The 60,948-nt window shown below is 31.3% G+C and overlaps 7 protein-coding genes, 1 long non-coding RNA gene and 1 pseudogene across 11 annotated transcripts; 4 read left to right on the top strand and 5 right to left on the bottom strand.

The window, feature by feature from the left end:
• Positions 1–2,636: 2,636 nt before the first annotated feature.
• On the top strand, positions 2,637–8,624 carry LOC107427625 (bifunctional riboflavin biosynthesis protein RIBA 1, chloroplastic). The gene is made up of 7 exons (XM_048480121.2): positions 2,637–2,902; positions 4,225–4,621; positions 4,764–4,985; positions 5,432–5,754; positions 6,758–6,887; positions 7,506–7,802; positions 8,076–8,624. The coding sequence occupies exons 1-7, from the start codon at positions 2,850–2,852 to the stop codon at positions 8,343–8,345; spliced, it is 1,692 nt and encodes a 563-aa protein (XP_048336078.1). The 5' UTR covers positions 2,637–2,849; the 3' UTR covers positions 8,346–8,624.
• Positions 8,625–11,663: 3,039 nt separating this feature from the next.
• Positions 11,664–12,344, top strand: LOC107427614 (classical arabinogalactan protein 1). The gene has a single exon (XM_016037997.4). The coding sequence runs from the start codon at positions 11,789–11,791 to the stop codon at positions 12,170–12,172; it is 384 nt and encodes a 127-aa protein (XP_015893483.2). The 5' UTR covers positions 11,664–11,788; the 3' UTR covers positions 12,173–12,344.
• Positions 12,345–16,023: 3,679 nt separating this feature from the next.
• LOC112492807 (uncharacterized) lies at positions 16,024–17,063 on the bottom strand. The gene is made up of 2 exons (XR_009634128.1): positions 16,864–17,063; positions 16,024–16,766 (listed from the first exon to the last, which is right to left on the bottom strand). It is a non-coding gene; the product is annotated as an uncharacterized LOC112492807 (long non-coding RNA).
• Positions 17,064–23,325: 6,262 nt separating this feature from the next.
• Positions 23,326–28,474, bottom strand: LOC107427592 (pentatricopeptide repeat-containing protein At5g09450, mitochondrial-like; annotated as a pseudogene).
• Positions 28,475–31,059: 2,585 nt separating this feature from the next.
• LOC107404127 (pentatricopeptide repeat-containing protein At1g71060, mitochondrial) lies at positions 31,060–33,265 on the bottom strand. Of its 2 annotated transcripts, none has more exons than XM_048480125.2 (2): positions 31,547–33,265; positions 31,060–31,343 (listed from the first exon to the last, which is right to left on the bottom strand). In XM_048480125.2, the coding sequence occupies exon 1, from the start codon at positions 33,211–33,213 to the stop codon at positions 31,684–31,686; it is 1,530 nt and encodes a 509-aa protein (XP_048336082.2). In that variant the 5' UTR covers positions 33,214–33,265; the 3' UTR covers positions 31,060–31,343; positions 31,547–31,683. The 2 variants fall into 2 exon arrangements, with proteins under 2 accessions (XP_048336082.2, XP_015866558.3); XM_016011072.4 differs by having other exon boundaries at positions 31,580–33,265.
• A 2,293-nt stretch (positions 33,266–35,558) lies between these two features.
• On the top strand, positions 35,559–36,336 carry LOC125424006 (classical arabinogalactan protein 9). The gene has a single exon (XM_048480157.2). The coding sequence runs from the start codon at positions 35,677–35,679 to the stop codon at positions 36,112–36,114; it is 438 nt and encodes a 145-aa protein (XP_048336114.2). The 5' UTR covers positions 35,559–35,676; the 3' UTR covers positions 36,115–36,336.
• Positions 36,337–37,661: 1,325 nt separating this feature from the next.
• LOC107427618 (uncharacterized) lies at positions 37,662–39,699 on the bottom strand. 3 transcript variants are annotated; one of them, XM_025077734.3, is made up of 6 exons: positions 39,333–39,699; positions 39,143–39,248; positions 38,925–38,990; positions 38,616–38,698; positions 38,259–38,461; positions 37,662–37,906 (listed from the first exon to the last, which is right to left on the bottom strand). In XM_025077734.3, exons 1-6 carry the CDS (start codon positions 39,370–39,372, stop codon positions 37,811–37,813), a joined length of 594 nt encoding a protein of 197 aa, XP_024933502.3. In that variant the 5' UTR covers positions 39,373–39,699; the 3' UTR covers positions 37,662–37,810. The 3 variants fall into 3 exon arrangements, 2 of the variants coding, with proteins under 2 accessions (XP_024933502.3, XP_024933501.3); XR_003057350.3 differs by having other exon boundaries at positions 38,139–38,461; positions 39,143–39,699; XM_025077733.3 differs by having other exon boundaries at positions 39,143–39,697.
• Positions 39,700–48,653: 8,954 nt separating this feature from the next.
• Positions 48,654–50,359, top strand: LOC107404123 (RING-H2 finger protein ATL54). Its single transcript, XM_016011069.4, has 2 exons — positions 48,654–48,836; positions 48,962–50,359. Exon 2 carries the CDS (start codon positions 48,964–48,966, stop codon positions 50,062–50,064), a length of 1,101 nt encoding a protein of 366 aa, XP_015866555.3. The 5' UTR covers positions 48,654–48,836; positions 48,962–48,963; the 3' UTR covers positions 50,065–50,359.
• A 4,711-nt stretch (positions 50,360–55,070) lies between these two features.
• LOC107404124 (protein VACUOLELESS GAMETOPHYTES-like) lies at positions 55,071–56,670 on the bottom strand. Its single transcript, XM_060820292.1, has 2 exons — positions 56,306–56,670; positions 55,071–56,036 (listed from the first exon to the last, which is right to left on the bottom strand). Exon 2 carries the CDS (start codon positions 56,009–56,011, stop codon positions 55,199–55,201), a length of 813 nt encoding a protein of 270 aa, XP_060676275.1. The 5' UTR covers positions 56,012–56,036; positions 56,306–56,670; the 3' UTR covers positions 55,071–55,198.
• Positions 56,671–60,948: the final 4,278 nt, after the last annotated feature.

Below are 60,948 nucleotides of genomic sequence, written 5' to 3'. Positions count from 1 at the left end.
AAAAGATAACGTAACATTTTTATAATTTAGAAGATAAAGTGCAAAACGTGTAATAATTTAAGCCTTCTAAATGTATTTGACCCTAAACACACACACACACATATATATATATATATTACAAATTTGTCACACATCACTATACGACAATTTAATGAAACTATTTCTTTCTCTGGTTAATGTTTCATAATTCAAATCCTTCAATTTCAAAATTATATATTACTGTCAAAGACACCAGAGTTATAAATTGATGAATAAAAATTATCCATCAGGGGTGAGGCTAAGAAGTTAATCGGTGTCAAGATATGACTAACTAATTTGTATAATAGTCTAAAGTAATCTTCTGGTTTAAATCTATAGTTTTGGTTTGAAACTGTTGGAAATGGATAAATATTTTTATTTAGTTTATATCTGGGCATAGCCAAGAAAGTATACTGGGGGAAGCCATTTGACGGTTTCAAGCACGTGCTTGCACCTTAAGGGGGTAAAAAGTTTACTCAATAGCAATCTTTTTTTTTGGTTATTAGAGTTTTAAAACAATTTTGGATCATCTTCAAAGAAAATTCACTTTTAGATGGTTTCTATTCATTGATTGATTATAGAAATACAAAGACAAAATGTATTTAGCTAGCAAAATGGGACATATTCCTCAAAATAAAATACTAAAAGCAAAATAAGAATCAAATTAAGAAAGTAAACTAATGAAAAATAAAAAATAAAACAAACAAATTCAAACTAATAAATTGCCAAAACTAATTAACTAAAATAATATATATTGAACCTAAATACTTGTCATTTAGAAAATAATTAGTCTACAAATATGAATTAACATATAAAATTTAAATTAATAAAAGTAAAAAAGTTTTCAAAGTTGGAGTAAGAAATATTAAAAGAATAAAAATTTTATAGATAAGTTAATAATATTTTTTCTTAACTATAGTTAAGTTAATACTTCTTCTAGAATAACAGTTTAATTAGGTATGTCTAATCTATTATTTTAAAAAATTGAAAATGCTCACTGGGGCCATGGCCTGCCAAGGCATAACGTGGCTCAGCAACTGATTTATATCAACTTTTGTTCCGAGAAAAGTAATTGCAATTTAAATATATAGATTCTTTATTGCAATTAACGTAGATATGATTAATTAATTTGTTTACCTGTTATTGAAATTTTTTTTAAGTAAAATTAGTTTTATTGATAAACTATTATACCTACACCTAATTTGAAACACAGAAATAAAAAAAGAAAAGCCTTGTAAATAATAATAATAAAAAAAAAACTTGTAATAAGAAAGTCTAACATATACGTAAACCTATTTGACATTAATTATGTCAAAGTTTAAGGATTATATTTCTTGAAAGTTTTCAAAATTGATTTCTCTATTCGCTTATTTCATGAACTCTAAGGTTGTTGTAGTAAAGGGATTCAAATTTCTCATAAGTAATTGATTTTCAAGAAATCACATTTTTTTTTTCCCAAACCTTTAAATTTGTAATTTTCAAAAGCTATTAGATCAATGGAAGCGTTTTCATACTTTACAGACAAAATTCTATCCATAACGTTTTTAGACATTCCAAATCATTATTCAGTGCCCACTAAGCGTCGTTGTAAGCTCTTTTATGGCTTAGCTTGCCCTTATTAGCTTATGGGCGATTATACAAATATTGTTTTCCTTTACAATTCGTATGTAATCATGATGAGTTCAAATTCTGCATTTATAAATTAAAATAAAAAAAGGCACACCATGTAACACTATTTAATTTAAAGGGAAAATTTCATCAACACTTTTGAGAAAAATCATCAATTACACCTTTGAAGTTTGAAAAAATTCATATATAAAAACTCTATTTTACTCCCTAATTTCAAAATAAATATCAAAATTTTATTTTATAATCCTTCAATATAATAAAATATATTAAATTGTAATATATTTATCATTTTTTAATTATATTGTTTATCATTATATTATAAAGTAAATGATAGAATTATAATATTTAATATTTATTTTCATACATAAGGATAAAAATAAATTTTTTATAAACCAATTTTATCAAAAAATCAATTTTTAGGATGGTAAATGATAATTTTTCTAATATCATAGGATAAGTAATAATTTTTAAAATTTTGAAAGTGTCAATGAATTTTTATCAAATTTTGGAAGGGTTGATGAAATTTTGTCCAACTTAGAAGAAAAATTTTGCAACCTAATATAATTAATTATTTCCAAAAAGAGAAAAAAACAGCATTTTTTTGTTTTTCCCAAAAATTAAAAAAAAAAAAGAAGAAAAATAAACGAGTAGATGTGAGAGGATGACAAGCATTTATTTGGGGGTTATATAAAAAATGAGAAAAAAAATAAAGCGTTTGGATAAAATTATTGCCGGGCCCGGAAAAAAGTACCCAGAAAATTTTCGCTTTTTTTTTTTTTTTTTTGATGTAATGTTATTTTCTCAAAAATACTAGAAGCGCATAATCTTTTTTTTTTTTTTTGAAATTTTTATTGTTGTTAATTTTTAATAGGGTTGTCCACGTCATCGACAATGCTGATGAATGATTGGTTGGGGAGAGGCGGTTACGTCACCGGCGCGTAACAGTTAAATGAGCTTCCAAATACAAAATTCGCCGTTGCTTCATCATCTCCTTCCTCTCACCTACCTTCTTCCAATTTGCTTCTTCTTCTTCTTCTCCTTCTTCTCTCTCCCATTTCTTATATATAAAAAAGAGAAAGGAGGAAGAGAAAGAGAAAAAGTCCATTTCGGTTTGTCAGATTTGAAAGTCGGCTGCTTTAACACCTCTAACCAAAAAAGGAAAAAAAAAAAAAAAAAAAAAAAGCTTTCAACCACACAAAATAATGGCTTCCCTCAACATGTCCTCTCCTTCCACCGCTTCTCTTTCTCGCCCTCAGTAAGTTCTCTTTCATATACATATATATTATGTCTGTCTTTTGAATTAAAACCCATCTGGGTTTTTGATTTTTTAAGCTTTATTAGCTACAACGTTTTTGAACCCTGTAAAAGTTTCTACTTTGAATGGATTTTCTTTGCTCGTTAAAAGTTGGATTTCTGGAATATCCTATTGGTACCACGGAATTTATTTGTTATTTATTCCCTTGTTGGCTTCTTTTCAATTGAATTTGCATCTTGCATCTTGTAGTCTTCTTTTTGGGATTGTTACTGACACTTTGGGAGGTGGGTTTTTTTCTTTACTTGATCTGATCCAAAATTTTTTTTCATTCGGTGTGGAATTCCTGTTTCCGACGGAAAGTTGTATTTAGTTTCATTCAAGTTTGAAAAGAAATAGGAAACAAAGAAACGAAGTACTATCAAGTTGGACCGTTCTCAGATTTAATTTTGTGATGATGTTTTTGGAAAGCGCTTCCCTGGGCATGTTTTCCCACTCCAATTTTTACTATTTTTCGCTGTGAGAAGGGAACTGTTCGAGAACACAAACGATAAGATTAAGACCCATGTTTCCTGATTTCTATTTTTATTTATGGGGCAGTCTGAGTTCACCAAGACGTTTAGCGTATTAGGATTAATCTACCATACTTTTTCTGTCATGGATCATTAGTAAAATCGAATCTCATTCGAAATTTTGACAAGTACTTCTTGTGCTAAGGATTGTATTGGCAGTTCTTTGAAAAGTTTCCTTTCCATGTATATATATTTTGGGTGATACATTTGGTTCTTTACTCCCGCTGTTAATGAAGAAAATTGTCTTTTGCTTGACAGAATAGAAAACGTTTATAGCAGAGATGCATTTCATAAGTGGGATTTATTGTTACCCGAAACTAAGTTTACTTTCTAAGCAGATTTTGTGTGGTCATGGTTCAACTTAACTGAACTTGTTTTGGCCAACTGAAGTGTTTTGGTTGCATTCAAAGATATACTCTTAATAATTTTGATGAAGAAAGGGTTGCCATGCAATTTCCTCTACTTGTTATAGCGGAGCATGAAAGATCCAGTTTTATACGGTGCCAACTTTGGATACTCTCTTTTATTAAATCATAACAAGCTTTGAATTTGAATATAATGTAGGATATTCTGGAAATCATTTTTTAAGAATTTGGTTCCTCTTAAGACTCAGATTCGAGTGAAAAATTCTGATTACATTCTTTTTGCTTTTCTTCCGGCATGTAAAAACATACAATAATTGTTACCTTAGTTTTATAATTCTTCCATCAGTTTTCTGTAGTTTCTTATTACATGTGTTGCTCTTTTACGCAGGACATGCAAAAGCTTTAAATTGTTCAGTGGGTTGTATGGTTCAAATACTTATTTGGCAAATGGGTACCCATCTGATTCAGCCTTGGTCCGGCTGGCTGGTAAATTGGCTGTCAGTAATAAGGGTGTTGGCAGAACTCGAGCTACCTTGGTATCTGGAGAAGGTGACCTTTTGTCTTATACTAACGGCAGTAACGGACTGGCAAAGGATACCCTATTTAGTGATGAATCAGTTGGCATCGAGATGCAACCTGATGCAGTTGCATTTGGAGCACTTTCGGCAGATACTGCCCCAACAACTATTGGTATTCCTCATGATAATGATGAATTTGATCTTGATCGCCCAACGGAAGGATTTGCTTCCATTGCTGAGGCCATCGAAGACATTCGCCAAGGAAAGGTTGTCACTCTTGACCTTTGTATTGCTGTAAAATTTGGGTCCTGAAAAAAAAAAAAGTTATGATATCTTGTTGCATGGTACCTTGAGTTTCTCCATTTCTGTTTCATTTTTCTTCAATTTCTAATTAAGATTAGCACTGCAGTATGTTGTGGTTGTAGATGATGAGGATAGAGAAAATGAAGGAGATCTGATTATGGCAGCACAATTAGCAACGCCTGAGGCTATGGCTTTTATTGTCAAGCATGGAACTGGTATAGTCTGTGTAAGCATGAAAGGGGAAGATCTAGAGAGGTTGCAACTTCCTTTGATGGTAAACCAAAAGGAAAATGATGAAAAACTCCGCACTGCATTCACTGTGACTGTGGTATGTGCTAATTTAACTTTCAGTTAATTTTTATAAGCTAATTATATATTTTTTCAATATTGTTACACATGACTAGCTGTTCTTCTAGGGAGTAACTTGAAATGTATGGCTCAATGTCTATATAAAAAATTGTATTCTAAAAATTCATTTGCTTCAAGAATAATGTGTCTACTTTGGATATGAATTTGAATGCTAGAAGTTAAAAGCAGGTAAGGAGTGATCCATATGTGTGGTATTAAGTTTTTGTCATTTTGTGTTATATAAATTGATGGTTACTATATGTGCTATTAAGTTAGTAGTTGTTTTTCTATCGGGAAAAAAAAAACACAGTTATTTGTGTCATATAAATGGTTTTATATAAATGGGGTTTTTATCTAGCTCTGTACTTAATTTGCTTGTTTTGTTGGTCTTTCTCAACTTTGGATTTGTGTGTACGGAATATGTAGGATGCAAAAAATGGTACAACCACAGGTGTGTCGGCTCATGATAGGGCAACAACAGTGTTGTCTCTTGCTTCCAGAGATTCAAAACCTGAAGATTTTAATCGTCCTGGGCATATCTTTCCACTAAAGTACAGGGAGGGCGGTGTTCTGAAAAGAGCTGGACATACAGAAGCTTCTGTTGATCTTGCCGTGCTAGCTGGTTTAGATCCTGTTGCAGTTCTATGTGAGGTTGTGGATGATGATGGTTCCATGGCTAGATTACCTAAGCTTCGCGAATTTGCTCAGCGGGAGAACTTAAAAATTATTTCTATTGCTGATTTAATAAGGTAAATTCATCAACTCACTTTTGTAAGAGTCTAGCCTTAATTACATGTAACTGAATTCCAATTGCTCATTCAATGATCAGACCTGCATCTGACAAGTGTTACAAACATTTTGGTACCAACTACTCATGTCATTTTGGAGTTGGTAGATTATTATACTCCTATGTCATTTTAAATAGGTTGTTGACATCTTAATTGCACTTTTTAATGACCCATAGATATTGAATTTTTTTATCAGTACATCTCATGTTAAATTTCCATCTTTTTGCCATATAAGTGTGAGATGATCCTTTTGATAAATGCGAACTGGTTGTTTGGTTTGGGCCAATTGCTTCAATTAATTCCTTCATATGCAACAGATCTTGCAAATGGTTCTAAAACACAAGGACAGTTCATTAATGCTTAGGAAGGTACCTGTCATGAAGCTAGATAATATTTATTATTTAAAATTAAGTTCCAAACTGCATATTGGTTGCTATATTGGGGATAAATTTGCAGGATATATTTTCCTGTATTTTGAGGGACTTCAGCAATTATAACCTGGTGGCCATGAGCTTATATTGCCACTTAATATGTTTCATCCTACACTATGGAATTGGAGGATGAAGATGATATAGATGGATTATTAATTTTTTCTTTTACATGGGGATAACTTTTAGGCATACATGCAACGTTAGTATATTCTCTTTGTTATAGCTTATGAACCTGATGCATACAGAGTTGGAGTGGTTTTGAATGCCTCAAACCCATTAAGTTTTTTGGGTCAGGCTAGGTAAAAAGACATGGGACTTAATTGGTATTATAAATGCTAAGCTGCATTATTCTTAGTCTATCATGACTGGTTATGCCTTAAGACGATCAAAATCACGATTCAGTGCCAATAAGTCAATAACATACTATCTTTCACTGTTCATTGACATGCTATAACTTATAGAGATCCGAAAAAATTAACTCAAATGTCTGAAAAGTGTAAGAAAATTTTCTAACAACTTGATCTACTTAGCAGGTATAGGAGGAAGAGAGATAAACTAGTAGATCATTCTGCTGCTGCACGGATACCTACAATGTGGGGACCATTCACTGCCTACTGCTATAGATCTATCTTAGATGGGATTGAGCATATTGCAATGGTTAAGGTGAGTATGCTTGTAGCTTTAATTTGTGTGGCTTTTTTTTTTTGGGTTACAGTGAAAATAAATTTAAGGTGATTGAAGTCACTTTAAGTGTCGATGTCAAAAGTTTGTTACCTTTTGCTGTCAGCATGCTCAACACTGCTAAATCTTCTTTATTTTTGATTTTATTTTTTGTATCTATAGTTTCTCGGGCCATACATGGTAAACCTGCATGAGCATGCAACTGAAGAGCCTATTAACCAAAAAAAAAAAAAAAAAAAAAAAGGGAACTGAAAAGCCCTGCCCGACCAAATGTCCTAGTTTCTGTTTGGTCCAAGTTAGAAAGAGGACACAAACACAATTAAGTTGAGATTTAATCATATTTGAGTTCAGTTTGGCAGCCATGTACTATATAATCATCACCCATTTCAATACGTATCATATGTAGCTATATATATCTATAGAAGTAAATTAATTTATTATGTCATGACACTCTCAGTTAATAAGAATCACTTGTTCATGAACATTGTTTCGGATGTTGGCATGATGTTTGACTAAGAAAAGATTTTCTTTTTGCAATTTTTAAATTCTTTATGAGCACAAAGTCTATTTATGTTATAACCAAATATCTTGTATAAACAGGGTGATATTGGGGATGGACAAGATATTCTTGTGAGGGTACACTCAGAATGCCTTACAGGAGATATATTTGGATCAGCCAGATGTGATTGTGGAAGCCAGCTGGCACTTGCAATGCAGCAAATCGAGGCTGCTGGGAGGGGCGTTTTAGTTTACCTCCGTGGTCATGAAGGAAGGGGAATTGGCTTAGGCCACAAACTTCGTGCTTATAACCTACAAGATGATGGACGTGATACAGTGGAAGCCAATGAGGAGCTTGGATTGCCTGTAGATTCACGAGAATATGGCATTGGTGCACAGGTATGCCCTAGTCAAAACTTTAGTCACATTATACTTGAGGAGAAATTACGTGGCACTTAAAATTGATTGTTTCCTTAATTCACTTGAAATAACTGAATTAAGTTAGTATTTTATAGAAGTCATCATGTAGAACATTGTGCTTTGCGCTTTGTGGCAAATCATACTACATGTTGAATGAAAGGATAACTTCGAACTTGATAACCCTCCATATGTATTAGAATGCCTTTGAAACTGTCAAGATTGTAATCTAATTAATTGTCTAATTCACTGCAGATACTAAGAGACCTGGGTGTTAGAACCATGAAACTGATGACGAACAACCCTGCAAAGTATGTAGGGCTCAAGGGTTATGGCTTGGAAGTTGTTGGTAGGGTCCCTTTATTAACTCCCATTACAAAGGAAAATAAGAGATACTTGGAGACTAAACGAGCCAAAATGGGCCATGTTTATGGATCAGAATTCAATGGCAGATTGTTCAATCTTATAAGCCACAGCGGTAATGGCAGCATCGGCAATCCATCTGATGCTGTATCAAACTCGTAAGCCTATCTTTGAAGTCAATTGCCACTGCAGCAAACAATAACATGAAGGAGAGATGATTTTATGTTATTTACATGAGTTGTTAGGTAATTTAGAATTTTACATATAGCTTGAATACATGCGCAGGCGAAAATTATGATTAAAATTTTTGCAGTGTACTTCAGTGCTATATATCATTCTTTCTATTTGAGCAGTGTACTTCAATGCTAGATATCATTCTTTTGTAACATATAATCTAGAGAAAGTTTCGTCTGGCAAATCTACATTTGTCTTTTGATGTTCTTTTATGGTTTTGTTGGAGAATATGCAACTGTTAATAGACAAAGGAAGAAGAAAAAACGTTAATGTATTAAATTTTTGGCAAGGAAGGGGGAAAATTGTTTCGAATCTGTATTCTGTAGTAATCTTTCAACAACTCATGTCAATGTCAATTTGAAGTTTAATCTCCTCTTTCCTCAAAGTTAGGTTCTAAATTGAACTTTTTAAGCATGACATACAATTTTTTGTTGTAGTATAGTTTTTAGAGGAATCAAAAGGCACTCTTTATTACATTTGATAATCATACGAGTTACACATTAAAATTGTTTTATTGCTATGTCTAATCTGTAGACAAATCTTTACAATAACTCTTGAATTTCAGATTTAAAAAAAAAAAAAAAAAAAGTGTGTTTAAATGGCCACAAATGATTTTGCCTGCTTGACATTTTACGTCTTTATAAAATTATTTTTAGAATGAATATTTTACTTTTTGATTGCTAGTTCCAAAAACTTTCAATTGTTAATCCGGGTCCCACCGGACCCATCCCTACAGAAACATCCTTCAATTTTCTCGACCGTTACTTGAAAAATATTCAAAATCGGAAAGCACATGAACGACCTGTGTTGTAGTAAAGCTATTGGCTAAGCACCAACGAAAAGCCGGACTGACTGAATCGGGAAAACCAAGTACAATGTATCATGGTTGTGCTCACTCAATCATGAACCCCCACGTGTCGCCCTTCTCAAAAAGCCAAATCAACCAGAAATTACCAATTAATCCCTTGTTGATCAAACTTAGACCAGTCTCCGCCGTTGGATCTTCCTCGAGATCTTCTATAGTGAATTGAACAGCTCTAGAAGACGAAGAAAAATGAAGAAGAATGTACTCTCTTTCTCTCTCTAAAAATGGCTGCCTCAAGCTCGAGCGTCGTGATTATTCTCTCGCTAATGGCCGCACATTGTTTTTCTTCTGCTCCGGTGAAGCGCGTGACTCTCCGGCTCCATCTCTGAAGAAATCTCCACCGCCTGCGGCTGCTCCGACATCACCGACGACGTCGTCTCCGAATGTAAAACCACCGGTCTTTGCTCAATCTCCACTGATCGTGAACTCTCCGCCATCGGAAGCGCCTGCATCATTGAAGAACGGTGCATTTTCAAACAGATTGGCATTGACTGGATATTTGACCGTTGGAATAGTAGCCGCCGCATTTGTGGGTTAAAAGGTGCCTTGGGGTTAGCATTTGTTTGTCTTTTTATGAAGTGGTTTGGTAAATAATAACAAAATGTTTCAAATTTGGTAAATATTTGAATCATTGCTATTGTTATGTATACGAAAATTTATCATTCTGTGCTCAAGATAAAATTGGGATTCAAACAAAATAAAAAATGAGCAGCATAATATATATATATATATATATATATGTATATATTCTTGCTGAAAAGTGGAGTTTTGTAAACCCAAAGGGCAAGAAAAAGGTGCTAGACGTATAAGACGGTAGTTAACCTCATTTTTACTGGAATTCTAATGTAATGATAGTAAGTTGACACACTAAAAACTCCAATAATAGTGGGTCTACGTAATTGTCATTATCTTTTTGTCTTCAAGTTTCAGAACGTATATCTCTCAACAACAACAACAACAATAATTTAAAAAAAAAAAAAAAAAAAAGGATTGAGAAGGTATATTGATGTAAGGCAGTAATTAAAGATGGATAAAAAACACATAACAAGTTAGTTACATTGAACTGAACAATCCAATCTAAACCAAAAACTTTATTTGGCACTTAGTTAAAAAAACATACCTAGACCAATTTTGTGATCAAAATCACTAGTGTTTTTTTTTTTTTTTTTTTTTTTGTTAATAATAATAATCGGAGTTTGAATTACACACTCAAATGCCAATAAAAAAAGAAAACTTATGTGATTAAGTTTTGTAAGAAAAGAAATTATTGGACCATCTATATGAAATCAATGATATATATTTTCCATGTCCAAGGAAAAAAGCTACCTAAAGGAAGATTGAGATATATATAATAATTATTATCATTAACAATATCAACAATTATAGAATAACATCGGAGGGATAGGAGCCATGAGCATGTTAATGATTTTTTAAATGGATATATAAAATCTTATATAAACCAATTAAATATTATTATTGTTATGGTAAATACATTTGATACTTAAATATTATTACTATGGTAAATATATTTGGTACCGTTTTTCAATTGAAAAGAAGAAAAATTCAGAATTATTCTATAAAACAAAAATAGTTTACTATTTAAATTGTGACAATGACAAGAATATAGTGATAATTAGATTGTTTTTTAGATAGAAATAAATTAAATAATTAGATATTTAAATTAAGAATTTTTTTGTGGGGGATACAAAAATTAAGAACTTGCTCTCAATAGGTTTTTCATATACAATGACCGATAAATCTCTATCTCAGCATTACATATCTTTTTCCTTTTCTGCCCAAAAATAAAACCTAAATTGCACAAATTGGCAAATCACTTTCCTAATTTGCTTTGTAATTATAACCGTTAAGGCCAGACCAAAACAGCTGGACCCCCATTCATTTTGTGTCCAAAAAAGGGTCCCCACCCAACGCCTGTCTTTGACTAAATTCCACCTGGCACCGACCCCAAAAGAAAAAATAAAGCTAACCGTTATTAAAAAAAAATAAAAATATATATATATATATATAATTAAAAAAAATTTCGACCTTTACATCCAACGGCTATTGTTGTCCTTTCAAATTCATCTCCACGTGTACGCCCAGATTACAACGACAACCGAGTCCAACACGGCAACACCCAAACCGTGTATAGACCGAAAGAGTTTTCTTTTACTTGGGTGAATGCGTAAAGACTGAAAGAGTTGGTAAATGCATTTCGGGCAAGCAAATTTACTTCCATACTAAGATGAATAATCTCCACCGTTGATCAAACATCAAGATGTATACGTGGAGATCGAAGGGTGAAATAGTTGGTAAGGTGTACGCGTTGAGTGCAGAATCTTCTTCACTCCGTTTTCTATAAATAGCCGATGCCCTTCTCCTCCAAATCTCACTCACCACCGCAAAGCTCTCCCTGTCTATCTTTATTCTCAGATCTCTCTCTAAAGTGACAGGTTCATTTTTTTCTCTCTCTAAAGTGATAAGTTCATTTTCTCTTTTTAAAGTGATGGCTCGCTTCAGCTCCACTTTGCTCGTGATAATGGCCGCACTGTTGGTGGCTTCCACCACGGCTCAGTCTCCGGCTCCTTCTCCGACTCATACGCCGAAGCATTCTTCTCCGGCGCCGACTCCGACGACAGGCCCTGCTCCTACGTCGTCAATTACTCCGCCGGCGTCTGCTCCTTCTCCGTTCTTCGTCGGAAACAGTCCGACTTCGTCTCCTCCATCGCCGGTTGCTCCAGCTCCCGGACTTCCTCCAGCATCGATCGCTACTCCTCCATCGGGGTCTCAAGCACCCTCACCGGCAGAGAACGGCGCCGTTTCGGCTGCTAGATTGACAGTGTTTGGATCTGCGTCCGTAGGAGTTTTAGCCGCGGTCTTTTTGATGTAGATTTGGCCAGGAGGGGTTTTATTTTTAATTTTCTTGTTGTTGGGGTGTATGGATGATTCTACAGTTTATTATGATTTATTTAATTAATTTTATTTTCTTGATTCATTTATTTAATATATTATATACGTGTACTGAGATTTTAGTTAAATAAATAAAGCAGCATTTTACCCTATTTTTGGACCCAATTGCGTTCTAGACAGAGTAATTACTTTTTATTTGTTGGTTTTATTTCTTAAGTCCTTTTTGTTTTAGAACAGTGACAATAATTTCAAGTCAAATTTATTTTTTATTTTACAGAGAAGTTAATATTTAAAAATATATGATGTGAAGTTCAAATATGGATTCGATATATAGTTTAGTAAATTATATGAAATAAAAATTAATTCGTAATTTTGATTCTGGAAACTTCATAAAATAAAATATTCTTTTGCAAATATTGCCTTAGAAAATGGAATGCTTGTAAGGTATTTCCTTAGGGAAGGATGAAAAAGTGGAAAATATTTGTTTTAGTGTATTAACAGGAAAATATTTCTAAACTTAATTATATATATATATATATATATATATATGTATGTATAATAAAAAAAGCTCATTCTCGACCCAAAAGGTAGGCAAATAATTTTGCTTTTTATTTTTGGTAAAATTGCCATTTCACTCATTATTATGAAAAATACCATGAAAAAATTTAAAAAAAATTATTATTATTATTTTTTTTTATGTAATTATTAAGGTTATATGTATAATAAAAAAGACTCATATTGTGTAACCCAAAAGGTAGGCAAATGATTTTGCTTTTTGTTTTTGGTAAAATTGCCATTTCACTCATTATTATGAAAAATACCATGAAAAAATTTTAAAAAAATTATTATTATTATTATTTTTTTATGTAATTATTAAGGTTATATGTATATATGTATAATAAAAAAGACTCATATTGTGTAACCCAAAAGGTAGGCAAATAATTTTGCTTTTTATTTTTGGTAAAATTGCCATTTCACTCATTATTATGAAAAATACGATGAAAAAATTTTTAAAAAATTCTTATTTTTTTATGTAATTATTAAGGTTGACAAAGTAAACATAAACAAATTTGTTAGATGAATATTTCTTTATATCTTCCTACTATTGTATTATTATTTTATTATTATTATCATTTTTTTTGAATATCATATGCATTAATTTAACTAAATTTGAAATGATCTAAAATCCAAGATAATGAACAGAACAAAAGAGAATCAAATTCTAAAGGATCTCTTCTTTTACATATATAGCATGGAACAAATTATGTTTTATGACTAAATGAGAAGATAATTAAAGTCTATCTGTGTCAACTAAATTTGTATTTTATATTACCATATGGTAATTAATATGTTTTAGACAAGATGGACGACACCTACTTACTGCTTCTTTGGATAATTTTACGCATTAATTTTATAGTTTAATTTATCTATGAAATTCTTTAAAAGTTATTTCAGTTTAGATTATAAATTAAACTTATTAATTAAATAAGAGTAGGCTAATTAAGATAACTATTTATTTATTTATTTATTTATTTTTTGTTTTTCAGTGTTTCATCATGTGTTGACTAGCTGACACATGCTTATGGAAAAAAAAAAAGAAAAAAAGAATTCAAAATTAAGAATCTCCAACATTTTATAAAATAAAAACTTAATCTAAAAAAGTTCAGAAATAAATTTAACTAATACGGTAATGAACACTGAAAATTTACTAACAATTTTTTTCTTTTCTTGGTCATCAACAATGAAATGGTCATACATTGAACATCAAATTTTTAAAAATATCCTTAAAAATGAAATGGTCATACATTGAACATCAAATTTTTAAAAATATCCTTAAAAACTTGTAAGGGACAGAAACTTCTCAGCTAGGATGAAGATTTCCTTGGTTGGTTCTTTTAGCTGCCCAGTCTGCTCTGTTATCTTTGTAGGCTTGGATTATTGTGAAAAAGAGCACGACTCAAAACTCCGTCAATATTATCCTTAAAATCTTCCACAATCTTTCCACTTTCCAAAGCTCACCAAGAAAAAAGTTTTAGTCTGTCCCACCATTATATGCCTCATATTCGATCTTTAATCTACACCCACTGCAAAGAGTAGAGATGCCACAAACCCAAAAGTGAAGTATCCTTTCATGACCTCTTACAACTACACCCACTGCAACTCTTCCCATGTTCTGATGAAAGGAACCATCAGCATTAGTTTTGATTACCTTTTCCACTGGAATGATTGCAAGGTGTTCCCATACCTAATTGGGTATAGGACTAATCCTAATTTAAGGATTAAAACATCAATATATATATCTGTTTTTTCAAAAAGAGTTGCTCCAACTTCAACCTAACTTTTGGCCAAGCTAGCCTTTGAAGTTGTGATTTGCTAGCAATTTAACCGGCAGCACCCATTGGTTAATACTTAACCAACTTTAACCATACTTGTGAAAGCAACATATTAATAGATAGGTTGTAATGCAATGTTAACTATTTCTAGAAAGAAAATCTTATTATCTAGAATGAAAATGAAAGGGTATTTTTTCTGGTTTTCAGTCTCTCAATCCTTGTAAGCACTTTTGACCTGGGAGCATGTATTAAAAGCTGAGCCTTGTATTACAACAACAACAAAAACAAAACTTTTAAACTTGTACATGCAAAAACTCTATGGGATAACACTTTTTAAGGCTGAAATGGATGCCATGGCTTAAGCATCTGACTGAACGTTGGAGCCAAAATTATTTAATAAGCGTCTTCTCCTACTAATTAATTAGGAATCATTTTTTAAAATCTCCTCCTCACGTAATCCAAGTTTTTTTGAATGGTACACTTTTAAGAATGAAAGGGGAGCAGTTGTCGATTGACCAAAAGTAGATTGGATTGATGGCATTCATAATTTGATTGAAAATTTATTTTTCTTTTCTAATTGAGCGAGGTCCCTTTTGGGCTAATAAAACGTCTCTTGAGGAGTGGAATCCTTTTTCTCAGCTGCCACTCTTATAAACATAACTCTCTGTTTTTTTGTTTTTTTTTTTTTTTAATATAATTAAAAAAAAAAAAAGAAATTAGAGAAAAACCTTTAATTTCTCTGGGACTCTTTTCACTATCTAGCTTGAAACACACTTTCAATTAATTATTCAACCTTTTTGACACGTATATCTATCTTGATACATTGTTCTTTGGTTTGACACTTATATCTATCTTGATACATTGTTCTTTGGTTTGACACTTATATCTATCTTGATACATTGTTCTTTGTTCTCTTTATATATATATATATATATAATATAGGCATTATGGGAATTTTTTCATCAAACATCTACAACATGATAACCACAACGTTTGCTAATTTTAAGTAGTTGACATTCGCCAGTAAAATTTGATTGTAATGGGTATATTGTTGAAGCTGCTAACCGAAATTGATATTTGTTACTATAGTTAAAATTCTCAAAAATCCTTTCAAGTGTTCAATGGCACATATACATATAATTTCAACTGAAAAAAAAAAAAATTTAAGTTTTTATATTACAAATATGATACTGATTTCGTAACATCAATATGTTGATCTAACTGTACCCTATCAATGCCTTGTGCAACTATGACCCCTAGGACAATTGGATCAACAAGACCCCTAGGACAATTGTATCCTTCTTGTTGACAAGACATGAGAGCATAGTTTCACCCCAACTATTTTCATCCCCATCATCGTCATTAGCATCATCCATTAGTAAATTAATAATCTAGAAAAACTAAAACGTGTATATATATGTATATAACAAAATAAATATAAATATGAATGTCTATGTATATTAATACGTCAAACAATTAGAATAATTATAATGAGATAAAAGAAGAAGAATTCACATATACTGTGTTAGTATTATACTTCTAAGAAAGTTGATCTTTATACATTCATCAATGCACTACTGCATAATCCAAGCAAGTCGGCTTACATGTGGCTTTTCAAGACATGGATGGAAATGATGCAAGGACAAAAACCCAAAGCCGTTACAACAAAATGTGACAGAATCATGAAGCAAGCTATTGAAGAACTCAGCCTCGGACATAAAATTTGCACTAAAGGTTATGTATTTGGAAAGAGGGAAGAGACCCTGGAAGCCTTGGTTGACAGCCACATTACTGAATCTATATACATACAGATGCTTCTAAAATACTATGACCAAGCTGTCCGTTGGCATCTAATACCAGCAAGACCCCATGATATCCTGCAGATGAAAGGGTGAAATACCTCAACCTACTGTTTTTAACCAATTTATTATTTGTCTGTGTGTAATTAAATTTATTAAATGCTTGCTGATTTGTAGGCAAGCTGGAATTTTGATTTTAAAGAAGTGGATGCAGCGCATAGCTACCTACTGCAATTACTAGACAGAAAATTCAAAGTACATTTCTTTTCACCTCAGGAGAGAAACATACCTGATGTTAGAAAGTTGCTAAGAGCTGGTTCACATGAACAAAGAGTTTGCTGTCGGGCAGTGATAGTCGATAACCTTCCATGGGAAGTTTTATTTTCTTTTTGTTGTGGGGAAGAGATAGTGGTATGGGACGTCTTGCGTCATACTTATATGCCTGAGAAATATAAGAAGAGGCTTCAATGCCTGCTAAAGGATGTGAAATTAGTGGCTCATTTGAGCAGTAGAGATGCCTTGGAGAGCATCTTCCCTACATTTGATTTCAATTTTGAGTTTCTCCATCAGTCGTTCCTCTCCAAAATGAAGAACCTAATCCACAAGGCCAGAAAAATAAGAAGCAGGATCGGAATTGGTGCCACAGTTTTGGAGCTGCAGTGTCCATATCTGTGCAAACCATCCTACAGGAGAGAAGTTGAATATTCAATTACTGAAGAGAAATATGAAGAAGGAAAGAAAATAGCCAAGGCCAAATTCATGGTGGAGTACCAACTAATAACCAAGGCTAGAACGTTAAAAATCATCAACAGGTTCCTTAGGCCATACCTCATGCAGTGCGGACTTTTCAAGTCATACTTTATGGTTTGCAGGTCTCTTAGATTGCAAATAATATTCATTAATGAATGGTAGACTTTCAGTCCCATGTTTTCCTACTTAGCAGAAATCAAGATTGATTGTGCTGGATCATTTTCAAATATAGAAGAAAGTTGTGGCAAGATTGTTCAACAAGAGGTGCGATTCAAGGACTTTGGTGTAGGAGACTTGGTGTGGAAAGTGATCTTGCCAATTGGTTCCAAGAATCCAAAATGTGGCAAATGGTCTCCTACTTAGGAATGACCTTTCACTATTACCAAAATATTAAGAAAGGGGGTATATCAATTTTAGGACATTGATGGTACAAAGTATTCCAACGCAATCAATAGTCTGTTCTTAAAGAAATTTTACGTAACTAGTTGGAATGTCCATGAGGCATTAAAGAAAGAAGAGGCGAGTTAGGTTGACGGATATATTTAGTGTATGGTAATATGGACTTATGGAATCTTACAAAGTTACAACATCAAGACTAAGGAGCTAATTAAATATTACTTTGTAATTTTTACATTACACCACAAAATTATAAACCAAAGGGGGCAATATTTGGACCATAATTTAATTTGGAATCTTAATTAATTTAATATTTGATTATTTAGATACTATTTTAATTATTGGTAAAAAATGGTCAAGTACCGAAGAAGAATGGATTTTCTCACATGATTTAGAAGCGAAAAGTTTTGAATAATCACAAATATAAATGTGATTTGTTAAAGAAATGGAAAGTGAAAAATGACACATTGAAAATACAACCAGCATATTGAGAAGCTCATTGCCTATATATTGAAGCTCCGATTGTCTAAGTAGTTTACTTCAATTAGAGTATAGTTTACTTCAATTTGAGCATATTTTTTTTTCTTTGAACCGTTAAAGGTTTGAAGTGGCATACCTTGGGCGCACATTTTTTTTTTTTCTTTGAATTATTGCAGGTTTGAAGTGGCACACTTTGGTACACATTTTTCTTTTTTTCAACTGTTACAGGTTTGAAGTGGCATGCCCTAGCATATATTTTTCTTTCTTTGAACTGTTGTAGATTTGAAGTAACATGTTCGCATATTTAGGAAACAATAAATTATTGAAGGTTTTTCCAACATATTCCAACAAAAGTTAGCTCGTAAAACAAAACTTTTGGATTGTATCCGGGGTACTAATGTTCTAGGAAGGTGTGAGGTTGGGATACTACTTAGCAAATTGGTGCACCTACAACATATTCTCATGCGGAGAATATACATAAAAGAATGTAGGAGTTGCAAGTTGATGACAAATTGAACGCCCTAGGTGGGCCAGGATTGTTGGTTATTGAAACACCTAGGTACGAGTCATTTGCTAACTTGCTATCACGGGGTTCAGGCTTATGTGATGTTGCAATTTTGGTTCTTGATATTACAATTAGGTTACAGGCCGAAACACTTGAATCGCTGAACTTTTGAAATGAGGAATACAAAATTCATTATTGCACTTAATAAGACAATACTATAGTCATATATATCTGTCTTCTTAGTGGATTTACCAGCTTATCAACTTTTTGAAATTGACTTATTGTTCTTGATTTTATCAAATTTTCAGGTTAGACAAACTTTATGGCTGGAAAACCGGCAATGCACCTATTGTTAATGATGAATCAAATAATCTAAGTATAAAATGAGTTTATATGATTCTGATCTTCTCCTCCTATATCTTCTTTCTTTCTTTCTTTTTCAATTTTAATTTTTTATTATTACTTTTTTTTTTCTTTTCTGTTTGATTCTAATGTTAAATCTCCATGTTTATATGGGTTCTAAATCATCACGTAGTTCAAGGAAAATGTTTAAATACAGAACTGTACTATAGAAATAGAGAAAATGGGAGAGATCCACATTATTATACCATTAGGTATTACTAATAGACAATGACATATTTATTGTTGTAATTTATTTAGCTTTAAAATTTCTTTTGATATAGTTTGTTGAGATTTGATTTGTAAAGAATTCAGCAGTGAAGGGGTTCCAGATTTGTTGTTACTCTTGGTTCAATGGACTCAAAGTTGAGAAGTTTATGTACAGTAATGAAGTGTAGGTTAACTTTCTTTACAAATGGTTGAATGCACAAGATAGTTGAGACTTTGAACTTGGAAATATGGGTGGTTACTGTTGGTTAGTGTACTATGTTGGAAGTCAAGGTTGTTGAAGGAGATGAGACAACTATTGACGTTGTCTTGGTTAATGGTGTGCTTCATGAGTGAGATCAAATACTTGTTTGTGGCTTACAAGGAAGAATCTAAAGCCATTTTGCAATATGTTAATACCACGTTAGTTTTGTAATTTCTATGATGTATATCGTTATTATTGTGACCTTTTATGTGTTTATTAATTATTCTACTAAAAAAGGTTTTCATAGAACAATTTGTTATTATAATCAAGCCTTATTAATGCCTATCCTATGAAAAGCTTGGGGTTAAGGTATTTCTTATTTTTTATGTTTTCAACTACGTATGGTATATAACCATCGTTTATCACATTTTAAATCTGGTTTTATTTTTTATTTTTATATTTTCAATTACTAGGTATGTGATGCCCTTTTGTGTATAATAAAATTGAAATGTATACTATTTGTAAGTTTGTTTTAGAGGTGCGAATAATGAAACTATGCTTCCTCTTGAAAGAAATAAAGGGAAAAAAATTAAGGAAAAAGATTGAAAAATTGAATGAATGGTATTGTAACATCGATCCCCATCCAATATATGAGATGTAAAATCATAATAGATAATTTTAGAAATAATTTGTAATAACTAATTATATTCAAATCTAATGATGACATGTGGAAAAAATTTTCATTAACCATCTTACTTTTATATATAATATATATAATATCATAAATAATAATATTTTAGATTTGATGTTATTATAAATTACATGCATGTTTACATATAAAATTTTAAATTATATTATATGTATTATTTATTATAAAAAATAGTTTTAAATAATCTGAAACAGCAAGCTAAGAATAAATAGAAATTAAACATATTGAAACAAATAATAATAATAATAATAATAATAATATGTAAAGAAAGTTTTTTTTAAAAAAAAACAAAATATATTCATCAATTAAAATCATTTTAGCACTACTAGTTTTTAATTTATTATCAAAACTTAGGACTCGAACTTTGAAAATTTACTGTGTCTTGTTAGCGTTGATTTAGGTGATAAAATCAACCTATCCGGTCATATTTAAAATCTTATTTAAAAATTTTATTGTTATTAAATATATTTAGATTTTAATTTTTCCTAATTTATATCGTAAAAGTTTGTTAAAAATGAAAAGTTTGACCTCTATATATAATAATACTATTCAATTATGGAATTTAAATTAAAAAAATATTTTCCTATTTAATTTTTCCTGTCTATAGAATTCAAATATATTTATATAATATTTTCTATTTATAGAATTTAAATTTAGATTCAAATGTATTTTTTGATTCGTTGTAATAATTAATTTTCCTATATTAAATTCTCATAACATAATTTAATTATATTTATTTTTATTATTATTTTCTCTATGAACATATTTTTACCTTACAAGATAATTTATTTATGATTATATATATTTTAAAAAGATTAAATAAGGAAGTCAATTTTATTATTGAATTCTATATATTTTGATATTGAAGTTTCTTTTATTATATATCTATATATGTATATGTCTTAGTATATGAAATTTAATTATTATTTATCGTATATATAAATCTTTTTATTTTACATAAAATAAATATAACAAACCAATAAAAATTTTAATATATAGATTATATTTTTTTAATATATATATTTGTTATTATGACTATCTTCTTTCATTTTTTTTTATCATTTTCAAATAATTAATTTTTCTGTATTAATGAAAAACTAAATGTATTTGATTTATTTGATAAATAGAATAGAATAAAATAAAAATTGTTTTAAATATAAATTCTATTTTTCCATATTTAAAAATTACATTCTAAAAAAGATATTTCAATTTTTTTCTGTTAATAAAATAAAATTATATTATTAATGTAATTTTTTTGTATCCAAATAAGAGATATTTTTATTATTTTCTATATAATCACATTTATATATATAAAAATATTTAAAATATGTTATATATTGAGATACACTTTAATTTATTATTGTACAAATATAATATTATATTTTTGTCCTACTAAATTATATATTTTTGGTTACAACTGATTAAAGGTAAAAAAATCTTATACTTTTAAATAACTCTCCATTGTTACTAGTTAACATTTTGATAAGACTGTAAATAATAACAAAAAGAGGAGATGATTTTTTTTTTATTTCATTGATGAGTTCGAAAGGAATTTAAAAGAATATTATAATGACACATAGAAAATTTTTTATGATGACTATTCTACTTTTATATACTATATAGATTTATTTTTTAAGTTAATATTAATATTGATCTCATATAAGTCTAATTATATATATATATATATATATATATATAATTTCCACCGCCAGGTAATTCTTAGTTTTCAGATTTGAAAGAATCCATATCGTTCTCTTAGAATTTTCTCTGTAATTTCCTTTTCATCAACGAAGTCTTGGTGCCCACGTTTAGAATTCATTGAACTCCCATTTTTCTACACCACTATGCTTTTTCTTATTTTCAGTATTCTGATATTTTATTGGCTGAGAAGGAACTATTTTCTTGGCATCACGCACGGGCTTGGTCTGTACACTGTAAAGCTTAAACCAAAAAAAAAAAAAAAAAAAAAAAATCCGTTTTTAGTAGAAAACTACTTAAGGCAGTATACAAATTAGTAATATTGAATCTTGTATACTGTTAAAAATTTTTAATACTTATACTTATTGGACAAAATTTTTATACTTTATATGATAATACTGGTTACGAAATTTGATTTATTTATTTTTTTATATCATATAGAGTATAGATAAGATAATATGATACAATCAATACTCAGCCGATTCACCCAAAATATTATATATATATATATATATATGTTTATATATACACCAGCCTTCAGCCTCTCCTCATCCTGTTAAAGATGAAAGATGAATCTATTTTGTCCTCTGTCGGATTATTGATATTCATATACTGTATAAAGGAATAAAATTGAATAGTGAATACCATTTTTTACAATACATATATATATATATATATATACACACATATGCCCATGTAGTGAATACCATAATGATAGACGTTTACGATACAATTTGTAGGATGTTTACAATATTTGTTTTTTTTTATTGCTTAATAGAAAATGAAGAGCTAACTTTGAGTTTGGCCAACAGTGGTCCACACATTAGCCTTCGGTCTCCCCCTCTTTCCACTACAAAAGAGGAATTTACTTTGCCCTCTTATGGTATGATACATTATCCTACATTTATATTGTTATTTGAGCAAAGGATTACAATTTTTTATATGCATAAATATTACATAGGTGTTTGTGAATTTCAACTGAAACAAAACTTTATTATTATTTAATCCACAATAACATTATACTAATAGGTATTTCCTCTCCTAAGAGGACGGATGAATACACATAAAAAAAAATAAAAATAAAAACTAATTTTTGAATGATTAAAATAGATTTAAATAATATATGTTAATTATCTGATCAAATTTTATTTAATATCATGGTGTTAGATTTATTCGTAATGTCTCATCCAATGTTTCTATAGTTTTTATTTAATGTTAACCTACAATGAAATTTAAGTCATAATATTTATATCTATATATATATATTAGAAGAAAAAAATCTAAAGGTTTTTGGTGTATTTATGATATAGATAATAGTAGTTAAAGTAAATTTTTTGGGTAAATGATTATAGTTACAGTAAATGTTAATGATTGATACATTAAAATTGGTAAAAAAAAAAAAAACAAAACAAAAAAAAACCCAAGCCTTTTTGGACGAAAGAATTAACAATTTTTTTTGGATGAAAATAAAACTTATTTTTTATTCTTTGCAAGAAAGATTGAATAATCCCTTAAACTGAAGAACAAGAGACACATGTAGAAGAGTATCTGAGAGCCAAGAAGGTCCCTCTTCAACCCATACAACAAAATCATCATAATGTGAAGCCTATTTAGCAACTAAGCGAGCAGCAAGAGTATACTCGCAAGAAACGGAAGACAAGATTCTCAAATGATATTTAACCTCCATATGGACAAAGCAATCCTCATGGAAATTAATCTGATCACCAAGCACCATATCTACCGCACCTTTACAATCACTTAGCACAACAAAATCATTAAACCCCAACTCCGCCAAATCAAGACTGTAGTTGATTCAGAAAGATCAGAGTAAAAAATACTGTAGTTCAGGCTGGGTAGTCAGATTCTATCCAGAGACATTACAAAATCTTGGAGGTAAATGAAAAGAACAGCTCATAAACTCTCTACTACTAGAAATAATATGTATAAATAAAGCTTCAAAAAGTCCAACAGGGACTTGAACCAGAGCCACATAGCGGTTCATGCAATATGGCACAATCCATTTCCACCTGAACATTGTTGTAACTTGTAACCCATTCTTCTAGCCAGAAACAATGCATGGTAGACAGCCTGTCCTTCAATTGTTACAACTTCATCTACTAACAGTCGGATATAATGAAAGCACAAGAGACCACCAAACCAATCTCGAGCAACAACTCCAACAGGTCCTTCCAATTTGACTATTTTAACAGCTGCGGGGCTGTTTAGTTTTACAAAACCAGAAAGTGTAAGCGTCCACCGAGGATGGAACACTATACTTTGTGGGACTCATTTTGGAAAAAAGTGTTGTTATTGTCTGCAAACTCCTTGTGTGCATTAGAAGCCACTTTAACAATCATCAACGGATTGGGTAAGACTGCCTCATGAAGGCACTTAATCCATGATTTCCATATGTGCAACATATATAGCAAAGAAGTCCAATATTAGAATCACCATACACCTTATCCATCATCAAGGATAGTATGATATCCTGCAGCCAGGACAAAAAAGATTGATGAGAGTCGATCAGCACTAAAACTGAAAGAGGAACCAAACCAGTCCAAGAGCAACCCACAAGGAGATGAGTCACAATCTTTTCTCCAAGATTGCACATCAGACAAATGGAATCCCGTGATTATCACTAGTAAAACTACAGTTTATGTGGTAAATTTTAATTGGATACCTTTAATTCTATTTAATTTTTAACACTAAAAGTCTAATAAAGAAAAATAAACCCTTTAATTATAAACACTTAAAGTGCCTTCTGACATGTAAATTTTACTGGTGATCAGTGATCAGCATTTTTCTTTATTCAATGCATTGAGAGTTCAAATTATGATTTTTAGTTGGAAAGTTGATGCCCAATATATTAAACTTCTTTTGTCTTAAGCTATGGATGTATTAGAACAGTCCACCACTATTTACACCCTAAAATAATTAGTAAAAAAAGAAAAACAGAAAAAAAAAAAAGGCTTACTCTACTGCTCAACGTGGCTTCTCAGCATCTCAAACAAGGACTAAAAAGTCTGGTTTATTTTATTTTATTTTAATTTCGTTCTTCCTTTGATCTTTTACTTGTTTCTTAATCCCGGCCGTTCGATTGTATAACATTTTAAAACGGTATATATATATATATATATTGGTAAAAGTTTTAAGACAGTATGAGTATCACGTCATTATGCATTCTGAAAGCAATGCTGCAAATGCTTTAGCATACGTCTACCATAATTAAAGACTCAAGGAAAAAAAACAACTTTCATCTACGTTTTGAATATTCTACTTTCGACAGGACACATATTAATCATGGAGTTTGACATGTTATCAAGTTGCCAAGAAATGATAGATCTAATTCCATTCACTCGGATATGGAAACAAATGGTAAGAAGGATGATAACTGTAAGAACAAAAGGAGCACACGATCATACAAATAGTTAAAACATTTTACATAAAATATATGCATACACACACACATATATATATATATATATAATGGATGACCAAAGTTGAAACTTAATGCAAATTATTCTTTTCTTCTTTCTGTTTGAACAAATCAAACTTCTCTTAGCAAGCTCATCATGCAACCTTCTAGGCTTGTTTTTTTCACCAGGTTTGAAGATACAAAAATGATTATTCGATGACTACAAACTACAACCTTCCCCCCCGCCCCCCCCCCCCCCCCCCCCCCCCCCTCAGTAAGCGACTATGAAACATAACTAGTTTCAGCAAGGCCACACAACTTGCTAGAGGAGGTCCACTTTATTTGCAGCATGAAATAGTTCTATTAACCTACTTTATTTAAACACATAAGAAATTTTACTAATTCAAACGCTATTATGGATAGGGTTCTCTGACCAACTCTTATCAAGCTTCGCAACTTCATTTTCTGCAGTAGCATATACCTATTTCATATAAGTTAAGACTAACATTGGTATGTAAAAAGATAAACAAATCCACTTGTTATTGTTACTTACTTTAGGAGATAAGAAAGCATGAGCACTTGAGATGGCATGGAAAAGGTGAAGGATAAACAAAACTTGAATTCAAAGACAGAACCAGGACTATTTTTCCAATAACATGAACCTAAAGCGCAATCAGCAGCCTTACCAGGAAGTATATTATTATTTGCTCTCTTCAATGTCCAGCTGCATAAAATTTCCGGTATTGGCATTGCTCCATGATTTTAGACTAGACTAATCTGTGGTACTGCTTCCACCATCTTAAGGGTCAGAGTTCTGAATTAGAAGCATATGAAAGCTGTTGACTTTCGCTGTTATCCAATAAGGCAAATGCATTCAAAAGCCTCCGACAGGCAGAAACATCAAAAGCTGTAGTAGTTGATTGCTTCCATTGGTCAATAATCTCTCCTACTTTTAAATGCCTAAGCATCAGATATGAAGAAACACTGCAAATGTAGTTTCTACTTATCATCTTTTGCTTCATCATCTGCAAGGATTTCCATATTTGATCAATCCTATCTTTGTTTCCTAGACCAGCATGCAGAATTATAAGGAAGTCATACATAATCCATTCTCTGTGAGATAGTTTTTTTCAGCTTCAACAAGAGAATTTAACTCTGCAGTCACAAGATGACCTGCCAAAACATATATATTGCTGAGGTTTATGTACCTCTCCCAATCTTCATCAGCACCAGGGTCAGACTTCTTCATCTAAAATCCATCTAACTTCATCAATGTTCAGAGATGCAGCACGTGAACTTATCCATAGATTGTAAGTGAAGATATCTGGTGCTACCTTCTATCTTTGAAGTTCTTCCACAACCAAAGAGACCTTCTCCACTTGCCCAGTCGAAGGTTACATATCATCATCTCATTGTATGCAAGGGCACTGAAACCGAGGTTTGAATCCTTTATCCTCTCACAAAGGTTCTCAGACGTTGGTCAATTTTGCTCCAGCATATGAGTGGAGGAAAGCAGTGTAGGTTTCAGTGGATTTTGCAGTCAGAGGCAGACCTTCGAAATAGTGCTCAGTAGCATCAATTCCAAAAACTTTTGTCATCAAGTCAATGCGGATGGCATAGTCAGAATCTGACAATTTTTGAGATACCGAATCTGGAACAGAGGAGCAGCAGCAATGTGCTAATTAAAGATTGCACATTCTCACACCAGAAATTACATCAGCTGTTCTATCCCAAGTCCTAAGCACATTCAGAGCTAAATTGATCTTTAGAAGAGACAAAAAATTTCCTTTGTCATGGTCACTAGTGCTCAATCCATATTAGAAATCTGTGTAGTATTCTAGAAGCTCCGGTGAGACAAAACAAGTTAAACTTTCTCTTAAGCGTCTTCAACTTGAGAGGTTTCTCCAACAGATTATGCTCCTACTAGATGACTAATATGTTCGCCCACTTCAGGTTTGTCCTGAGCATGGTTGGACCCCCTCTTTCTCTCTCTCACAAACAGATAAGTATACAAAAACAAGTAGAGAATCATAGTTAATAACTATATCTCTTTCTATAAAGAGTTTACATCGTGTATAAGACAGGTGAAATTTAGCAATCTTCAGGTAACGCAACGACTTCTTCAAAATGATCAATAAACAGGACATTTACAGAAAACTACTAGGGCATGGCTGTTCATGCAATACCCTGAACTATGAATTCGAAAAAAGATGAATAAAGCTGTTTCCAAGGCACCAGCTCTCATTTTGAAGACTGATAAGTATCTGACCCCATGCATCAACCATTTATTTTACGTCTCATTTTCCCTTTCAATTGGTCATCTCCTCCGATTCGTACTTTTTAAAAAGTTTAATATTAAAATAATAATAATAATAATAATAATAATAAATAAAAAATTGTACATTGTTTACTAGTCAATTTATATAAATGGGAGCTCAATGAAAACCAAGATCATAGAAGTATCCATGAAGAAATTTTAGTGCTTGTTAACTTCAAAATACTGTTCTTTTATTGTTTCAAATCAAGATCTCTAACTCTCCACATACAAACAATAAAAAATAAAAAGAGCATTACTTGTAGAGTTTCGAAGTTAAGTGATTAAAATTTCCTGGCTTTGCTTTTTCTATTACACTAAAAAATGTCGTACCTTTATCTGCAACCAAACAAACCTAGAATGGAAAAATTCAAAATAGTAGAAAAAGAAATCATACCTCGAGAGCGTGCTTGTAACGCTGACATTTCCTGAGTTCCTTAGAAATCTGGCGAAGCTCCGAGATAGCAATTGGGTTGCCTTCACTTATCCACTTCTGAAGAAGATTGGTGACACTTCGCTTGGGCAGCCTAAGCCTGAAGACTCTACTTTTGAGGTCGTCATTTTCCCAGTGATTTTCAAGAAACATCAAACTACTCAGTGCTCCCGAAGAAATAATCTACTTATAGATTCCGGCCGAGAATTGTTGCTGAGGATGCTGCTTTCGCCGCATTTTCTGTGTTACGTAACAATTGAGATGAGTTAAGTCCGACATGATTCAATTCATAAGTTTATTTGCAAAGAAATTGCACAAAATTGGGGAAAAAAATCCGAATTTATGTACCAAATGTGAGTAGAAGTTTTTAGTGAAAAAATGAAGAAGTTTGTTTTTGAAATTCAAAGTCATTGACTCTGTCCAGTTTCTCCGTTTTCTCCAGAAAACAAGGAAAATGGGAAAATGGGAAGTGCATACCGTCTAAGAGCGAGAAAACTGAGCGAGACGCCATTGAAGCTGCTCGCGGCGTTGTTCTCTGGTTGAGGATTTTGGGGCTTTTAACCTTTTTTCTTTTTTCTTTTTTTTTTTCTTTTTTTTTTTTTTTTGTAAGGAAAATTATATTGTATATAATATTGGACCAGGGTTATATTGGAGTCCAATATTAAATCAATTCACGTAAATAATATCATATAAAATTCATCCTTCTTCAGCCCTACAAAAAAAATAAATAAATAAATAAAAAATCCATCCTCAATTTCCTTTAGTTGGAGTATAACGAAATTAATCGTTAAATATTGTATAAATAACTTATGCAAACAATATTTGTTTAAATAAATACCGTTACAATTTCCAAAAATAGATAAATAAATAAATACCATATAAATCTTGATGATACGACTGATTTTACATTATAATTTATTACATACTTCAAGGGCGAAATTATTTCAAAAACTAATTAAAAAACAAATTATAGCACATGTAAAAGACCGGTATATTCCATTAAAAAAAAAGAAAAAGAAAAAGAAAAAGAAAAAGGAAAGAAAGAAAGAAATAAAGAAAAGACTACCAACCTTTTAAACGTTTAGGTAAAACATATAATGTCTCATCGTTTTGGTGGGGAAAATATACTGACTAATTACATGGACACTATAAAGTAATATGAATTTTGAAATCTATCATATAATTCCATTAGATATTAATGACGTTAATAAATAAATTTTTATTTTTTAATGCATGACATGATATCACGTTAGAAAATCATCCATGTATCTTCTATTGAAAATTTTCTACTGCAATTTCTTAATTTTCTTAATTTCTTGGAACTTAATTTCTTTTTTCCATTGAAATTTTTCTACTGTAATTTTCTTAATCTGTATTCTGCATACCTTTTAAGAAAACAAAATCTTGGAATTAATCTTTTTTGTACGTTTGATAACTTAGAGATTGGAAATTGTTAATCAATAAACCATACCCCAAGAAGGACCCTTCCAAAAAAAAACATGCCCACGGTTCCCAGAAAAACAGATAGTTCTATACTTGCAAAACCCAAACACCATTGACATTTTTTCATAAATATCGAAGTAAATTTCATTAACAGAGCAATATTTGTATTAGTGTATTAATATTTAACAGGAAAATATTCCTAATCTTAATTATAATTTATGAGTAACGAGTTAAAAAAAAAAAAAAAAAAAACTAATTGTGTAAGCCCATGGGCGAATAATTTCATTTTTTAATTTTTGATAAAATTGCCATTTCACTCATTATTATTAAAAATAAGATGAAAAAAATTTAAAAATTATATATATTTTTTAATTTTTTATGAAATTAATAAAGTTGGACAAGTAAATACAAACAATTTGTTATATCAAAAGAAGAATCAAATTCTGAAAAGATCTCTTGTTCTTTTTACGTAAAAAGCATCGAACAAATTATGTTCTATGACTAAATGTGAAGGTAATTAAAGTTTATATGTACGATTATACCAAGATTTCAATCTCATTAAATGGGAGTTGATGATTGTATGGATTTCTTTTCTCGGATCTTAAAAAAGAAAAAAATTAGGTGCCATGACATTTTTTTTTAATAGCAAGTGTTGAAGTATCTTGTACAAATTTGTACAGATATATATATTTAACATAGTCAATTTTTTTTAAAATTTTTATTTTATAGAACCCATAAGATAATTAATATGTTTCAGACACGATTGACAACACTCATTGGCCTCTTCTTTGGTTTTGTTTTTTGGGAATTAAATTCATAATTTTATTTAATTAAGAATAGGCTTTTTTTTTCTTTTTTTCTTTTTTTTTTGGAAACAAAAGGAGCAACTATTTTCTCTTTCAGTGTTTCATCATGTCATGACAATATGACATATGCTTATAAAAAATTAAAAAATAAATAAATTCAAAATTTAGAAACTCTTAACATTTTATAAAATAAAAACTTAATAAAAAGTTCAGAAAATAAATGTAACTAACAACTGACAACAGTCATGTGTTGAAATTCTTTTCTCAAGTGAGATATCTTTAGGGTAATGAAGACTGAAAAAACTAAAAGAAAACCTGTTTAACACGTTTTATAGTACCAGAAGGCAACTAACATGTTTTAGACAAAATCGATACACCTAGTTACCACTTCTTCGGTCAATTTTATAAATTAAATTCATAGTTTTTTTTATATATGAAATTCTTTAAAAGTTCATTCAGGTTACCTATAAATTTAAGTTATTGTTAATTAAGACAGCTATTATTATTTTTCTAAAGTGTTTAATCATGTCTTGACAATCTTATATATGTTTATAGAAAATTAAAAAAAAATTAAATTAAGAATCTCTAACATTATTATAAAATAAAGACTTTATATATATAAAAATTCCAGAAATAAATTTAACTAATAACGGCCAACACTCATGTTCTAAAATTCTTTTCTCAAGTGGGGTATCTTTGGGGTAATGAACACTGGAAAAATTAAAAGAAAACATGCTTCCAAAAATTTACTAACAATTTTTTCTTTCTTGGTCATCATCAATGAAAATATTAGCTGGATTCTATGGTCATACATTGAACATCAATTTTCTTTAAAAAAAAACCTTAAAAATTTTGGAGGGACGGAAAGTTCTCAGCTAGGATGAAGATTTCCCTGGCTGGTTCTTTTAGCTGCCCACTCTGCTCTGCTATCTTATGTAGGCTAGGATTATTATGAAAAAGGGCATGAATCAAAACTTTGGCAATATTATCCTTAAAATCTTCCACAATCTTTCCACCATCCAGAGCCCCACCATGAAAAAGTTTTAGTCTATCTCAACCATAATATACCTCATATTCAATCTTTCAGCTACACCTACTGCAATGCATAGAGATGCCACAAACAAACAAAGTGAAAGTATCCTTTCATGATCTCTTACAAGTTACAACTACACTCACTGCAACCTTTCCCATTTTACGATAAAAGAAACCATCAGCATAGTTTTGATTACCTTTTCCACTGGAGGAATCCACCTAGTTTCCTGACAAAATGTCGAATTCTGAAGTTAAATATGATGTATTGTTTCTTTTTTCACCTCTTGTTGTATTTTGCATTGCCTCATGTACTAACAAGAACGTTGCCCATTTAGAAAATTATAATGAAGCAATGTGTTATATTATGCAATTCTTAAAATGGTAAGCAAATTGGAAGTGTTGATATGATTTATAAGAACACAAAACTTACATAATAACAAGTAGGTTAATGTAATTTCCTCACCAGGAAAGCCTTGAAAATTTTGGGAAGCAGGGCAGGCTAGATGAGTTTTTGATCAATTCATCATCCATCTGTACGATACAAGACTTGGACATCTAAAACTGCCATCAGGCAACCAATGGAGTTTTCCTCAGTCTATCAATCTTCTGGGTCAAAATCTGAACAAAATCTTTCCTTCCTTCATCAAGAAGAGCTCTTTTCAGCCTGCTAAACATTGAGGCGGGAGGTCGAATACCCATGTCCAACATATCCTCAAAGTACTCACAAGCTTCATTTAATCTATTTTCAAAGCACAAACTGTCTATTAATGTACAGAACATGTGCATTCCAGGAAGAACTCCTTTGCTTCTCATTTTATTCCAGACTCCAATAGCATTATCCACGCGATCCTCATTGCAAAACATCCTCACCATGATCTCATAGGTGCTCATAGTTGGCTCACAGCCAGACTCGCTGGTAATTTTCTGGAAAAGATCATTAGCTTCTTCAGTTCTTCCACCCTTTATCAAGTGATGTAAAATTATATCATAAGTTCGAGAATTGGGACCAACCCCAAATTCACGCATTTCGTCAAGCATCCTATATGCATCCTGCATTTGCATTGACCAGCAGTAAGCACCTACCACAGCATTATAAGTGGCTGTCTCAGGCTCAAAACCACTAGCCTTGTATTGTTCAAAAAATTCAAGTGCTTCAATCAATCTATTGTCAGAGCCTAACCCGTTAATCAAAATACAGAAAATATGAGGACTGGGCTTGCAATTCTTAGCTTCCATTTCATGAAACCATTTAATCGCTTCATCATATTTCTTAGCCTTACAATGTGCGTTTATCAATATACCATAAGCCACAACATCAGGCTCAAACCCCTCATCCCTCATCTCCCGATAAACCTCATTCAGCCTTAATAAACTCTGTGTTTGACCCCAACCTTCTAACAAAATCGTGTACGACTTAATATCAGGTTTAAACCTCCTGTTTTTCATTTCATCGAACAGTTGCTGTGCTTTTTCAACCTGTCTCGACTTGCACAGAGTATCAATCAGTCTGTTAAAATCCGACACTTCCGGCTTCATTCCGAACTTCTCCATCTTCTCAAAAGTCTCAATCGCTTCCTGAACCTTCCTTGCTCTCGCATATCTCCGCGAAATCAACGTGAAAGTCTCTTTAGTCAACAACCCTTTACGCTTCATGTCATTGACCAATTGCCATATCATACTGAACTGCTTGATCTTACCCAGAGATTCAATCAAATGGATGTAGCTCTCCGTGGTATATTTGAACCCTTTTTGCTTCTCAGCCCACCTAAAGAAGGAAAGAGCAAGAACACCCGCATTGCTTATCCTCTTCAAAACCTCCACAACCAATGTCGGTGAAACTTCAACAGCTGCTTCATTGCTGAGTAAGCTCTCGATGCGAGAGTTGGACTTGTTGTTGGATAGTAGTTTGCAAACTTTTTCAGTATCTTCTGCGATTTTCTTGCTTGTGAAATTGACATCTTGGAGTGAGCTAGTAAGCGATTTTATATGAACAGTTGCACGGAACGACGAAAATGTAGGATTTGGGAAGCGTATGAAGGGGTAGATGAATTTTCTTGATGATTTCTGCAGAAGATTGATGAATTCATACAGACCCATTACAAAGGGCCTTTTTTTTTTTTTTTTTTTTTTTTTTGTTTGTATTCCGTCCGTAAGGAGGAAAGCATGCAGACATTTGAATTTTTTCATATTTATACTTTATTTTCTTTTTTTTAAAAAAAAAAAAAACCAAAAGAAATACTTGTTCAGTATTTTTTTAATAAAATATTTGGCATCCTAAACTAAATACTGTACGAAATTTAGCATTTTTTTCCCCCTAAAATGTTTGTTTTTTTTTTTTTTTTTTTTTTTTGCTGTGCCCCCAGGCATCCCCTTCCCCCTAAATTGTTAGCTTATTAATTAAAAGTTTTGATAATATTTTATATTTGTAGTATAATATTATGTATTAAAGGGAAACCAAGAGTTACAATAATTGCTCGTTTATTTATTATTATTATTATTTTATAATTTCAGTTAATATATGTTTAAGTTTTATATTTCACTTGGCATTCGTTGGTATAACGTGTTACTAATTTTTTTTTTTTTTTTTTTTGGTGGGATTTTGTGGTTGTCAAAAGACTCAAAACCATGTGTTTATATTTTACCTATTCACTAATCTATAACATTGCTTTGGATCTCCATTTCTAAGTATCTGTAATAGGGATAAGGATCATCTTCATTTATAGGAAAAGAAAATATAACAATTTGGTAATCCATGTGACATGTTATCCTTTAGATTTAACCGTTAGTGTTATGCCATATAATTCTTATTAATTTAGGAATATTTTCATTACTCATCAATTAGTCTAGAATTTAATTGATTACTTCTAAAGAAAAAACAATCCCAAAATATAATCAAAATAATAGATGACATATTTCCATAAGAAAACCTAATTTTGCAAAAGAAAAAATTTACATATTAATTATATATAAATAAAAACATATATAAAATATTTAACAATAAACTTTACTCTTGTTTTGTTATTTAATTCTAGAATTGTTAAAAAATTTATAAAATTATTATCATGGAGATATATTATATATCATTTCGATTATATTTTCAAATTGTTTTTTTAATCAATTTAATTCTAAATCATATAAGGTAATTAATACTAATTAATAAGTAATTGAATCGTCTAAATTAATAATTACATGACATAACACTAACCATAGATAAAAAGAGTTGACCTGTCACAATTTGAGGGTTATTTAAAACACCTATCAACTTAATCATTCAAAAAGGGTTTCTTAGGAAACTATTTAAGGACGATATTACTGTTTTTTGGTACTCCAAATTCAAATTCCTTTTCAATATAAAAATAAATAAATAAATAATACTAAGGAGAGAAAAAAAAAAAAACATCCACAAGTAGATGGTAACTTCTTGGAAGCCCAAAAGAACTCTTGTAACCCTTTATTTACTTATTTATTTTTTATCAAAATTGAGTACATCTTAATTTTAAAAAAAAAATAAAAATTTGAGCACATTTTAACTTAATTTTTGACATTATGCACACATTCTTATACGTGGATTTAGATCCTCTCTTACTTGAACTTTTAATGATCTTATAACATCTAATACCGTCCACTTTAGAAATACAATGGACTAGTACTAATATATTCCATAAAAAAAAATTAAAAAAAAAAAAGACTAACAACCATTTAAAAGCTTATGTAAAAATATAATGTCGCATTGTTTTGGTGGGGAAAATACACTTCTATACTTTGAATTTGAGCATAATTAAATAGAACACTATAAAGTACTTGAATTTTGAAATCCATCATATAAATCCATTATATTATGACATTCATGCATGACATGATACCACGTTAGTAAATCACCTATGTATCTTCCATAATTAATGATGATTAATGAAAATTAACATTTTTGGAAAAAGAAAATTCCCCAACCAAAAAAAAAAAAAAGAAAACAAAAAAGAAAGAAAAAGACGATGCCGTGTTGATTATGTTTCCGATTTCCAAATGCTAGTGGTCCCACTAGGCTTTCCACCTTAGAAACCTTCCGGACGACCGTTGTAATATTAATATTATTATATTTACTAAATCTGACGGACAGCGATAACAGCAAATTCGAAAATCGAAACCACTTGTACGATCCAGATAGATACAACTGTGCCTTAGTGGTAGAGCACGAAACAAAGACCAAAAAGCAGCAATAATCAGTTTTTAAGTTGGCCACGTTAAAATATCTCGATATTTCTTTTCCACAATAAAGATATTGTTGAACTATCTTGACCGTTAATCTTCCTTGAGATCCGCATCGTAGAAATTTTACATGATCCAACGGTGTACACATAAAGAAGGACGTACACTTTGGAAACCGTTTAAGATGACTGGAAAGTCTTCGCAGTTACACTGCCTATATATACTACTCTCACTTCGTTTTGTTTCTTCTCATATAGACTCTCAGACTCAGACTCAGACTCCGACTCAGACCTAATTTTATTTTATTTTTGTCTTTTGGCATTCTCTCTCTCTGAAATTTTCACTTCCAATTAGAAAATGGCTGGCTCGAGCTCAAGCTTCGCGGCTCTGATGCTCACTGCATTGTTGATCGGCTCGACCGTGGCTCAATCTCCGGCGTCATCTCCAGCTTCATCGCCGACGAAATCTCCTCCTTCATCTACTCCACCTCCGGCGTCTGCTCCAACTATCTCTCCTCCATCTCCGTCTACGAAGCCACCTGTCTCTTCGCTTTCACCTTCGTCGACTACTACTTCTCCACCGGCGACTACTCCGTCGCCTTCCATTGCGATCTCTCCGCCGTCTCCAACTCCGTCTTCGTCGTCATCGTCTCCATCTCCGGTCGCTACTCCTACCTCCATCTCAAATCCACCATCCGAAGCTCCTGCTCCGTCGCAGAATGGCGCCGTTCTCAACAGATTCGCTATCTCCGGATCGGTCGCAGTCGCTCTCTGCGCCGTCGTTTTAGCCATGTAGAATTTTGAGTGTGTGTGTGTGGATCGGATCTTTTGATGTTTTGCTGCTGAGAGTGAATAATCTTTAGTGTCTTGTTAACCATTTTTATTTTTATTTTTTCAATTTTCTTCTTTCTTTTTTATTTTCCTTTTTATGCAGTATCAAAAACATCATGTTTAACTTTCCTTGATTATTCTTCATAGTTTCTCTTTATAATTTAAATATAATATTTATAATTTCGAAGGCGATGTGTCTCTTAATGTTTTTGTTTGTTAATTGTAAGTAGGAACAGTTATTGTTTGTGGATGTTGAAAGGGTAGTGTTTGAGTTTTGAAAAAAATTTTAAATTCCACAAAAAAATGTTGGTAGTGCTTTTTGTTGATTGGATTGTGGAATTGTAAAGCAAAAGTAAAAGGCATGTATTCGTAAGGGCTATGTGGCGTGATAGGTGGAACACATGGGATTGCTTTTTGTTTTGGTCCACTAAATTATTTTTTCCTCTGTATAAATAGCGTCAGTCTAAAATTTCAACATTAAAAAAAAGGAAAAAAAGAGAAAAAAAGGTCAATTGCCAAAAATGAGGTTGAAAAAGAAAGAAAATGTGTTGTAGGGCACAGCTGTGATATGCTTAGTCGCATGAATAATGACTAAACATGAAACATAGGGGAATCAAATTCAAAATTCTTTCTTTAACACCATCTTTCTTGTCGTGCAAAGGAATTGCATTCTCTCCATTAATATGGTGAATGAAAGCGAAAGCATCATGTAACCTTCCTTTTTTAAATGCACTTGCTTATGCTCTTTAATTTTTTTTTAAAAATAATATATATATATATATATATATATATATAATTTAAATATTGAAATATTATTTAAATAATATGTTTTGTTGCACAGGATAGGATGCCTTTAATGTGAGGTCTTTTAGCTTATCTTTATCATATCAATTCTCTTTGTATTTTTTTTGTACATAAAGCTTGTTAATTATTTGTTATTAAAAACAACAAACTCTAAGTTCTTTAAAATTTTATATTAATTAATTGTTACTCTCACAATTATCTTTAACCTTCTTTAAGTAGAGTTTCTAGCTACTAAGACAAACAATAAAATTGTGCAAAACTGTGGATATATATGTCTGCACAAGATATGGAATTATATGTTGATGGGGACATATTTTTATTCGTAATCCATATATTTTGCATTAATTAGATTCTCAATTTATAATGAGAAATTTGCAAAATAAGGAATAACTTATAAAGGGGTAACTACATTTTACCCCTATCAAGTATTTTACCTTTTGCATTTTACCTGCCAAACTATAAAACCATTTATATTGCCCATTGAACTATTACATTTTTATAAATTTAATCAAATCATGCCATCTTTCAATGTAACTTGAAAAAATTAGTCAAGCATACCTTTCAAATTTGAAATTATAAAGAATAAAACAAGTTTCTACATAAAGTTATATGAGTTGTATATGTTTAATTACATTAAATCTTCTTATTAATTTTTTAAAATTAAATTTATCTATCAAAATGCATAATTGGACTTAATTGACCCAAAAAAAAAAATAATAATAATAGTTCAAACGGTTTTGTAGTAGAAAGAACAAAGCACAAAAGTTGTACGATTCACATGGGCAAAATGCGGTTGCCCAAATTATGAAAATACATTACAAGGAAAAAAATGATATTATGATCAATACCCAAATTAATTACTTTCCATCAGATTCATGATTTACCACAATCTTATCGACAACAGGCTCAACTAAAGTCTCCAATTCTTCGAAGTCATGCTTTAATGCATCCACCTGTGAGAATTTTTTTTTAAATAGAAATCGAATCAGTCATTATCCACATTTGATTCATATGCCTAAATGTATTTACAGAATTATTATTTCATTTGTTGATGAAATATAAGGATCAATATGCAGGAAAATGGGGAATAAAGAGTGTGGTTGCAAAATAATTGAAGTAAATATCTAGATACTTCATAAAGGAATATATAAAAAATTGGAAAACTTCTGAAGCATATATTCTCACACTCGTAAACATACGTGGAGTCCATTCTATTATGAATTTGAGGGTATGTATTCCTGGAATACCATAGAATTACTTGTCAAAATTAATTAGAATTAATTGGTTTGGAAAATATATATAAACCTTGTGAATGATATCCAGAGTTAGTTGGGCATCTTGGGCTGCTATTTTTGAAATGTGTTCTACAATCAAAGCTGTTTCCTTCAGTTTTCCATTATCTGGAAGTACATTTGCAACCTCTGATGACACTTTCTCTGCTTTAATTGCCACCTTTTCCACCACCTCTGCTACACTTTCCACCTCTTCAGCAACCATTTCTACCTTTCCTTAATACACACAAATTTCTGCTTCAATTTTGAGCAAATTGGATCTCTTTTATATATATACAGATGCATATATGAACTGAAACTAATGCAATTTACAAAATTAATTATGAAAATTAAAATAGTTAATTTTACCAAATAAGTAAGATTTGTGTACCTTCTATTCTTTGTAGTTTTCCCCAGTATTGCTTCCAAAATGGCAGCAGCAATGTTAATATAGAGCCCAAAACCCATCTTGCCCTGCATAACAGCAATTTTAACCAAATTATATATTTTAGTTATAAAGAAAGGCTCTATAAATACACGATAATCTCGTTTCAGACTATGCATTATTCATTATACATAGAAATTAATATAATATAACATAGAAATTGTTAGTCTGCCGCACCCAAAATAAAAAAGAAAAAAAAGAAAAAAGAAAAGAAAAGAAATTATTAGGTAAATTGGATAGGTTCATTTATAATACCAATAAAGAATGTTGTTCTGAGGAGGCACTGGTGGTGGAACTTGCTCCTTATTGCCATCCTTTACCCTGTAAACATATTAGAAGCATAAGATTCTTTGGTAATTACAGGATCAATTATATTCACAAATTCAATGTTTGAGAAAATAATACAGATAATAATATGGGAGAAAGAAACATTTAATTATATATTAACAGAATTAATCAATTTTAATTATTACATGTTGGTACCAAATGTTGTCAAAGTTTTGCTACCGGTGGTGTTGCCGAACAACTGCAGTCCTTGGTGCTTTGGAAAACCATATCCAAACTTAGCCATCGGCATACCTGATGAATTAGAGTTTCTGTGATAGACAGTATTCATGGAGGATGAGAAAGCAGATATACCGGGACGAATTAACTCAAGCATACTTCGGAATTTGTAAGAAGCCCAAGATCGTATCTGCCACATAATTGATCTTTAATTTCTTGAATTCACCAATAAGAAAAAAATATAAATAATAATGTTAAGCCAAGAAAATTTGATCTCTGGAATTATATATAGTTTCTTATTCATCTATTTATGAAGGGGGTTTTATGTGCTTTTTCATATGGGTATGTGAGAATTCTTGGAAGCCAAAAAACACAAAAAAATGAACATTCAAACTACAAACACGCCAAGGGATGACGTAGTTTTAATTTGCTTAGAAATGGTCTCGCTTCAAGCCTAAGACCATCTCAAAGAGAGGTAAGCAAAGTGTAATATATATAACCAGCTCTATTTTGCTTGCAAGTTACAACTAGTTCAAAGTGGTGGATTGGGAGGCATTTATAAATGTGTTATTCCTTTTGCTTGTTTGAACCTTGTTGCTTCTTGTAGTGTCAAAGGCAGAAAGGCATGGGTTTCATTGTCTTAGGAGAATATTGTATTTTAGCATTAATTAACTTCATGTTACTTCCATATTTGTATATATATCTTTCTGGAAACAATTTCTTGCCTTGCTTTTTAATTAATTAGAGTGTGGTTTTATTGCCAAAAAATGCCGCACGATGCTGGCCTTTTGACATTATTTCAGAGTACAATTTTGTGTAAAGTTAGCTCTCTTTCTCATCTAAAATCATATTGGTGGATTTACCAACAAAAAAAGAAAAAGAAAAAAGAAAAAAAACCGTGTTTGCTGATTTGATAAAACATTTTTTGTTTTGTTTGTTTATTTTTTTTTGGTAACTGGGATTTGATACAACTTACTGGGAAAACAGGTTTTAGTCTTAAGAGAGCTCTTGTCCATTGGGAAATGGGTCTTAATTGATAGGCCGAGGTTGCACAAGGCCTTAATAATAAGGTTTCAAAGAACCTCTTTATTGGACCTAATTCCCATGGGCTAATTGGCCCAAAATTAATTTACATGACCAGTACTTAATAACTTTTTTTTGTATTTTTTTTGGGGAAATAGACCACTACTTAATAGTTGATGGACACATATTTCTTACCAATAATTTTCATTATATACATATGTGCCTACAATTTTTTCTTAAAATTTATTGTATATAGTTTTTCAACATAAAAATAAAAAGTTTTTTTTTTTTATATATTTTTTAATCATTTTAAAAAAAGTTTAATGCATGTAGAATGGTTTATTGTATAATTAGATATATATGGTACTTTAAATTGAAAAGGATTTGTCTGAAAATATAAAAGGATAAAACTCAAGCTACAATAAAACTAAAGATGAAAAAAAAAAAAAAGAGGATGTCATGAAATATTCAAAATAGAACTGAGCAGATTCAGAAGTCTAGATACATAAAATGCATATGATGGTTTTAGTAACATGCTAAGAATCAAAAATTCACAATGAAAAAAGTAGTTTCAAGTGCAGGAAGAAACATACCATTTTACTTGAAATGGATAAAAAGTATACCAGCAATTAATAAAGTGGAAGAGAAAAGCTTTAATGGTTGAGTATTTTTATTTGTGTTTATGAAAACACAGATTCAAATAACACGGGATGCAGAAAGATTTTGAATTGTTTGTAATTTAGATAACTTGTTTAAAAAAAATAAAAAATTTAATACAGTGAGAACTAGGGGTGGGCTCGGTTCGGTTTTGTGAACTTTTTTAAACCGAACCGACCGGTTCGGGTTGGGTTGGGTATAAAACCGAACCGAACCGACCGTTACATTCAACCCAAACCGAACCGAACCGAATGAATATTTTTCGGTTTGGGTTGGGTTCACGGGTTGGGCCGGGTTGGGCTTTCTGATGGGCTTCGGCCCAAATTTTTTTTATTTTTGGTTTAGGCCGGCTTGGGCCTTATAATGAGCTTCACTTTCAGTCCAATTTTTTTTATTTTTGGTTTGGGCCAGTTTGAACCTCATGATGGATTTCGGCCCAAATATTATTTTTAATGTTTCTTCTTCTTTTTTATATTGATGAGTTTCACTTATTTATTTTATTCAGGTTTAATTTTCATTAGTTTTACAATTATTAAAATATTTTCATATTAATTTTTTTTTAATATTTTCATATTAATTAGTAAATTCACAAGTGAGGTTGGTCCAAGTATGCTTAATATTTTATTTTCAAAGTTGCAGGTTCAAATAAATAAAAGGGATAATATAATATTCTTTTATGCTAGTACTGATATTATCATGTGAAAAAATATATTACAATATAATGTAGTGTAAATAATATGCATTATGTTTTTTTAAAAAAGGGAAACAATAAGGATGAAGAAATCTTCTTACCAAAATATAAATAAATAAAAAAGAAGGACAATAAAGAGAACCATTCCCCATCGGATTCTTATCCTTGTCCTGTTGTCATTGTTAATGCTCTTCTTTATTTTTATTTATTTATTTTTTTAAATAGAAAAATTATTAAAAAAATATATACCAAAAGCTTTGAGGGGATATAATTATTCACATGCATATTTTTTTTAATATTTCATGACTAAATCTTCACCTTTGGATTATTATCAAAATACTAATAAAAAAAAATAAATAAATGTATGGGTCGGTTCGGTTTGGGTTGGGTAAATTTTCTACCCACCCGTAACCCGAACCGAAAACCACGGGTTCAATCCATATGTAACCGAATCGACCCGCTTAACAGTTAAAATTCAACCCAAACCGATCCAAATAGTTCGGTTCGGACGGGTTGGTCGATCCGGGTCGGGTTTTGCCCAGCCCTAGTGAGAACTACGAAACACCACAAAAAGAAGAATATAGTTTGATCTGTACCATCGTGGCAATAATATAAATATACAAAGTAATGATGGAAAATCTTAAGTGAAGTTAAAAAACTCTCCCGTTTATCTGAATGAGTGAAAGTGATTTGATATGATAACACAGAAGCATTTTCTCTTATCTCTTCTGCTGTCTGGCAATAAAAAAATATAAACATTTTAAGCAAACTCAAATAAATAAAAGTAAATTCTGACTTACTGAAGTAAAAAGACTCCCCATTTTATTTGAGTGAGTGAAACTTTTAAGAATGGTGCATATACTTATTATAACAAATACAAACACTTTTAAGAATGTGACACTTCTAAGAATGATTTATTATAACAATTGTTTGAAGTTTTTCTTGATTATTAGAGGGTTGTGGACTGTGGAAGTGCTTGGGCACTAGGATGTTATCGCAAGTTATATTAATTCTCAAAAAAGTGCACTAATTTACCATGTGGGACAAATTTGTAGCAATCAAATTAAAAGTTTTGGTAATTAATACTTAGTACAATTTATTTTTAGTGAATGATTAACACTTAGTGAAGTTAACAAAATCCCCATTTTATTTGAGTGAGATGGATTTCTAGCTGGGAAATGAAAAAGAGGCTAAAGTGCTATATTTATAGAATATGGTTATAAGGAGCTGATATTTCAAGGATCTCTTGTATGTATGTGCTGTTCAAACTTTCTCTTGTTCGAAGTTCTTTGGAAGAATTTCGATGGTCTTTTATCTTTTTTTTGTGACCTTGCTCTTTTCTGTAGAAAAAAATATAACCATTTCCACTGGATTATGCACACTACTTGCCCAAATTGGTTTTCCCCAACCAAAATCAGCTTCATATATAGGGAACCTACACAAGCTTGTAAACAAATTAAGACCTACTTCTCCTCCTTTCTCTTCTTCAATCACATCTTTCCAACAATTCAACACCATCAAGCACAAATCTTCACCATTTTGTGCTTTCCTACAATCCTCAATTATATCCTTCGTTGAATTCCTTTGTAGAGAGACCAACTCATGCAATTCTACCATCCTCACTTTGGCAAAAAAAGGCGCACCCAACAATGTATATAGATTTCCACAAGAAATCCTGGTATTTCCACTATTGTTTTACCTCTCAAGTTCAACGAATAAGTCGCCAAAGATGCTCGAAACAGCTTGTTTTTAACTTGAGCAACTCCTATTAAAGCTCTCCATGTAAGGGCCTGTAACCATTTCTACTCTGGAAGGCTTTGATATATATTTGGTCTTTTGACTCTTTCTTTTGGGGTTGAAATTGAAGTTCCGCCTAAAACAAACCTTTTAATGACTAGTTTCACTGTATTCTTGGGCCTTGGAAGATTAGGTTTGTAATTGTCACTTGGTGGCAAAATAGAGGCCAAGTTGAAACTTGGATACAAACAACTTCATTATTTTATTTAACCCTAGTTTACATTTAGTAGACCATATCCATTTATGAATCTAGCCATTATGAATCCATCATCTACTTTGTTGTAAATACTAACAAAAATTGCCATTCCTCCACATTCAAAAACATTGATTTGAAATGCTGCTACAATTGGACTAAAACCATCTTATTTTCATGAGTAACAAAATGGTTAATATGGTCAACCTCAATTTTGCCCTCTATAAAGTCATCAAGCTTTTAATCGATCAATTTGGCTTCCCAATATTCTAAACCTTCATCACTACTATTAATCATGGATTTATCTTCAATATATCTACCTGCTAGTGGGTAAAAATGGGTAAGTGTTTCTGACAATGATTTCTCTAATCTTCCTAGAATTTCTGAAATTGTCATATAGTTGTCGTTTGAAGGAAAATAGAAGATTATGGGCTCATAAACTGGAGGAGCAAGTTGAACACCCATACTTTTATGTCTTTTGTGTATGGGTTCGAACCATGAGATGATGAAAGTAGAAGAAGAACGTAGAAGGAAGATTGATCAAATGTCGTTGATGAATTTCTTTGTCCGGAGGTGATTTGGTGTTGGATTTGATGGTTTTATCAACATTTATTTATTTATTTATTATTTGATAAAAGGTTTTATCAACATTTTGGAAATGATTTGACCGACATAATGGATGCATTTAATAAGATGTATATGGTATTTCAAATTGAAATGGATTTGTTCTTCAAAAATTGAAAGGGACTTGAACTTTGAAGTTGCTTTTCATAAAATAGTGTTGGGTCCATACGTGAATGATGTTGGATCTATATGTGAATCATGTTGGGTTTTTGGTCTTTTTCGTTTATTGATTTGAGAAAATAATATTTATTTGAATAAATAAATTAAATAATATTTTAAAAATTATGGGTCGAGAGTTTTAAGGGAGCTTACACGTTATTTCAACATTCTTTTAATTTTTAAAAAAATAGAGAGAGAATATTTTGTGAAGGAACGGGAGAAAACCAGAGAGAAAAATATAATTTTTATAGAAGAAAAATTAAGTTTCAGAATTTGTAGTAAAATGAAGGTAAATTAAAAGTTTGAACCAAAGATTTTAAAAGTGCTGTATTCAATATTTTTGAAATCATTGTATTTTAATAAAAAATATTTTGAAAATATTATAATACCATACAGATGTCGATCATACTTTTAAAAACAGATCACCATTAACAAAGATTCTCAAATTCTAATGTGTTTTATTATTTATGTAATTTTATTTATATTGTTTAATTTATCAACGTGTATTTCTATATATATTCGTATATATTTTTCCAACAGCAAATCTATAGAAAGCTTGCAGGGTCCAATCCAAACATTGTTGTCCCATCACAGCGCAGGCTCTATCATACCGACGCTAAATACATTATCTTTTAGCTTCCACGTGTCCTGAAATGACACAGATATTTGAGAATTTAGAATCTTTTGTTTGATACTTTGAAAACTAGCCAGCAGTCCATGCGAATAGGATAAGATTGTCATTTAATCCTTTTTTTGGCTAATTCTTTCATATGTGAGGGTAATTCCATTTTGTTTCTTTCTTTATTATTTTTTCAAATGATAGAGCAATTTTTGGGGATATTTTAGGCAATATATACATAGTGTTGTATATATATGTAAATATAGAAGTCGACTCAAATTGAGTCAATGGCCCCAGAGAGAAGATAAACGTACTTCCTCTTAATTTCTTATTTATTATTATTTTTGAAAATAAATTTTTATTATTTGGAAACACCAAATACTTAAGAAAACTACATAAAACTTGTATTTAAATAAATAAATAAATAAATAAATTTTATGTGGACTAATAACATTGTTGTGAGATCCTCATATCATGTGGACCCGGGGTATACGTGTCTTAATTGCCGACCTCTATATGAATTTGTATTTATGGTGCGTGCCAATGGACGTTCAGACTTACCGCGAGATTAAAGTAAGATAAAATAATAATTAAAATTAATTGTTCAATCCAACATTCTATTAAACTCAAAAGGCTTTTAATAAAAAGAAAAATTGTAACTTAAGGTGAGGAGTAAACGATATACGTATTATATAATGTAATGTAAATGCATTATATTAAATTACATAGCTCACATTAGCTCAATTTGATGATCAAATTTTCTATTATTGGTTTTTATATTAAGATTTAAAATTTAATTATTAGCAAATGTGAGCTTGATAAGTTATTCTAAATTCCTAATGAACTTTATCATAATAGAATTATTATAAATAAATTTTAAAATTTTAATTTTTAAAATAATTCAATGATTGAAAAATGAAGTAGGATAATAAAATTGTGATGGTTATTTAAAGGACTTGGTTGTTGCATTAATTTTATAACTCTATAAAACAAACCAAAAAGTTGAAAATGCATATAGAAACAACTTGCATTGAAGGGTATGCATTCGACCACTAAAGTTGAATTGCTTTAGTCAATATTCTACCCTACACATGATATGTATACCTGGCAAATGAAAGTAATTTGAGCATCATCCATTTAAAAATAAATAAATAGAATAATTATTCTTTACCAGAAACAAAAAAAAATAAGAAAGAAAATTCGATGAAAATCTCCCTACCAAACCAAAGAAAATCTCTAGAAAGTTAAAAAAAAAAAAAAAAAAAGAAGAAAACTTTGTGTCAATTGAAGAGACAGAGGAGAGGCAAAAATGTATTATTCTCTTCAATCTGCTGCCTTATATTACTATTTTTTTTATTAAAAAAAAATTGAAGGGAGATTGATTAGAATAAACGTTATAAATTAATAGGTGGTTATCACTTTTTAATTAAGATATAACAACATCAGAAACGTATCTGCCATTATATTTGTAGGTAATCAATCCTAATTACAACTTAAATTAATGGAGGATTCTTTCATACTCCGATCGAGACTATTAAATTCCTTTTAATTTTCTCACATTCAAACTGTTTTGATAGGAATGTTAGAGCGATTCTTTAACGTAAATAGACCCAATGTTGCTTTCAAAAATAAGAATATAAATAAGACAATATAAAAAATTTAATAATATACGACAGATTTATTTCATGGAAGAGGCTGTTTGATTAGTTTTGGTTAGATGGGCTTCATCTTTGGAGCTTGTCCTGCTACTTCATTATTATTATAATTTTATTTTATTTTTGATATATTTTTACTGAAATACATATTTATGATATTTGAGCTAGGAATTTTTACTCAAATTTTCTAAATAAAAATAGGTGGACTTTGTCTTTGGACCATACGGAGGAAACATATTATTGTTGTTATTCTTAAGAAAAATATTAATATTTAATCACCTAAAAATAAAAATTCTATCATATTATATTCAGTCCGAGCATAGTACAATACTACTATTATTTTTTTAAATAATGATTTAAATTCAAACATCTTCATTTTCATTATTATTAAAAAAAAAAAAATCATATAATCTGTTATTTTGGAATAGTCCAAAATAAGATGATTGTTTCTTTAAACCATTATTTTGACTTAAAATTCTTTCATCTTCACATAAAAAAAAAAAAAAAAACTATTATATGCTTGTTTTTCGCCTTTAAATTATGAAAACCTTTCATTCACCAAAAAACAGAAAAAAAAAAAAGAAATGAAAAAAAAGGAAAACCTTTGTATTATTTTTTAAACTTATTATTATTATTATTATTATTATTATTATGGTTAAGAATACAAGTCATTACACCTACGGGAGTGAGATTCAGCTAAATCAAGGTTTGAGTCTTGAAATTATATTTTTTAGTGGTTTTTAAAGCTATTGTTTATTTTCATTTTTTTTAAATAATCAAATCATGCATTTTGACTTATTTCATTGATATATATTATCAGCATTTAAATCAATATCAATGCCTTCAATACAATTAGATAACTCAGGAAAAGCAACCTTAAAAGAAACTGGCAAAACCAACTTTTTATCAATAATAAATGTGAAACTAAAAGGTTAGGATCACATTGAGCAGGATTCAACTTCAACAATTGAAAAAGAGGCATACCCAATCAATTGTCAAACCAAAAACTGATACTTGAGTTTCGGACCAATGGACATTTACAAAGAGGAAAAATTAATAACAACAATAATAACAGGTTCTTTTGGCCGAGATAATTCAAAATAAGATGATTGTTTCTTTAAACCATTATTTTGAATTAGAATTCTTTCATCTTAACATAAAATTAAAGAAACTATCATATGCTTGTTTTTTGCCATTAAATTACGAAAGCCTTTCATTAAAAGAATAAAAGAAATAAAGAAATAAAAAAAAAAAACGTTGTATTATTTTTGAAACTACTGAGATTTTTTTTTTAATTTTTTTTTGTGGTCAAAATTACAACTCATTACAATTATATATGAGGGGAGATTCGATTAAGTCAAGGTTTGAATCGTGAAGTTGTATTATTGGTTTTCTTACAGCGGTTGTTTATTTGTCATTTTTTCTTCTTTTATTATCAAATCATGCATTGACTTATGTACTTGATACATTAGAAGTATAAATCTAATATACTGTTGTCCATACATTTATTTATTTTATTTAATTGTTGTTAAATATCGGGTTAATTTTGTCAATTTAGTAAACCAAATTGCTTAATTAGACTTGAGTGAAGAGAAGGAAAAAAAACAAAAAAAAAGAAAAAAGAAAAAGAAAAACTCTCGAAACCATATAAAGATTTTATAGCCTGAAGAAGAAAGTGCAAAATATATTATATATATTTATAGCGATTAATGTATTATAGTTGATGAGCTTGATTTTACCTTATAGTTATTGATATTATTGTTTTATTAATCTAATAATTTCGTACAGTCCTATTTTCGAAAAAAAAATTACAGTTCTAATAAGGATATTAATTGTAATTTTCGAAAATATAATAAATTTAATTATAGTTAATACAAGTCTATAAAATAAAAAAAAAAAAAAAAACACATCCTTCATGGAATCAATTAGAAATGTAAATAAAAGATGTTTCTTCTTAAAAAAAAAAAAAGGGTTTTATTTTTCACCAAACCCACATAACAAAAAGCAGACTAATTAATTCCTAGGGGCCGGGTCTAAAAGACAAAAAATTCCAAACGCTGATGTCAGCAGCAGCCGCCAGGAAATCCAAAGCAAACAACAAGTCAAGAAACAACGCAGAACGGATCAAAACAAAAACATTTTAATCCAATTTTTCATTTTCATACATCAAATCCAGACGCAAGGTGCCGTCTGGAACTAACCATTTTCCTCAGTTTTACCGGACTCTTTCTTCTCAAACAAACAGGTAAACCACCCTCTCTCTCTCTCTCTCTCTCTCTATCTCTTTCTCTCTCTCTCTGTGCTGCTTTTCTTTTTCCATGTTCTGATGTTCTCTGTCTTCCTTGTTTACCTAGTCTCTTTGTATATCAGATATGGGTTTTCTCCATAGAAAGCTGATCGAAGATGTTGTAAACGCAACCTACACAAAATGTCTCTCATCCTACTGTCTCCCAAGTAACGATGATCACAGATGCCCCCTACCATGTTTCAGCTTCAGCGTCTGCTCCTCAATATGTATTTATCCTATAGATGATACTTCCCCACCGAGTCCTATTTATTCTCCTGGAAAATCCGATAAACCATCTTCATGGTTGATCATCACAATTTCTGTGATCTCTTTCACTTTCCTCATTGCTTGCGGTTATGCTTTCTATAGAAAGTACTATTCGGGTCGGTATAATTCGAGGAGGAGATCGGAACCGGAATCGGACCCGGAGGAGACGACCCATGATGTGTTTATCGATGAAGATCATGGACCTGTTCTTGATCATCCTATTTGGTACATCCGCACAGTTGGTCTCCAACCAACGGTTATAAACGCCATCAATGTTTTCAAGTACAAAAAAGGAGATGGGCTTGTTGAAGGAACAGATTGCTCTGTTTGTTTGAGTGAGTTTCAGGAGGATGAGACTTTGAGATTGTTGCCAAAGTGTAGTCATGCTTTTCACATCCCTTGTATTGATACTTGGCTTAGATCACATACCAATTGCCCCATGTGTCGCGCCCCTATCGTCATGACTACGGTTGCGAAGCCGCCGGAGGCCGCCGGTGTTGTGGGTTCGAGTCCTGTGGAAGAAAACCAGGTGAGGGTTTTGGATAGAGAAGTGGAAGTTGGTGAGGTTAGAATTGGAACAGAAGTGGAAGGTGAAATTGAGGTTATTGGGAGTGAAGAAGAGAGAAATCACAACTCTAGGGAAGAGATTGATGGAAATGGAGTACAGGGGAGGAGAAGATCAGTTTCATTTGATTCTCTATCTGGTTCAGAGATCAATGTTTTTGATGTTCCTGATGCTGGTACAAAGAGAATTGGTGGAAACAAAAAGTTAGCAAAAGTAAAAAGGACTTCTTCCTTTGAGAGATCTCTGCAAAGTGGACCTATTTCTATGAAGAGGTCAGTTTCTTGCCATGGAAAATTTGCGTTATGCAGACAGATACAGAACCGTGACTCAATTTTCCCTTTGAGAAGCATGTGATGCTTTTTTTTTTTTTTTTTTTTTTTTTTAATTTTGTTTTTGGGTTTTTGGTGAGAAACACAACCACCTGAACTTCTCTCGAAAAAACACTGCAATAATGTCATGTGTTTAAAGCAAGTGTATATTACTTAAGAAAACTGAGGCTGACCCAAAAATGGGATTTAGCTAATAATGGATAATATATCAAATACTGTATTCTCTATGAATTTGACTCTCTGAAAAGAGAATCAAACAATTGTAAGTGAAACTTTTTGCTCAATTATACTAAATAGTGATGCAATTATGTACTTCTGTATGAGAGCTGCTGAATTATATCATAAATGGTTGATGGGTTTGGTTAGTGAATGTTTTTTGTTTATGCATACAAGTCATTTGTTAACTATCAATGTAATTTAGTATGCAGAAGTTCAAAGATTATCTATATACACAAATATTGCAATAAAAGGAACTCTCTTTTTAATTGCTTAAGTTAGTTGAGATAGTGATTGGAAAAAGAGAAAACTCTCATAAAGCTAAACTGCGTGCATATTTTGCTTCTAGTTTCTTGATTACTAAAAAACTACTTCTTTTTGTCTTTATTTTGATTTTTCTCAAAAGGCAGTAATAAGAAAACCTTTTTTACATGGCAGTATGCAGATATGCAGAACTTAAAATTGACCTATTTGTTTGCGAATACAATTTTAAGCACAAACAATGTCAAACAGATCAATTTTGCTATGAAATAGTGCAAATTACTGAGATTTGAAGATGCCTATCATAAAACATTCCTGCATTAGCAGTTTATGGATTTTTTTTCTTTTTGAGAGTGAAATTTAGAAACTTTAGCTAAAGCACAAATTGTTTTCGAAAGGGCCACCTTCTTAACCATGTTTAAATTCAACTGTAAGGAACGTTCTCAGAACCTCCCAAGGACATGCTTAAAAGAAATACGAGAAACGGAGAGGATGCACATTCTGACATACATATTGTAAGCAGATTATTTACGATTTTGGATAAGTGCACCAATTTGGAGACTTTCCCATCTAAATGTCAGGGTGTTCTAAATTTGCTTGCGGAAACCTGAGGCATGAAACACATTTCTAGGCTGTTAACAAGGAAAAAGTTATTCTCTATTAACAATTAGCCAAACCCGCAGCCAAGCTTTCAAGTGGGAGCGAACAAGAACATGCTTTCCACAAGAAAACCTTAATCAAAGCAAGAAGAATTATGGCCATAAAACAAGCATCTACACACCCATTGACACAATAAAAAATAATAATAATAAATAAATAAATTATTAAAAAAAAAAAAAAAAAAAACCTCTCCTGCCGTTTTCCACTTTAATTCCAAAGCCTTACTAGTGTAATTTTCCATGAAATTTGATTTTACTCAAGTCCTTTATACTTCTTAAGGCATTCCTTGTACTTTCCAGTTTAGCTTCATACCTCTCCAACTTAGCTTCCCGCTTTGAGATCTTGTAGTCAAGTTTCTTTGGGATACTACTTTTGACTTCACTTGCTTGAAGACCGAAGTAAACCTGGACAGCTTCTTCTAGATGAGCCTTTACAAACTCCATTTTGAAGCCTCTTTCTTCTCCAAATCTCAGGTGGCAATACCAATCTTTTGGACATCTTCAGTTAGGTCCATAATCCAAGTTCTAGACATTGCTATATACCACACGGCACAAAAAGAAACTAGAAGGCTATTCATTTCTATTGTTAACTCACTATCACAGCTAGTATCTCCATGCTTAGCAAGCAAATTCTATAGAGCAGGAGACAAGACCAACGGTACCATGTAAACCTTAACAATCATAATCTTCAATGCTAAATCACTGGATTTGAGTTTCAACCTCTCCGAACGATAAAATTCAGGAAGCCTATGATCAAAGCGTATGAAATCCCCATCAGTGTAAGGAGAAAATTCTTGACTACTATCACTATGATTTCCATCTCAATAATCAAACTTAGAGGTGTCATCTCTCACTCCTTGTTGTCGTTGTTCCTCAGAGAAGGTATCCCAATTGAACTGTTTTGCCAACATCGCTTGTCCTGCATTTGTCAACTAGTTTACGACATCCTTCAAGGTCAAGGCAACCTTTCTCTTCACTTCACTTCCTCCTCTGCCTCTGCATTGCTGTGATTTTCAGTCTCTAGCACTAGTTCTACTTCATTTTGCTCCATTTCTATGGTTCATTTCCATTCTCCGACAGTTTTTAGCTTTACATCTCTAAGGTTCCCTTTAAGTACATCTATAACCTGGGATGCGAGTCCAAGCCACATAAAAAAGATTGGTTGAGGGAAAAATACCAATATAAGTTTAGTCATAAGTAAGGAAAGAAGAATATGGGAAACAAAAAATGATCAATTTGACTTAAAAGGAGCTACCACCGATGATCAGATAATCTAATCATAATCTCACTAGACATTGAGAAAGCTGAATAAAAACTTCTCTATCCTTTAAGTCAATATATACATGAAATTTGGGGTCTTTTTTGCTCCATTGACTAAAAGAAAAGAAGACATGGAAGCAAACAACAGAGTAGCCAAAAATACATTGACATGTAAAGCAATATAAACACGCTAAAGCATGCGATAACAATTTCTGAAATGAGATATAAACAAGGACATACCTCTGTACTTATGCAATGTACGCGAGCAAAGTACTCGCACTCTTCACACAGTATATACAAAGCCATGGATCTCTATCCGTTTCATGAGCATTACAAAAATATTCACCAAATCATCATCGACAAATGAATCAGCGTGAGTGAGTGGATGTTCATGGAGCTTATATCTTATAGTACAACGTAAAGGACCGCATAACAAATTGAGGTTGAATCATAGAATCTATTGTGGCAAGAATTGCACCATATAGGATCTTCGATTGAAAAGTGTGAGAAGGTGAGGATGAAAAGAGTTATTGTCTGTCTTTGAAGCTCAAATTATGGTTTATGGAGATAATATTTCAAGAGAAGACAAAGGAAGGCTTTTGATTTCTGAGTTTGCATATCTAGCATGGAACTATTTCTTGGTTTTCATGGTTTGGTAGAAGTGGATGCTGATGACTGAAGTGTTGGACCTCCATTTTCTTTTTTTTCTCTCTCAGTAATTCTTCTTCACTACAGAAGAAAATCCATATTTTTTTAGAAGAAAATTCATGTTTCTTTGGGGTTGCTAAATTAAATATATTTTTTAACAGAAAAAGTTGATAAGGAATTTTGGCAAAGTTAATAATGATCTACTGGCCATAATTTTCAGAAAGAATGTTACAATTAAGAAAATTCTGTCGACTTTGGTTTCATTTTGTGGAGTTTTCCTTGTTTACTCGAAGTTAATTGGTTGTTAGTGATAGGCTATCCGTTTAGTCGAGGAATCACATAAAATGTGATTCCATTAAATCATGATAATTCAGAAAGCCAGAATTTTTCTTTTTCTTTCTTCTTTTTTCTATCTTTCGTTGCTTTTCTTGGTAACCAAACACAAGTTTAACGAAACAAAATATCTCCAAAAGTAAAAATGGGGATGAGTTTGACAATACCAAGCCGTAATGGTGACCTGAAATTCTAATTATTAACTTACATAGATTGTTTCCATGCTATCTGTTATGGTCATGGGCTGCATTAATAAACCAGATTAAGCAACTAGATTAAATAAAATTTACAATTATATATATGTATGAAATATCAAAGTAAACCATCACATGCAGTATTCCACTTCAGCTTGGAAGCTTTACTCAGGCATTGTTTCATGAGGTCTGATTTTTCAAAACTACTCTTTTCTTTGTGCTCCTCACGAAAGACTTTATATTTTTCCAATTTCGCTTCTAGCTTTGCGATCTTTCTGCCTAGTTTCTTTGAGATGTTGGTTTCATGTCTACTTGCTTGAACACCAAAGCAAGCACGCCTAACTTCTTCTAGATGATGAAATATAAACTGAGTTTTAAAGCCGCAATCGTTGGTATATTTTAGGTAGAAATACCATTCTTTAAGCAAATCTTCCGTAATGTCAATAATCCTCGTTTTGCGCATGCTATTCAATACGCGACATAGAAGGGAAAATGTGACGCTCTTCATTTCTAGAGTAAGCTTTGAACCTTCACTTATATCTCCATGTTTAGTAAGTAAGTCTTTAAGAACAGGGGCCAACTTCCAAGGTACCATGTAACCTTCAACTTGGATAATGTCCGCCAATTCTAAGTCCTCGGGTATTAATTTGAAAGTTTCAAGATGCCTATGAACATTATCAAGCCTGTAAAGGAACTTCTCAAAGTCTTGATCATTCATGGACGAGAATCCTTGACCACTAATATCATCAGTACTGTCTGTATCACCATGCTCAAATTCCAAATTGCTATGCCTAACGCCTTCTTGATGATGATGATGATATTGATCCTCATACCGTGCATCCCATGCATCCCATTTAAAATATCTCTCCAATATCAGTTGTTCATCGAAATCTAAATTGTTTACTAAATCCCTCAAGGTCAATTTGGCATAGGTTTTTCCAGCATCCTTTAATTGATTGTTGTTTTTTGTTCTGTAGCATTACTTGATTTTGATCCATTTCTAAGGTCAACTCATCCTCTCCCACGCTTCTAAGCTTCACATTTATGGGGTTTCCCTTCAATGTATTTACAACCTGATGGTACAATCCAAATCATATGGGGAAAAAAAAAGAAAAAAAGAAAAAAGAATAAAAAAGAAGGGATTACTATAAGTTAGAACAGAATAATCAGAATAGTCATTTCTCAAATAACTAGAGTGATGAAGGTGGACATACCTCAGACATCACACAATGTACATGAGCAATATATTTTCAATCTTGACAATAATAAACGCAGGTTCGCAGATCTCTTTCGCTTTCACAAGTATCACAATAGTACTCATCTGATTCATCTTCCTTGAGAAAATCAAACAAGATTAGAGGGTGTATGTGACACTTATGCTTGATGGTACATGGCAATGGACCACAAAGTAAATGAAGGTTGAAATCACATTCCACACAACGGAGCTTGTAAGATTGGGTATGCTTGAAATCATTGGAGATGACATATTGTTTGCAGTAGGTATCATATCCATTGCACTGAAACTTGGAATCTACATCCTCCATGAGACAGAGCAAGTGATTATGGCCAAGATACTTTATAGTTGGGCTCAAAGGAATGCACTCAACACCCAGTTGAAGTTGCAACTTTTACAATGAAAAACGAAATTACGATCTGGTTGGAGACAAGAATTGCAAACTTCTCCATGTAGATCACGAAGTAAGAGTGTGTGGCTTGGGTGGAAAGGGTGTCTTAGCTCTAATGGCAACTCAGCACATGATTTATGAAGGAAATACATACATTTTCTGCAACCATAAATCGGAGCAGAGCGCCATAGCGAGCATGCGTAGCATAACATCCGACATTCATCATCCTTCCCAAAAAGCTCCATTGGATGCTGATGACTAAAATGCTGAATGTGCTCATGTCCTTCACATGTTATGGGATCCATCAAGGCACAATTGTAATCCATGGTGAAATTGCATGCCTTGCAATGAAAGGCGAAAGTATCGGTGAAACTTCTATGGCATGAATCACACCAATAGTCAGAGTTAGGAAACAGAACAAGAGGATGAAATGGGTGATTTATCTTTTGCACCAACAAAGCACATGCAGTGTCCATAACGAATTTGCACTCAGAGCAGCTGTAGGAGGGCTTGTTACTGAAAGCTGTGGAACAAAACTGACACCCAAAGCTTCTTCCGGGTTCAGCAGTACAGAGTGTGAGGGGATGTTCAGGATGAAAGGAATGGTTCAGGTGTTGAGGAAACTCAGCACATGATTTGTGAAGATAAAACTTGCAGGGAACACAGGCATAGTTTGGACCCTTGATTGAACGTTCACAAATCGAGCACCAAACTCTTTCATTAACGTTTTCACTTGGTACCAAAGGATGCTTATGCATGAAATGTTTTACCTCCATTGTTAAATTTCTCTTCGGCTTAGTTCTGATCAAACAGAAGCACAAAACTAGTCATAAACAACTGTTAAAAAAAGAAAATTCAAATCAACATGGTGAATTTCAACACCAAATAACATATAATTAAGTGTTTCAGAAATTTCATTCAGTATATGCTCTTTTTTCTTTTCACTCATTTTTCACGCTTGCAGGAATAATGCTTTCTCTTTAACCAAACACAGGGTTAACAAATACAAATCTCATCAAAAAAGAAAAAAACATGCAGAATTCCAGATCTAGTAGCTGCGGAAGTAGTACCTGTTGATTTTACACGCAGAAATGTGGTGAAGACAAGTGGAGGGTAAAGTAAAACCGGGTAGATGAAGAAGGGCTTTGTTTGGTTGACCATTAATGGCTTCCTTTCAAAGACTTCTCTGTTTTTGCTATAGCAAATCCACTGCCTTTTTTTATTTTTATTTTATTTGAATAAGCAAATCCATTACTTGCCTATAAAGAAATTTGATATTCTATTTGTAATTTTAGTGCTACTCGGATATGTGACGTTGAGTTGCGACTGAATATATAGCACGGAAAGGGAGTGAGACAACCTTTTTATTTTTTAATTTTTATTTTTTTCCTCTCCTTACAGTGAGACTTCAACAAATTTTGTTTCTATTATGGTCAACAAGACTTTAATACCTTTTTTTTTTTTTTTTTTTTTCTGGGGAACAATAATTTGGTAAAGGCTATCAACTCCAATCTTCTAACACACGTGGATCCCTATGGAATTTTTTTCCCCCAAATACGAATTTAATAGTTTTTTTCTATAAAAATTATAAAATAAATAAATATGTTCATAACTCTTTACTTTTTTTTTCCCCCCGCCCAAAAATGTAGGAGTGTTTTACATAATTAACCCTATTTATCTAGGCAATTTTCATAAGGGAGTAGTTGCAACTTTGCCTCCGACTCAGAATCCTAGTTTTCCTTGGCGAAATAATTGGGCAGGATGGGCCTACCAGATCGAATACAGGCCCATCCACTTAAAATTTCCATCTCAATAAAAAGTTCCAAATTAGCCTCATTTAAATCTTTTCTAACATTACTAATCTAAGGTTGCATTTTGATCTCTTATCACAAATGTTTTTCATGGAAATTTTTTCGATATATATATATATATTTTGATTATGGAAATTTTCCTAGATATCATAACCTCTGGATTAAGAGGGTGATTATTGATCAATTGAAGCATTAAAGCACACCCAATGTCAATTTTCACATTATGCGCTTGCATGGTAGGAAAAATGAAAAATGGAAGAGATAAAAAAAATTGGAGGGATTGAAAAGTTCATATTTTTCCCTCCCATTGTTTGATATGGTATGAAGGATAGAAAATTACTTTCCATTCTTTATTTTGTATAGAAGTAAAAAATGGAAGGAAGGAACAAAAAATTTAAAATAAGTTTTGCTATTTTGTATTCATTGAATGTATTTCCATTCAGTAATTGTTTCATGTATATATATATGGAGGGATTGTCTTGGATGGAAAACACATTCTTTAATTTTCCATTCATCCTTTTCTCCTTACTTGCTAAATAACTAGAGTATTTTCCTTCCATCTTTTCCATCATCTTTTTCCTTCCTTCCACTTTTCCGCCATAATAAACAATAGCCTAAATACCAAGGGTTTGTAGCAGGGATTATGCAAAGAGTTCTGGTCGACATAATTTGAAAAAAAATCTTGGCTCAATTTGTGCGGCAGGCAATGTCAAAGGGTTGAGGTCATTGAATATATAGTAAAGGATGATGGATGTGTTGCGGCAACAACTCCCCACATAATTTGTGAAGATGATAGTTGGAAATGGAGCACAGAACTTTGTCATTGACAAAGTTGTGTGCTCGTGACTAAAATGTTGAAATTCCATTAATTTAATGGTTTTCTCAGAAATGAATGTTCAATTAGCAACAAGAGATATTATATTAGAAATTTGAATTAACATATCAATTAGTTTAATTAATTAAACAAAAAAACAAAGAACAAATAAGTGAAATTTCAATAAGGAATTTTATTTTTTGTATTTGTTTGATTTTTTTCCCCTTCGGTTCAATTTATTTTCTCTCTGAACTAAACACAAGGTAAACAGCACAAATGAATTAATGTCTAAAACCAAAGAAGAAGAATCATATTAATAGATAAATTAGCAATATCTAATTTTTTTCAATTAGTTAGTGAAAATTAAGTACCTGATTTTTGATAGACAAAAGATGCACAGACCATTGATTTGGTTAGTTAATTACCTTAATTAGCAGAGGTTGATGAGCAGGGAGAGAAACTATACAGCAGAAGTTGATGACCAAGGACAGAAACTACGTGGTCTGTTTGAGCGCTTAATTGGTGCTTATAATATGATGGGTGGTTTTATATTGAATCCACTTTTTGAACTTTATTCTTGATTTGTCAGTAAGAAATCTTATATTCTACTTTTTGTTGCCTTCAAAATGTGGTCAAAGGTTAACTTCATGAAAAATTAGAGTAGGTTGGACCTATATAGGTCGTCCTTCTCTAGTCTCTCACAAACATATAGGATGCATGTTGTAAAAGAAATCTCTTAGTCTTAAATGTAAAACAAAGATAAGTGTCAATGATCTCAAAATTTCGTCAAGGGTTAACTTCCTTGCCAAGACATTATATTCCTCCCTTGGTACTTACACATGCTGGTTAATTTTTTGTTCCTTTTTTTTCTTGTACCAAATAATATTTAACTAGCTAATTCAAATATTCTTCACCTTTACAATTTTGTATTTGTATATAGTTATCCTTATTATTCCACTATAGACATTACTTCTTCTTCTTCTTCTTCTTCTTTTTTTTTTGTTTTTTTTTGTTTTTTTTTGTTTTTTCCCTTCTTACACTTACTTTAATAAAGTATAAATAAATGAATAAGTGTGGATATTTGTGTATATATAAACACGATTTTGTTACAATTGGTGATTATAGTGTGGATGACCAATACTTCTCCTTATAAAAATAAGCGTATACAAAAATAATAGTTTTGATCATCGAATTGAAGAAAACAAAAAGCTAAATTCAAGCCAAACACAAATAATAGAAAGAAAAAAAATTTAAGAGGGGCACTATTTCAATTTAAAGGAAAAAATTAAAAATATCTAAAAGAAAGTAAAGAAACTAACTTTTAAAAAAAAAAAAAAAACTTTGAGGGGACATGTATTTCACCTGGGCACACGGTGGATCCTCCCTTTCAACTAGGTTGAAAGTATCTTCAGCGACTCTGTTAATTAAAACTTGTATGATAAAAAATTTAAAAGATGTTAAAGCTGGAATAATATAATATTTATCAATAAATAATATATATTTAATTTTTTTCTTTAATGGATTATGTTTAGAATTTTGAATGAAATGAGTTAGTATACTAGAAAAAGAAGAAAAAAAAGAGGAAAAAAAAATGTAAATTGATAAGGAGAAAGCGGGAGAGAAAAAGCTAATTTAGGATTCACACTATTTATGGAATTTTTTATAAATAGAGGATCTGTTAGATAATTTTTATTATTATTTTTTTTTTAACAAACCTCTTCTATAATATTATTGGAATTTTTTTTTTTTTTAAAAAAAGACTACTTGTCAATCTAATGTAGTATAGAGTTTTTTAGATGAATAGAACCAATGAATATTTCATTAGAGATGCTCTTAATATTGAATTAATTAACTTCTGTGCTCACTTTTTGTATATTAGGTTTTTAGTTGAACATAAATTTAAAAGAGTAGCATGTAAAAACTAAATAGATTAGCAAAAATGTAAAGTCGACTTCCCAGTTTATCCAAAAAAAAAAAAAAAAATGTAGATTCCATAATTATTGGCCACATTTCCCTATTTCCAAGGATGAAGTACGCCAATAATAATCTTAGTATTGTCCAACTCAATTCAATGAGATATGGGGAAAGCAATATAAAAATTATAAATTAGACTAGATTAGAAAACTAAATATATTTACCAAATACCTACAAAGATCATATACGAGTCCCGAAATTGGATGGGATGCTAATAGGGCCCGAATTGGAGTAACAATTGATCCCTTCAAGTTCAACAACAACAACCGAAAAAAAAAAGAGTTAAATAAATTAAATTAAATTAAATTAAACTGCTGTTACAAGAATTACTAATAGACATTGATAAAAATCTAACGACATAAAAATAAACATTTTTAAAATTACACAACATGCATGCTAAATCATATTAGAAAAAGGAGAGAAGGGAGTTGACAGCTAAAGCTTTTTGGATATGCATTAATGCTTAATCCAAGCGAGTAGAGCTACATTTGGTTGTTCAGAGTGTGAATTAAAATAATGCACTAACACTATCCCAACTCAATCAAGACTGAGCTAAATAATGTTGCTTGAACCAAATAATTTTGAATTAAAATTCTTTCAAGTCTTGTTGTATGATTTGAAGAAGACATCCTTCAATACTCCAACACGCTTACATTAGATTCTGCATATATGGATAATTGTTAAAACCTAGCATGAACAATACAAAATAAAAAAGTTAACTTCACCATTACACAATATAACATAAACTATTTGCAAATAAAAATCATCATTAAAAGAATAACTTCATATAATATTCACCATAAAATTTTACCTCGTTATATAGTTTTTTTATCCCATTACAATCTGATCAATTGTTCATCCGTCTTGATTTCAACATATTCTTTAACACATCCGTGACTTAGAAAATTTCATCTGTGATTTTTCACCATACAAATAATCCATTGGTCACAAATTAAGTCAAGTAAAATAACAAAGATTTAACATCTCACTGAACCATCAATCTAAATACTATCTTCATCGGCATAACTTCCAATGGCTTGTCAGTCCAAAACTTATAAAAATTGGTCTTCTCGCTAAACAGTGTTGAAGTTAGCAAACATATTCATAGAATCAT

The sequence above is a fragment of the Ziziphus jujuba genome, chromosome 9, assembly GCF_031755915.1.
Source record: "Ziziphus jujuba cultivar Dongzao chromosome 9, ASM3175591v1".
NCBI lineage: Eukaryota > Viridiplantae > Streptophyta > Magnoliopsida > Rosales > Rhamnaceae > Ziziphus > Ziziphus jujuba.
This window is presented reverse-complemented; position numbering and strand designations above follow the sequence as displayed.

Excerpts from the sequence above, each read along its gene's own strand:
- LOC107427625 (XM_048480121.2), top strand. The coding sequence starts at position 2,850 with ATGGCTTCCCTCAACATGTCCTCTCCTTCCACCGCTTCTCTTTCTCGC. Across the intron at positions 2,903-4,224 it reads GCTTCTCTTTCTCGCCCTCA|GACATGCAAAAGCTTTAAAT; the intron begins GTAAGTTCTCTT and ends TCTTTTACGCAG. Across the intron at positions 4,986-5,431 it reads CTGCATTCACTGTGACTGTG|GATGCAAAAAATGGTACAAC; the intron begins GTATGTGCTAAT and ends CGGAATATGTAG.
- LOC107427614 (XM_016037997.4), top strand. The coding sequence starts at position 11,789 with ATGGCTCGCTTCAGCTCCACTTTGCTCGTGATAATGGCCGCACTGTTG.
- LOC107404127 (XM_048480125.2), bottom strand. The coding sequence starts at position 33,213 with ATGGGTCTGTATGAATTCATCAATCTTCTGCAGAAATCATCAAGAAAA.
- LOC125424006 (XM_048480157.2), top strand. The coding sequence starts at position 35,677 with ATGGCTGGCTCGAGCTCAAGCTTCGCGGCTCTGATGCTCACTGCATTG.
- LOC107427618 (XM_025077733.3), bottom strand. The coding sequence starts at position 39,372 with ATGTGGCAGATACGATCTTGGGCTTCTTACAAATTCCGAAGTATGCTT. Across the intron at positions 38,991-39,142 it reads ACAACATTTGGTACCAACAT|GGTAAAGGATGGCAATAAGG; the intron begins GTAATAATTAAA and ends ATATGTTTACAG. Across the intron at positions 38,462-38,615 it reads AAAACTACAAAGAATAGAAG|GAAAGGTAGAAATGGTTGCT; the intron begins GTACACAAATCT and ends GTGTGTATTAAG.
- LOC107404123 (XM_016011069.4), top strand. The coding sequence starts at position 48,964 with ATGGGTTTTCTCCATAGAAAGCTGATCGAAGATGTTGTAAACGCAACC.
- LOC107404124 (XM_060820292.1), bottom strand. The coding sequence starts at position 56,011 with ATGGAGGTAAAACATTTCATGCATAAGCATCCTTTGGTACCAAGTGAA.